The sequence below is a fragment of the Triticum urartu genome, chromosome 2A (assembly GCF_056163025.1).
Source record: "Triticum urartu cultivar PI428250 chromosome 2A, HENAU_Tu73, whole genome shotgun sequence".
NCBI classification, from domain to species: Eukaryota; Viridiplantae; Streptophyta; class Magnoliopsida; order Poales; family Poaceae; genus Triticum; species Triticum urartu.
This window is the reverse complement of record NC_141874.1, coordinates 81,035,748-81,100,363: the sequence shown is the minus strand read 5'-3', so window position 1 is coordinate 81,100,363 and position 64,616 is coordinate 81,035,748. Positions and strand designations below refer to the sequence as shown.

The 64,616-nt window shown below is 47.5% G+C and overlaps 4 protein-coding genes across 5 annotated transcripts; all 4 read left to right on the top strand.

The window, feature by feature from the left end:
- Window positions 1-36,592: 36,592 nt before the first annotated feature.
- Window positions 36,593-37,737, top strand: LOC147983932 (serine/threonine-protein kinase RIPK-like). 2 transcript variants are annotated; one of them, XM_087543219.1, is made up of 3 exons: window positions 36,593-37,078; window positions 37,162-37,303; window positions 37,499-37,737. In XM_087543219.1, the coding sequence occupies exon 1, from the start codon at window positions 36,692-36,694 to the stop codon at window positions 37,019-37,021; it is 330 nt and encodes a 109-aa protein (XP_087399345.1). In that variant the 5' UTR covers window positions 36,593-36,691; the 3' UTR covers window positions 37,022-37,078; window positions 37,162-37,303; window positions 37,499-37,737. The 2 variants fall into 2 exon arrangements, with proteins under 2 accessions (XP_087399345.1, XP_087399344.1); XM_087543218.1 differs by having other exon boundaries at window positions 36,593-37,303.
- Window positions 37,738-49,408: 11,671 nt separating this feature from the next.
- On the top strand, window positions 49,409-52,857 carry LOC125541042 (EPD1-interacting receptor-like cytoplasmic serine/threonine-protein kinase). Its single transcript, XM_087540915.1, has 4 exons — window positions 49,409-49,972; window positions 50,044-50,185; window positions 50,417-50,553; window positions 52,390-52,857. Exons 1-4 carry the CDS (start codon window positions 49,409-49,411, stop codon window positions 52,855-52,857), a joined length of 1,311 nt encoding a protein of 436 aa, XP_087397041.1.
- A 1,819-nt stretch (window positions 52,858-54,676) lies between these two features.
- LOC125541041 (uncharacterized) lies at window positions 54,677-58,299 on the top strand. Its single transcript, XM_048704535.2, has 5 exons — window positions 54,677-54,818; window positions 54,938-56,235; window positions 57,142-57,297; window positions 57,392-57,581; window positions 57,888-58,299. The coding sequence occupies exons 2-5, from the start codon at window positions 54,955-54,957 to the stop codon at window positions 57,959-57,961; spliced, it is 1,701 nt and encodes a 566-aa protein (XP_048560492.2). The 5' UTR covers window positions 54,677-54,818; window positions 54,938-54,954; the 3' UTR covers window positions 57,962-58,299.
- An 879-nt stretch (window positions 58,300-59,178) lies between these two features.
- Window positions 59,179-60,670, top strand: LOC125541040 (MEIOTIC F-BOX protein MOF-like). Its single transcript, XM_048704534.2, has one exon. The coding sequence runs from the start codon at window positions 59,477-59,479 to the stop codon at window positions 60,668-60,670; it is 1,194 nt and encodes a 397-aa protein (XP_048560491.2). The 5' UTR covers window positions 59,179-59,476.
- The last annotated feature ends 3,946 nt before the right edge of the window (window positions 60,671-64,616 follow it).

Sequence of the window (64,616 nt, the reverse complement as noted above, 5' to 3'; positions counted from 1 at the left end):
CCGAGACAAGAACGAGCCGGAGCAGGCGATGACGCGGCGTGCCACGTCGTCGCGTGCGGAGGCGAGTCCGTCACATCCGTGACCCCACTATCTATCTTAGGGTTTTTAGGGTTTAGGGTTATTATGGTTTAGGGTTAGATATGAACTTCATCTGTTTTTGTACTTGAACTTCTTCTTTTTGTTTCTTAGGGTTTATTTATTCTTATGCCATTACTTCTTTTATTAGAGTACTTGAACTTCTGTTCTTTATTTTTTTGAACTTCTTTTTGTTGTTTTTTAGGTGCATATTTATGTATGTATTTTTCTTCCTTTGGTAGTGCATTTGCCATCTATTTTTGGTTTTAAGGATATCAGCAGTGCTATTGTGTGAAGTTATCTCATTATAATAGATGCATTCAAATGGTGCATTCATTTATCTATAGATGTATTTACTTTTTTAGCTGTTGGGGGGGGGGGGTAAAACTGTAAATTCACTAGCGTTGCAATTCCCACGACAGATAGGCATTAAGTGAGCATCTCCCTCGCCACCACCTGTCAGAAAACCCCTCTCCCCCTGTCGCTCGCTCTCTTCCCCCTCTCCATCGCTCCGCTGCCTTCCTCGCCTCCAACTCCCCCCGATTTCTCCGCCCCTGTCCCCTGCCCTCGTGCTGGAGTAACCGGCGCACGCCCCGCTCCTATTTCTCCCCCACGCCCCGCTCTCCCTCGCCCAACCCGCTCTATTCTGCTCTGAAGCGAGGGCGGCAACTGCCTGCGCGGTTGCAAGGTGCGCGTGGCGTGGTGGGGAGTGGAAGAACCGCCACGGATTCGTGTGTGCGGGGGTTGTTTCAAGAGGTACAAATGCTGCCCCCCGCCCCCTAATGCTTGCTTTTAGTTTCGCCAGATCTGTCGAGTCCGCCTCCTGTGTGCTCTCGCATCCGCCTCCTACCCCCTTCTTCTGATGGTTTGATGGGAGATTAGGTAGGGTTCTTGTGCGTGTGGTGGGTGGATTCCATTCCCCCGTGGTCAAATTTGTCTATGAGATGCTTGTGTGTGCTATTTCTCCATTCAGAGTTTATTGGATTTCATTTCCCCTTTGGTGATTTCAGCATTTAGATGCATGTGAGAGAGGGTGTGGTGTGATGGTTCATGCTGAATCTGATGTATCTAATTGTCTTAGTATTGTTGATTTCGAAGTCTACATTGTGTCTGTCACATGCTAGTTAGTTTCTGGATTCCTTTTTTGTTTGTGCTTGCCTATATGTGTTACTGTTCATGTTTTCATACTTGTTGATATTATCTAGTTGTTTCATCCTAGGGTTTCATTTAGTTGTTTTTTGTATTTGTTGTATGATTTTCTACCTGCTAACTATATGCATTCTATCCACTGTTTTTAGTAGGTTGTTCTAGGGTTTGGAGTTTCATTCGTCAAGGGGGTTGTGTTGTCATGGCTTCCAAACCTTCTCCAGGTATCTTAATGTAGTTGGATCTTGTATTTTAAAGCAGTATTCTTATATATGTCTGCCCATATCTTCACTTAGTTTTCTTGTTGGACTGCCATTCTTATTAGTGTGAACTTCTAAGAAAGGTTATGTGTATGCTTTTTAGCCTTAGCTTGAGTTAGTAGTGTTGCTTACTTTTTAGTTGATGATTTGCAGGTGATACTATGTCACCAAGTGTTGTTGGACTTCCCAAATGATTCATATTTATAGTGTATATCTTTGTTTTTTATTTGTTATCATGTTCATGGTATTGATATTTAGTTTGGCTGTGAAATACTATTTGTGGTCATGCTACATATTTTTTATGTGTTATTTGCTTGGGTCACATAGTTGAACTTCTGGTTTTAATTATTGTTTGTTCATAATGAAATTTGGTTGAACTTCTGTTATGCACATTTTGTGTTTACTACTTTGTTATATATCGTTGAACTTCTGGACATTCATGTTATATGTAGTAGCCCCTCTGAGTGTAGATTGTTTTTATAGTTAGTGTGTAGATTTTAGTTTGTTTGTTGTGTTTACTGCTTTGTTAGGTATTGTTGAACTTCTTGTTATTGGACATTGTTGTCAAAGTAGAAGTCCCTTTGGTGTAGGATTGTGCATTAGAACTCAGCTGCCTTTTTACTTGCATTTTTTGTAGTTGGTGATGAGTTGAATAGTTCTGAAAAAAATGCCTGCGATCAAGATGGAGGTTCAGAGGTTAATACTGATGCTCCTATATCTAATGCGGCTAAATCACCCATTATCCCTTTGACTTTGATTGCCGAGGTTGCTTCGAGCCTTGAGAATGTTTCAAGCCTCGAGGATCTTGCTTCTACAGCTCTTGCTTCACCTAGTATGTGAAACTCCTTTTCTTTTCATTTTAAAGTTTTTAGCCATGTTTTTTTAGCTTGTTCATGTCGTTTGTTTTTGTTTTTGTTCATGACTTTTTTTATTTTTTGCTTCGATTTTTTGTGTTCTTTGCAGATGTGTCCACAGAGGAGGAAGCTGTGAACACCATCAACGATGTTTTATCTGAGTTGGGTTTATCAGAAAACCCTACTGCAGCTGAGGAGGGGGCTCCCTCAGTCAAAGGTTGTGATTCCGTTCCGGATCCTTTGTGCTCTCTTCAGATGTCAGAGACGCAGTCGCAGTCTGTTGATGACACTGAACCTGTCACGCAACCCGAGGATGTGCCTTTTCAGCTTCTCCTGGAGGACCAACATAAGAGGAAGAAGCGAGAAGATTTTGACAAGAAGAGGGCGGCCTGCCTTGAGAAAGGTTCTGATGTTCCTGGATCTGTTCATGCGACTGAGCTCATTGTTGAGGAAGACGTGCCGTGTCGCAGTGATGGCACGGTTGTCCCTGTTAAGAAGAAAATTAAGAAGACTGTTGCGAGGAAGCTAGTAGTTGGTGAAGTTACTCCTCGGAGGAGCCCACGTGTTTCAAGGCCTGCAGAAGTTGTTGAAGATGAAGGGCTAGGCGTTGGTGGTACGCCACGCCGTAGTCCTCATGTGCTTGCCACTGCAGCGCCTACACCTTCTCCGCTTGGTGCTGGTGCATCTGGTAAGGGGAAGAAATGCGGCGTGAAGCGTAAGGTTCCACCTGCAAAGGTCAACAAGGGTGTGAAGAAGCATTCTCGTGTTAATCCAGAGGACAAGGATGATGCTGATTTCAATGCTGATGATGAGGACGATGACGATGATGATGCTGCCGCTAATCAGGTATGAATGTCTTATGTTTACTATTTTTTAAGCATTTGTCGCTATTTCTGTAGTTTTATTGTTTTTAGCACTGCCTTGGCGTACATAGGTGACCTTCTGCTCCATCTCAATATAGATGAATAAATTAGCCGATGTACTTTGCTTTTATGGTATTTCTGCCTTTGTGTACATAGTTGGACTTCTGGGTATATACATGAAGAAATAAGCTTAACTTGTTGGTATACATGTTTTGATTACAGCCTTAGTGTACATGTTTGAACTTCCGCTTTTTAAATTTCCAACATTTTTGAAAGCATGTTAACTTGTGGTCATACATGGTTGTACTGCTTATGTAGACATGGTTGGACTTCTGAGATACATTGTTTGATTACTGCCTTAGTGTACATGTTTGAACTTCTGCCTTTTAAATTTCCAACATTTTTGAAAGCATGTTAACTTGTGGTCATACATGGTTGTACTGCCTATGTAGACATGGTTGGACTTCTAAGATGTAGTGCGTATATGTAGGCATTAGTGGAATTTTGGTGAAGGTTGTGTGTCTCATTGTTCTGCCTTTTTTCCTTGTCAATGTATTTTTTTAGTATCAGCTTGTACAGCGGCCTGAGAGGAGGAAGAGAGGAGGCAAAGCGCCCGAAGAAGGTGGCCAAGGAGGAGGTGAGGCGGAACGTTTTAACAAGACGGTTCGCTGCTCACTAGGAGAGGTCAAGACGTGTGCGAAAATGCTACAAGCTAGGCACAAGACGAGGGTTATCAAGGCTGGTTTTGGTTGTGTGTTTGACTTGAAGGTTGATTCCAACATTTTTCTTGTCCTTTGATGGGCAACATCTACACGAGGATTGACCCTTCAACCATGATTTCGCACATGGGTGAGGTGAACAAGGTTATACGTATTACAAGTGATGCTATTCACCATCTCTTTGGGTTCCCTCAAGGTAATCATACCCCCCTAGGCCCTCGAATGATGGTTTTGATGATGCTGTTATGAGGTTGAAGGGCAAGCTTGGGTATGTGTAACACCCCGGATATGATTTACCCAATATGTAATCCAACTCTTGCCGTTTCCGGCCTTAAGTTATTTTATTTTCTCGGGTTCGGGTCTTTGTCTCCGTGTTTTGTTATCGTTGTCATGCATCTCATATCATGTCATCATGTGCATTGCATTTGCATACGTGTTCATCTCATGCATTCGAGCATTTTCCCCGTTGTCCGTTTTGCATTCCGGCGCTTCGTTCTCCTCCGGTGGTCATTTCTACCTTTCTTTCGTGTGTGGGGATTAAACATTTCCGGATTGGACCGAGACTTGCCAAGCGGCCTTGGTTTACTATCGGTAGACCGCCTGTCAAGTTTCGTACCATTTGGACTTCGTTTGATGCTCCAACGGTTAACCGAGGGTCCAAAAAGGCCTCGTGTGTGTTGCAGCCCAACACCCCTCCATGTTGGCCCAAAACCCTCTCCATCATCTAGAGCGTTCGATCACGATCGCGTGGCCGAAAACCGCACCTCATTTGGACTCTCCTAGCTCCCTCTACCTCTATATAAAGACCCCTTCCTCCAAATTCGCGGATCCCCTCTCCCAAACCCTAAAAATCGGATCTCCGCCGCCGCCGGACATGTCCGGACGAGTCGAACGCGTCCGGATCTGCCACCGCCGCCATGTGGCACCTCCCCACTCGCTCGCGAGCACCCCACATCGCCGGCCCGTGAAGCCCGCCGCGGGCCCTCTCTGGGCCGCGCTCGGCTGCCGCCGCCCCGCGGGAGACCGCACCTCCCCGCGCCCATCTTCCCCGACGCCGACGAGCCGCCGCCTCCGCCGCCCAGCTCGCCGGCCGCCGCACCCGCCATTGCCGGCCGCCGTACCGCACCTCGCCGCCCCTGCCGCGGGAGCCCGCCGCTAAGGAGCGCCGCGCCCGCGTCGCCCGACCTTCCTCTCCGCCACCCGAAGCCCGCCGGCGCCGCCCCCGCTCTTCTCCGGCACGGGTCCGCCGCCGCCTGCCTCCTCGATTCCGGCCGACGATCCTCGGGAGTCGCGCCACTGCTACTGTACACGCGGGCTAGATCTGGATCCGGTTTCGTCTCGGTTGACTTTCTTTGCCCGAAACCTTAATAATTTGCTATGTTCATCATGTCGTATCTCCTCATCCGTAGCTCCGTTTTGGGCATATAGCATATCAAAATGTTCGCCTCAGAGAGTACATCATTTCATCTCATTGCATAATTTTCATTTGAGTTCATCTTGATGCCCGAAATGCTGTTGGAAGAGTGCTACTTGAGATAATTGTCAGATCTGCTGTTCCATTTAGATATTTGTCATTTTTGCCATGATTATTGTGTGCATGATATGCCCATGAGCTCTACATATTTTTTGTTAAGGGTTTTGCCATCTTTCCAGAGGTGCAACCCATGTATTTTTGGTATGTGTGTGGTGACTAGCACAAGCTTGCAAAGTGAGGCACTTGGTAATGCTAATTTCAGGGACTTAGCATTTCCACTAAGTCCTTGATCTGTTTATCTCATATGGCCATATGTTCATATTGTTTCCTAGTGATCTGTGCCTCTTTTGAGGATGATCAGTAAGGATGTTTTGTTAATCTTGTAGTGCTCTATCCATCCATGTCTTTGTTTGCAATTATGGAGCACCCTAGCTTGAGTCAATCGAGCTCTACTTTTGCTATTTCGTGAATCTGGGCAGATTGTCTACTTGTTAGCGATTTTGCCGAGGATGTTGTAGTTGATCCGTGCATGCTATGTTATTGTTCTTGCCATGTCTAGCTTGCATTTTGTGTATTCTTGATGGATGTATGCTTAGTTTGTCATGACTTTCTTTGTGGTGAGTGCATCGATCTCGTAAACATGCCTACTTGATATCTGTTTCAGCATGCTCCAGTTTTCACCAAGTCTGAGAACTGATTATGTTTTTGCCATGTTCACATGCTTGCAAATGTATTTTCTGATCCCTTTTGGCTCAAGGTCACTAAGGGCCTTTTGTTAAGATCTTTGAGTAGCTCCATTCCATGCTTTACTTTGCCATGTTTAGGTCCTGTAGCATATAGTTTTGTTGCTTCGAAGAGTGCTATCTGATCTGAAATTCCAGACAAGTGTTAATTTCACTAAGTCTGAGATCTGTTTACCATATGCATTTTTTCCATGCTTGTTTGAACCTGTTAATGGATGAATTGGTAGTAGCTCAGTGCTAGACTTTTGTTAAGCATCATGAATGCATCTCTGCCATGTATTTTGTTGTCATGTTTGGGTGCTGTAGCATGTTCATCTTGTTGCATTTAGATGACTACTTGCTGTAAATCGCAGAACGTGATCATATTTGAATTGCTTGCCATTTCCAAACCGTAACTCCGATTCCGGCGTTCTTTATATCGTTTTCAAGCCATTTCATCTCATCTTTCTAGTGGCACACTTGGATTTCCAAGTTGAGGCCAGGTTCATGCATTCCTTGTCACATCTTGCATATGCATCCCATATTGCATCCCGCATAGCATACCATGTCTGCATCATATTGTTTGAGCCTTGCACATGGTTGATTATGTCCTTGTTGCTTGTTTGTCTTGTTTGGGTAGAGACGGGAGACGAGTTCGCTAACGAGGAGCCCGTTGAGTTTACTTTCGAGGATTTAGTCAACTCTGACAACTTTGCAGGCAAGATGATCATACCCTCGAAATCACTACTATCTTTGCTTTGCTAGATGCTCGCTCTTTTGCTATGCCTATGCTACGATGCCTACCACTTGCTTATCATGCCTCCCAAATTTCCATGTCAAACCTCTAACCCACCATGTCCTAGCAAACCGTTGATTGGCTATGTTACCGCTTTGCTCAGCCCCTCTTATAGCGTTGCTAGTTGCAGGTGAAGATTGGAGTCCGTTCCTTGTTGGAACATTATTTACTTGTTGGGATATCATTATATTGCCACGTTATCTTAATGCATCTATATACTTGGTAAAGGGTGGAAGGCTCGGCCTCTCGCCTAGTGTTTTGTTCCACTCTTGCCGCCTTAGTTTCCATCATATCGGTGTTATGTTCCCGGATTTTTCGTTTCTTACGCGGTTGGGTTATAATGGGAACCCCTTGATAGTTCGCCTTGATTAAAGCTTTTCCAGCAATGTCCAACCTTGGTTTTGCCATTTGCCACCTAGCCTCTTTTTCCCTTGGGTTTCCGGAGCCCGAGGGTCATCTTATTTAAACCCCCCGGGCCAGTGCTCCTCTGAGTGTTGGTCCAAATAGAGCCACTTGCAGCGCCACCTCGGGGCAACTCGAGGGTTGGTTTTAGTTGTACGTAGTGTTCATCTGAGTGTGCCCTTAGAACGAGATATGTGCAGCTCCTATCAGGATTTGTCGGCACATTCGAGCGGTGTTGCTGGATTTGTTTTAACCTGTCGAAGTGCTTGAAGAACCGCGCGAGTCTGATCATAACGTCTCGGGAGGAGGTCTATTCCTTCGTTGACCGTGAGAGCTTGTCATGGACTAAGTTGGGACTCCCCTGCAGGGATTTGAACTTTCGAAAGCCGTGCCCGCGGTTATGGGTAGATGGGAATTTGTTAATGTCCGATTGTAGATAACTTGAACTTTAATTTAATTAAAATGAATCAATAGTGTGAGTTACTGTGATGGTCTCTTCTCGGCGGAGTCCGGGAAGTGAACACGGTGTTGGAGTAATGCTTGCGCAGGTTGTTCTCTAGTTTTTCGTTCGCGCTTTGCCTCCTCTTCTCGCTCTCTTTTGCGAACAGGATAGCCACCATATACGCTAGTCGCTTGCTGCAGCTCCACACATTTTTACCTTGCCTTACCTATAAGCTTAAATAGTCTTGATTGTGAGGGTGCGAGATTGTTGAGTCCCTATGGCTCATAGATTACTATTACACCAGATGTAGGGCCTGATGATTCCGCTCCAGGTGACGCGCTTGAGCTCAAGTGGGAGTTCGACGAGGACTCTCAATGATACTACGTGTCTTTCCCTGATGATCAGTAGTGGTGCCCAGTTGGGGGTGATCGGGACCGTGTCGCATGTTGGGTTATCTTTTATTTTGGCGCCGTAGTCAGGCCATGAGTGTTTGAATGTTGTAATGCTATTTATGTACTTGATTGACGTGGCGAGTGTAAGCCAACTATGTACCTCCCCTTTATTATTTATATTACATGGGATGTTGTGATGATTGCCTAACTTGCGACATTGCTTTCAATGCGGTTATGTCTCTAAGTCGTGCCTCGACACGTGGGAGCTATAGCCGCATCGAGGGCGTTACAGTATGCTAGGAGTGACAACATCAAGACAAAGGATTTGCGGAATATCCTCGCTGAACTTGTGAAGGATGAGACGAAGGATGATCTTGCTCTGCAGGTGTTTTACCTTATTGTTTTCATGAAGGTGGTTATCCCTGGAACGTCTACATGAGTGTCCAGGGAGGCAGCAATGGCCGAGGACCTTGTGTTTGAGGATATGGCAGACATGGACTACTGCCAGTTGGTTGTTGAAGATATTCGGAGTGCTGTTGTTAGGTATCAGCAAGGTACTAGCAGAGGAAAAGCTGTCACAGGCTGTGCCATCGCGACGCTTCTTATGTATCTGGACTGCCTTATCATTGGTAAGACGCCTAATATTGACTTGAGGACCCCTCGCATCAATTTCATGGATCAGGCCAAGCTTCTTGAGCTTGCTGCGGCTGGCTTGGTCACGAAAGGTGATGATGACCCAGCCAACTGGGTGTTTGGGAGACTGCCTGTGAGTGTTTCTATGCATTATTCTTTCCTTGAACTTTTGGTATTGTCTTGTATATTTTTTTGTTCCCATGTTCCTTCATTTGTTTTCTGACGCGTTGACTTTTGTTTTTGTATGCAGTGGAAGACATAGGCTGAGGTTGTGTTCTTTAGGGTTATCGAACGTCCTGTTCTAACTATGCCTCGTTCTGCCGGCCTAGGGAGTGGAAGTTCCCCAAGATTTGAATTCTCCCGGGATGTTAATACTGGTGCCCCTGTAGATCCAGGAGGTTCTTCTGCCCGTGTGAGTGCTGCAGGTGGCGTTTCTTGCGAGGATTTGTTTGAAGCTGCCAATGTTTCTCTGGTTAGGATTGACAGTCTTCTTGAAACTGTTTGTGGGGAGTTGGCTCGTGTTCCCTCGACTGTTGAGCGTCTTAGTCACGTTGATGGGATTCTTCCTCCCGGGCATGGGTTTGATGCTGAGTCTTCGAAGGAGGTCTTATGTATTGAAGCTAAATTTCTTGAAGAGCTTCGTCAGAGCACTTCCCACCTCCGGACTAGCGTTGGGCTGTTCAAGGAAATGCAGGATGCTCGTTGCAAGCCTTTTGAAGATGAGGCAAGTGTTGTTGTGAGACAGATTCAGAGGCAGGATTCTGTTCGTTCGGGTCGTGAAGGAGACCATGTGGAGCATACCAAAGAGGTTTTCACTAATGTTCAATGTTAAATGTTAGCTTTCAGTTATTACTGTTTGTGGTCATAGGCAAGCATTGTTGATTTGATGTGTCCTAAACTGTTTCTTTTTAGCACTAGTGTTCCTAGGTGACCTTATCTGTTTATTGAACCTGAACTTCAACTGCAACAGCACCTGAACTTCCATGACTGGCCCTTTTTTGTTCCCTTTTGTATCTTAGAGTAGTTTGATATCTGACCTGCTATGTTTACTGTATTTGGACTTCCGTTATGTGTCAGTTGTGATAGCTGACCTTCTCTGATTGTGCAATCTGAACTTCTGCTGATTAGGTATTTGTTTTCTAAATGGTTTTTTTATTTTTAGGCTGTTGATGATGATGCTAGGGTTGAGGAGGATGTTTTACCTGCGCATGAAGCTGCTCCTGTGCATGAGGCTGCCCCTATGCATGAACCTGCTCCGGCTAGTGGCGTAATAGTTGATGAGGTTCATGGCAGTGAAAATGAGGTACCATTTTTCTTGTCCATTTGTCTTGTTGCCCCTGAGACGGACTTGCTGCTCCTGTGCATGAGGTTCAGTCGGCCCTTTGTAATGACTTTCTGTTTCTTTTTGCAGCAGCAGAATGATGATGTTAGTGTTCCTCCAGAGAAGGTTGCAGACATGTCCGTCTCAGGCACCGGCTGCTCCGACGGGGTGGTCCTGACTGAACCTCAGTCGTCCATTGCCGCCGAGGTTTCAAATGCTAAGCAGGGCAAGACAACTAGAGACATCATTTTGGAGAAAGATGCTGTTGAGTCTGCTGTTGAAACTGGTGGTAGTGTTGCTGCAAGCCTAGAGAAGTCTCCTGCAGCAGAGCCATCAGTTGATGTTAATGCTGTACAGGCACAACCAAAAGTTTTCTTGTTTCAGATTCTCCAGCTGCTGCTGGTGTCCTTCCTGACGATGCTGCAACGTCTGCTGGAGATGACGATGAAGATACCGAAAGCGATAGCTATGGAGAGGAGGTTGATCATTCCAGTGCTGCCACTGGTCTAGGCAAGGATCCATGAAGAGAGGAGCATGCTTCTATCTTCTTTCCCCATTGCCTTCCCTCTTTGTTGTTTGGTTTAGTCCATGATATCCCCTGTGAACTGCCTATGTGGTCTAAGTTGAACTTCTGGTTTTGTTGTTTGTCGTGTGGGTTGTAAAGAATGTTAAGTGAACCTGTTTTCTATGTGGGTGGAGGTTTGTAATGCATGGGTTGTGATGTCTATGATGCTGTGTTTTATCTTTTCTGATGTAGCAGCTGAGATGTGCTTATGTTTTGAATGTTTGTGCTTGAATGTTGGTCTTAATTGAAACTGTCGTGAATCTATGTACTTTGAGTGTTGCTGTTAATTGCTATTTTTTTGGTGAGCAGATAGCGACCTTGCTGTCGTGCGAAAGAAGGTTGATGACTTTTATTACAGTGTAACTAGGCTTAGGAACGACCGTTCCAAGAGGTGAGTGCAGCTGCTCATCATTTACATCATCCATGTACCCCCTGTGAACTGCCTGTGGTTTCATACCTGAACTTCTCAAATCTATGTACCTGAACTTCTTGTTTTTTTGCTTCTCTGGCGCTGAACTTCTGGCCTCTTTTGTACTGTACTGCCTGTTGTGATATAGCTGAACTTCTGTGCTAACATGTGTTATGAACTTCCTGAGTTCCTGCTGCTTAACTTGTTTTACTTTCTATTCGCTTGTTTTAGATCAATGATTATGTTCCAAAACAAGGAGTGTGAAGCTTCTGTTCAAGAAGTCGCAATATCTTTTGGTCCTCGCAGAATGCTTATGTGACGCCCCCGATTTCACCGTACACTAATCATGCACGCAAACGTGTACGATCAAGATCAGGGACTCATGGGAAGATATCACAACACAACTCTACAAATAAAATAAGTCATACAAGCATCATATTACAAGCCAGGGGCCTCGAAGGCTCGAATACAAGAGCTCGATCATAGACGAGTCAGCGGAAGCAACAATATCTGAGTACAGACATAAGTTAAACAAGTTTGCCTTAAGAAGGCTAGCACAAACTGGGATACAGATCGAAGGAGGCGCAGGCCTCCTACTTGGGATCCTCCTAACTATTCCTGGTCGTCGTCAGCGGGCAGCACGTAGTAGTAGGCACCTCCGGTGTAGTAGGAGTCGTCGTCGACGGTGGCGTCTGGATCCTGGGCTCCAACATCTGGTTGCGACAACCAGGTAGAAGGGATAGGGGGAAAAGAGGGAGAAAGCAACCGTGAGTACTCATCCAAAGTACTCGCAAGCAAGGAGCTACACTACATATGCATGGGTATATGTGTAAAGGCCATAACGGTGGACTGAACTGCAGAATGCTAGAAAAAGAGGGGGATAGCTAATCCTGTCGAAGACTACGCTTCTGGCAGCCTCCATCTTGCAGCATGTAGAAGAGAGTAGACTGAAGTCCTCCAAGTAACATCGCATAGCATAACCCTAACCGATGATCCTCCCCTCGTCGTCCTGTGAGAGAGCGATCATCGGTTGTATCTGGCACTTGGAAGGGTGTGTTTTATTAAGTATCCAGTTCTAGTTGTCATAAGGTCAAGGTACAACTCCAAGTCGTCCTGTTACCGAAGATCACGGCTATTCGAATAGATTAACTTCCCTGCAGGGGTGCACCACATAACCCAACACGCTCGATCCCATTTGGCCGGACACACTTTCCTAGGTCATGCCCGGCCTCGGAAGATCAACACGTCGCAGCCCTACCTAGGCACAACAGAGAGGTCAGCACGCCGGTCTAAATCCTATGGCGCAGGGGTCTGTGCACATCGCCCTTTACACACCTGCACGTTGCGAACGCGGCCGGAAGCAGAACTAGCCCCCTTAATACAAGAGCAGGCTTACGGTCCAATCCGGCGCGCGCCACTCAGTTGCTGACGTCACGAAGGCTTCGGCTGATACCACGACGTCGAGTGCCCATAACTGTCCCCGCGTAGATGGTTAGTGCGTATAGGCCAGTAGCCAGACTCAGATCAAATACCCAGATCTCGTTAAGCGTGTTATGTTGAAGTAACCACGAACGCCGACCAGGGCCAGGCCCACCTCTCTCCTAGGTGGTCTCAACCTGCCCTGTCGCTCCGCCACAAGTAACAGTCGAGGGCCGTCGGGAACCCAGGCCCACCTCTACCGGGATGGAGCCACCTACCCCTTCAGCCCCCATCTCCGAACAGTATCACAGGTAATGTAACTGTGTAAAGTATATTGTAAATGCCCGTGATCACCTCCCGAAGTGATCACGGCCCAGTAGTATAGCGTGGTAGACGGACAAGAGTGTAGGGCCACTGAAGGAACACTAGCATCCTATACTAAGCAGTAGGATAGCAGGTAATGGTAACAACAGTAGTAGCAAGGACAGGCTATGCATCAGAATATGATTAACGAAAAGCAGTAACATGCTACACTACTCTAATTCAAGCAGTATAGAGAAGAGTAGGCGATATCTGGTGATCAAGGGGGGGGCTTGCCTGGTTGCTCTGGCAAGAAGTAAGGGTCGTCAACACCGTAGTCGAACTGGGGGTCACCGGCAGTCTCGGGGTCTACCGAAAAGAAGTAACGGGGGAACATAATAAATAATGGAGCAATCAAAGCAACACAAAGCAAGACGCGGCAATAAGTTGTGCTAGGGGTGACCTAACGTAGGGATAGGCGACACCGGCGAAGAGGGGAAATATCCGGGAAAGTATTCCCGGTGTTTCACGATACCGGACAGATGAACCGGAGGTGAAATGTTGCAGGTTCCCTATGATAGGGATGCGTGGTGGACGAACGGTCCGCGTATCTGGATTCGTCTCGTCGTTCTGAGCAACTTTCATGTACAAAGTTTTTCCATCTGAGCTACGATTTGTTTTATATGATTTTCTGAAGTTTTAAATCATCTTTAGAATTTATTTAATTAATTTAAACTAACATTATCCAGAATAGTGTTTGCTGACGTCAGCATGACGTCAGCAGTCAATAGAGGTGTTGACTAGTCAAACTGACGTGTGGGTCCAGTGGGACCCACCTGTCATACTCTGTTTAGGTTAATTAGGTTTTAGTTAAACTAATTACTATTTAATTAAACTAACTAGTTAATTAGATTAATGAAACATGATTAATTAACTTAATTAATTCATTCATTAAGACCGTAGCAATATTTGGATGGCACTGACCGAGCAATAATAGACACACCGACGTTTAAGGGGGGATTACGGGGTGGTTAAAATTTGATTGGCTGGGATTTGGTTAAGTGAGGCGTGCCCACCATTTAAAATCAGGGCGGGGGGGGGGTCTAAATTTGGTTAAGTAGAATTTTCTGAATGGTGGGGAGTCTAAATTCCAGAAGAATTTTGTGAGGGGTTTAGTTGTGATGTGATGTGATTTAATCAAATTGCTTCATGGTTTCTCTATCAGTGGCGACGATGAAGAATCTAGAAGATTCATTGTTTATACCCTTAATGTTAGGCTTACTATCAAAGATTAGTCAAAATTCAAACATAATTTGCCTTCTTTACCCCTCAATGCCAGCCCCTTCAACAATTTCTGTCAAGGTCCACCACTATTCTCTATTGTCTTCTCTGGAGGAAAAAAAAGAGGAAAACGGCACAACCTCAAGTATGAGTGCCAACCACCAAGAATAATATGTACTCCATTTAATTTTTCACCGCGGTCACATTCACATATATACATATGGTATGTTAGACTTTGTCGATGTGTAGAAATAAATGTCTGACGTGCCCGAGATTGTTTCGAGAATGTCGGCCTCTCTATCTAAGCTCGCTATAGCCACGTCCATGTCCGAGCTTGTATTTTGTTTATCTCTTTGGGCAAGGTTGTTAGGCAAGTATGGATGTGTGTAGGGGTGCAGAGTGGTGCCCAATCCGCCCCGCTTCACAATCAAACTTAATCACGTTAGTTATAACTTTCCAGCTAAGATTTAGTATAGATCGAACTAATTCCCTACTTATGTGGGACTATGCGGGGTGCCGCTTGCATTCCTAGACGTGTGCATCATATGATGGAGAGGTTGGGGTTACCTTTTTTTTTATAAAACAAGGTGTTAGGCAAGTCAGGCTACAAGATCCAATGCACCAACTACTGAACGTCTGAACCCATGTATGTAGGTAGCCCATGCACTCCACTTCCTCTTTTTTTTTGAACCGAAAACCATAGAACAATCGTTCTACGGTAAATAAATTAAAAGAATAAAAATATTTACAAAAGTCCAGAATAAAACAAAGGCTCACCCTACCCAACTCCAGTCCTAGTGAAACCTTGAGGCAACATGATAATTATGCTAAGCACTGATCAATCCAACTAGAAAGACTATCTGCAAACTTATCCTTGATCCTATGCTTGAGCAAAAGCAGATCTGCCCGAAAGGAAGCTCTCCAAGAGAGAACAGAAGCCAGGATAGCCTTCAAAATCACTCCATTACGCTGCATCCAAATGTTCCAGCATCCCATTATGATAACTTCCATAGCAATGGGGGTGGAGAGAGCCTGAATGGATAAGCTGACTTCATCAAACACTGAGATTCCTCTGTATCGTTAACCAAGAATGGAGCTCCAACAGTTGAGGGCAAAATCACAGTCCCAAAAGAGATGCATTGAAGTTTCCATAGTATGGGTATGACAAAGTACACATTCATAGGAAGGAAGGTAGAAAGACTTTCTATGAAGCAAATTTCTAGAGTTCACTCTATCATGAAGCAGCAGCCAGAAGAATATCTTATATCTGAGCATAGCGGCACATTTCCAAATTTGCTTGAATATGGGAGGAGACAGCTCTCAGCAATCAATTCTTTATACATCTTTATGGAGGAGTAATTTGTGCCCCAAGGGTAAATCCATTTATCTTGCAAAGAGGTATTCATAGACTGTTGCACCACTATCTGTAACTCCAGAAATTGCTGATGAGCTTAGACTGATAAGGGTGTATGGAAATTGCTGACCATATCCTGAGCAGACCGAAAGAATTCCTGAGCAGACATATTATCATTGTGCGTGAAAGAATATAGCTCTGGATATTTGTCTTTAAGTGCACCGTGTCCCCAGTTATCTTGCCAAAAGACAATGGTGCCTCCTTGTCCAGGGTTGGATTTAGCCACCAATTTGAATTGAGGCAGCATCTTCAGAATATTTCTCCACCAGAAAGAGCCCACAGGTCAATTATTAAGCACACCTCCAGGGTAGTAGGATTCCCAAATTAACTTTACCCAAGGAAGATCCTCATGATTAAGAAATTTATGAAGATGTTTCATGAGGAGACATTTGTTATGAACATTAATGTTGAGGACACCCAGTCCCCCCAGGTCTTTGGGAACACACACCTTTTTCCAAGAGATTAGGGTTGTGCCTCTGTCCTCCATACCATACTTTCTCCAAAAGCAATGTCGAAGGTATTTATTTATTTGATCTACAATGCCCAGGGGGAGATCCAGAGTGCTCATGAAAAAGGTAGGCAAGCTAGTGAAGACATATTTGAGAAGAATGAGCTTATCTCCAAAAGACAGCAAAGTGGAGCAACCAGAGAGCCTTCGATCGATTCGCTTGATGACAAGGGCAAAATCCTCCAACTTAGGCTTAGAGAGACCCAAGGGCAACCCAAGGTAAACTGCCAGTCACACAACCAAGTCTGTTTGCTAAAGAATGAAACTTTGAGGAACTGGTGTTAATTGGGACCATAACAGATTTCTCATAATTTACCCTTAGACCAGTAAAGATAGAGAAATGGAGGAGCAAGTTCTTCAGTTGTTCAATCTGAGCTTCACTGGCAGGCATGATAATGATAGTATCATCTGCATATTGAATAACTGGAAAATCAAGGCAAGGGTGATGCTCCAGGGGTCTCTTTATCAAATTGTTATGCATGGCTTCATTGAGGATTGATTACAAAATGTCTGCAGCTAGAACAAAGAGCAATGGAGAAACAGGATCCCCTTGTCTAACCCCCCTTTTACACAAGAATTTCTTCCCTGGAACACCATTAAGGAGAACAGAAGAGTACCCAGAGGAAAAAATCATGTTCATCCACATAAGCCATCGGGTGCCAAAACCTTTAGCAGTGAGAATATTCCTGATTGCTTGGTGCTCAATGAGATCAAAAGCTTTCTCAAAATCCAGCTTGATTACAATGACTTCACTCCCAGAATGCTTGCATTGGTTGATGTATTCATATGTCCAAGATAGACAATCCTGAATGGATCTTGTCTTTAAGAAACCATATTGGTTAGCATGAACCAACTTCAAAATAACAGATTGCAATCTGTTTGCAAGCAGCTTGGTAATGATTTTGACAGAGCAGTTCAGGAGAGAAATAGGTCTGAAGTCATTGGGGTTAACAGGAGCATCCTTTTTAGGTATAAGAGTGATGAAAGAAGAGTTGATGCTCTGTAAACTAATTCTGCCATGATAAAAATCCTCAATCAATGCATAGAAGTCAGAAGCAATAATGTCCCAACAGTGCTTCACAAAATTGGTGTTAAAACCATCTGGTCCAGGGGCTTTGTGAGGGGGAAGGTCTTTTACTACACTATCAATCTCTTCCTTAGAGAAAGGAACCTCCAGCAAAGAAAGATCCACATTTGAAAGAAGCAGATTCTCTAAATCCAAAGGATTGAAAGTGGGAACTGAAGTGTTTAATCTCTTCTTGAAAGCATGATGCAGAATATTAGCTTTTGAACTATGAACCCTGAAGGAATTACCCAATTCATCCTGGAGGCAGTTGATATGATTCAATCTGTGCTTTAGAGTGGCCTTGGCTTTAAAATATTTGGAATTAGCTTCTCCAAATTTGACCCACCGAATAGTGGCCCTCTGCTGCCAATAGATTTTTTTCAACTGTAGTAGGTTCATGAGATGTTGCGAGAAAAGTCCTTCCATTAGATTCAACATCAGTTAGGTTTCTAAAATCTTCAAGTGAATCAAGGAACAAAATTACTTCATTCGTTGCCCTGATTGAGATGCTCAACTGTGAAATACTCTTAGCCCAAATCTTCAGACATTTTCTAAGCCTTTTAAACTTAGCAGTAATTCTTTTAGCACTGTCTTGAATAAAAATAGGGCTCTCCCAACTCTGCTTGACTATGTCTTTGAATCCCTGAATTTGCAACCAAAAGTTTTCAAATCTGAAAATCTTTAACTTGGGAATATGAGTGCCAACCTGAATTAAGTAAGGTATATGGTCTGAAACTGGCTTTGCCAGAGGAAGGACAACAGTCATGGGATATTGGGAAGTCCAAGCTTCAGAAGTAAAAACCCAGTCTAATTTTTCTAGAAGAGGAGCATCTTGCATATTAGTCCAAGTGAAACTTCTCCCCTTTAGTGTAATTTCCACCAAGGCGAGGGCATTTATAGCCTCATTAAATGTCATCATGTCAGAAAAGTTTCCACCAGACCTGCTCCTGTTGCTGGGAAACCTGATGTATTTGAAGTCTCCCATTATAATCCACTGAATATCATCAGGCATATAGATGTGCTTGAACCAGTCAAGAAACCTTTCTCTATCCTCTCCTTGACAGGGACCATATATATTGGTGAGGATCCACTCTTCTCCAGATAGCTTGGAAACAAATTTGATGGAAATTGAGAAATCATTAAGGAACACAGTTTCTCCAGAAAACAAGCCACCATTCCAGGCCACTAAAAGACCCCCAGAGGCACCCACCGAAGGGAGATAGTCAAATTTGTTGATCCTATTAGGACAAAAATTCTTAAGGAATCTCTGATCAAAGATTTCTTTCTTGGTTTCCTGTAGGCAAATGATGTCTGCGTTGGCCTCACCAATTTTATTTCTTAAAGAAAGCCACTTACCACTATCATTAAGTTCACGAATATTCCAGTTAAGTATATTCCAGCTTCTATTCATAGATACAACAGTCTCTGGATTTGACAGGAAAACTAGAATGAAAAGCCATTGCTCAAGCCAACGACAACAACCATCACAGCACAGGTATTAAGATACCAACACAGGCACAAACCCTCATAGAACAGGGTTATATAAAAGCAGGAATCACATGACATAGCAGAGCTAACAAGTTTCATCTGGTGATAGGATTCAGGTACAGGCAAATCTGAAAAAAGCTCCCACAGAGCAATAAAGTTTCCAGAAGTAACAGAGAGTCCACAACTAGATATGTCCATCTTATACATGGAAAAGTTCAGAAAGAAACTACTAGTGCTGAAGAAGACTAAGAATTTCTAGGGCTTGAAGACAGGATTCTTCTTGGACACCCCCTTGTTGGCCTGCTTGCTTTCCTTTTTCTTCTTCTGCTGGTGCAACATCTCATCAGAGCAATCCTTAGCATCAGCCTTGCAAAAATGAGACACAGAGATTCTTAACAACTCTGGAGGACAAAGCAAGAGGAGAAGAGGAGCAGGGTAAACAGTGTTTATCCTGACAAGAGTGCCTCTTAAACCCCTTATTAATTTCCTGCAATCTAAAACTTCGTCTCACCTCAGTTTCCACCACTGGGGCTTTGTCCTTCCTCTTCCTATGTGCATGAGCCACAGATGTACTTGCAGCCAGCTGGACTGTGAGTCCTTCGGAGTCTTTAACCTGAGGAGTGGAGACATTTATCTTAGAGGAAATTTCTGGCTCAGCGATAGCATGATTGCAGATAACCCTCTCATCAGAGAAACATTTATCAGGTAGCACAAAGGGAATGGTGTTCTGATTATCTGAACCCTCCAGAATGAAAGCCCATAACTGGGAAACTAGAAGAGCTTTAGCCCACTCAAAATTATCAGGAGTTAACAGAGCCACAATGATAAATTTACACCATTCAGGTGGTACCTGCACAACCTTGTCAGATGAATCAATAGGTGCGAAGTGCTTGTTCCAAAGATCCAGTCCTTCTTTTGAGAGTGAATCCATGTCTTGGCCTGCAGAGGCATCATGTGGGAGCAGCAACTTAAGATGAGGCTCTAAACAACCCAAGGTAAGGGAAGCAGAAGCAGTCGAGAGAGGCTTAAAAACTGGGTGAGGAAAACCAGGTGGAGCACTCAAACTGGAACTCTCAGAGCAGCTGCTACCTTCAGAGACAGCTGGAGCAGAAATCAATGGCAAAACATTGTTGTCCATATTGTTGGAATCACCTACATTCTTATGCGGCATGTGAAGAGCATCCATAGGCAACTCTTGTGACATTTGAGCAACTGGGGGCAACTCATGAGAACCCTGAATCAAGCCTTGACCAACAACAGCATTCAGATCCTCTAGCAACAATCCATCAGCTGCAACAGCAGCATCTACGTCAGCAATAACAGGTGCATCCACAGGTGCAGCAACAACATCTTGAGGCTCCAGAGGTGCAGCAGCAGCCACTGCAACAGTGGCCTGAACTTGTACAACAAGGGCTTCAGGGAGAGCTTTATCTTGCTCCACTGCCTCAGGGAGAAGAGGAACACCAAACAGCTTAGGCTGCTGAGGGAGCTGGGTTTGCTCAATTGGCTGGTTAAGATCCAAGTCAATTGGATGGTGATGCTGAACAAGAAGAACTAAGGGAGCCAGTAATTCATTAATGTCCATAGGAGGCCCTCCATTTGCAGAAGCAGCAGAACTGGCATTAGAGTTGGGCAGACCTAGAGATAAAGTGAGACCACTGTCATTGGGCAGCTGAATATTTTCTTCCAAAGGTGCCAACAGATCATTCAACTCCAAGAATTCTCCTTCTTGGATTTCAACATCAATAAGTGGCTGCTGCTGAGGCATAGCCCAGTGGCCCCAACCAGCATCTTCCTCAGCATCTGCAGGAGGATCAATGACAGGATCCTCTACATTGTGTCCAGCATTCTGAATCAGATGAAAAGCAACAGGTCCAACCATCAGGTTATTTTGATTCGGATGGTGGAATTCCTCGTTAGGCCGAGGGTGTGGATTACCATCCTCAGGGATGGGATCTTCATCTGCAGGAGGTCCAGGAAGCAGAGTATCATCAATGATCACAACAGGGCAGGTCCAAGATTGCCCACTGAAACTCTTAACTCCAGTCACAACCAAACTCGAAGGAACATCTTTTAGTGCCTCAATCTTGAACTTCAGAGCCACAGCCGCATCAGATGACTTGGTACGGTCCCATACTAACAGCAACCCAAAACCAGCAGTAGCATTGGAGAGCTCATGGAAATTTCTAAGATCTGCTGGGAAACCAAAAACCATAATCCACACATCCCTATTAAGGTTAAAGTTTTTCCAATTCAGGCCCTCATTGTGCCTCTGAAACACAATATGAACGTCATCATATAGATGAGGGCCACGATTCACAAGCAAATCCCGATCAGCAGCACTAGCAACTCGGACAAACGCCTGACCGAAAGGGCACTTGGAGATAGAAACAACCCCAATACGCCTAGACTGCAAGAACTCCATAAGAATCTCTCGAACATTTTGTAAAGCAACTTCACCTTGGGGCATTGGGATGATGGTTGCAATGGCGAGGTCTTCATTGGCGGGGGAGAGATTGCCATGGATGATGCGATGGCAAGCCGGGCGACCTTCCACTTCGATGGCTTGATAGCCAGTGGGGAGGAAAGGGACTGGATCGAAGGGAAAAGTGGCCATTGACGCCAGCAAGGAAGAACTCCTCGCAGCGGTAGAGAAATCTTGAGGCGGGCTTGAATGTTGCAAAGAACTAGGAGGCTGCTAGGAATGCGAGCGGGCAGAGGCGGTAATGACTTGATTTGATGGAATGGGACAAGTGGTGGTCTCCCTGCCAGCTGGGACCGAGGATATTTCATGCCTGGAATTCGGTTTGTCAGCCTGAAGATGCCTTTGACGGAGGGGGGGAGATATGTTGCGATGCGGCTCCTCGGAGATAGCGCCACCAAATCTACAGTTGCCTTGGATATGGCCCAAGCGAGAGCAGCCCCTACAACGGATTCTATTTGTGCACTTGGCCCGCAAGTGGCCCACTTCAAGACAGCGCACGCAGAATGGACCCCGAGCAGAATGGGTTACAGAATTTTGAAAAAGCCCTGATCCCGCCCCTCGTAATGGAACATTATTGGGCGACGTAATGATAGGATTCAATGCAGGCACGGATTGAGCCAAACGTTCTGAAACTGAATGTGAAATCTGAGGACTGTTTTGAACAGGATGATAGGAAGGAAAAACACGAGGAGATTGAACCACTGCCGCATAGGATCGATTATTCTGGGAACGATCAACCAAAGTCCATTCCTGATCCAATTCTTGTGTTGGAAATATGCCCTAGAGGCAATAATAAAATGGTTATTATTATATTTCTTTGTTCATGATAATTGTCTATTGTTCATGCTATAATTGTGTTATTCGGAAATCGTAATACATGTGTGAACACATAGACCACAACACGTCACTAGTGAGCCTCTAGTTGACTAGCTCGTTGATCAAAAGATAGTCATGGTTTCCTGACTATGGACATTGGATGTCATTGATAACGGGATCACCTCATTAGGAGAATGATGTGATGGACAAGACCCAATCCTAAGCTTAGCTCAAAGATCGTGTAGTTCGTTTGCTGTAGCTTTTCTGAATGTCAAGTATCATTTCCTTAGACCGTGAGATTGTGCAACTCCCGAATACCGTAGGAGTGCTTTGGGTATGCCAAACGTCACAACGTAACTGGGTGACTATAAAGGTACATTACAGGTATCTCCGAAAGTGTCTGTTGGGTTGGCACGAATCGAGACTGGGATTTGCCACTCCATATGACGGAGAGGTATCTCTGGGCCCACTCAGTAATGCATCATCATAATGAGCTCAATGTGATCAAGTGGTTGATCACGGGATCATGCATTACGGTACGAGTAAAGTGACTTGCCGGTAACGAGACTGAACAAGGTATTGGGATACCGACGATCGAGTCTCGGGCAAGTAACGTACCGATTGACAAAGGGAATTTTATACGGATTGATTGAATCCTCGACATCGTGGTTCATCCGATGAGATCATCGTGGAGCATGTGGGAGCCAACATGGGTATCCAGATCCCGCTGTTGGTTATTGACCGGAGAGGCTTCTCGGTCATGTCTGCATGTCTCCCGAACCTGTAGGGTCTACACACTTAAGGTTCGGTGACGCTAGGGTTGTAGAGATATTAGCACACGGTAACCCAAAAGTTGTTCGGAGTCCCGGATGAGATCCCGGACGTCATGAGGAGTTCCGGAATGGTCCGGAGGTAAAGATTTATATATAGGAAGTCCAGTTTCGGCCATCGGGAAGGTTTCGGGGGTCACCGGTATTGTACCGGGACCACCGGAAGGGTCCCGGGGCACCGGGTGGGGCCACCTATCCCGGAGGGCCCCATCGGCTGAAGTGGGAGGGGAACCAGCCCCTAGTGGGCTGGTGCGCCCCCCTTGGGCCTCCCCTGCGCCTAGGGTTAGAAACCCTAGGGGTGGGGGCGCCACCCTTGCCTTGGGGGGCAAGGCACCCCCTTGGCCGCCGCCCCCTAGGAGATTGGATCTCCTAGGGCCGGCGCCCCCTAGGCACCCTATATATAGTGGGGGGGAGGGAGGGCTGCGCACCCAAGCCCCTGGCCTCTCCCTCTCCCTCCCGTCACACTCCTCCATCTCCGTTGCGCTTGGCGAAGCCCTGCCGAGATCACCGTTGCTTCCACCACCACACCGTCGTGCTGCTGGATCTTCATCAACCTCTCCTTTCCCCTTGCTGGATCAAGTTGGAGGAGAAGTCTTCCCAACCGTACATGTGTTGAACGCGGAGGTGCTGTCCGTTCGGCACTTGGTCATCGGTGATTTGAATCACGTCGAGTACGACTCCATCAACCCCGTTCTCTTGAACGCTTACGCTCGTGATCTACAAGGGTATGTAGATGCACTCCTCTTTCCCTCGTTGATAGATGACTCCATAGATTGATCTTGGTGATGCGTAGAAAATTTTAAAATTCCGCTACGTTCCCCAACAGTGGCATCATGAGCTAGGTCTATGCGTAGTTACTATGCACACGAGTAGAACACAAAGTAGTTGTGGGCGTCGATATTGTCAATTATCTTGCCGTTACTAGTCTTATCTTGATTCGGCGGCATCGTGGGATGAAGCGGCCCGGACCAACCTTACACGTACGCTTACGTGAGACCGGTTCCACCGACTGACTTGCACTAGTTGCATAAGGTGGCTGGCGGGTGTCTGTCTCTCCCACTTTAGTCGGATCGGATTCGATGAACAGGGTCCTTATGAAGGGTAAATAGAAATTGGCAATTCACATTGTGGTTTTGGCGTAGGTAAGAAACGTTCTTGCTATAAACCTGTAGCAGCCACGTAAAAACTTGCAACAACAATTAGAGGACGTCTAACTTGTTTTTGCAGGAAGTGTTTTGTGATGTGATATGGCCAAAGGATGTGATGAATGATATATGTGATGTATGAGATGATCATGTTCTTGTAATAGGAATCACGACTTGCATGTCGATGAGTATGACAATCGGCAGGCGCCATAGGAGTTGTCTTTATTTATTTATGACCTGCGTGTCAACATAAACGTCATGTAATTACTTTACTTTATTGCTAAAGCGTTATCCATAGTAGTAGAAGTAATAGTTGACGTGACAACTTCAAGAAGACACGATGATGGAGATCATGATGATGGAGATCATGGTGTCATGCCGGTCACAACGATGATCATGGAGCCCCGAAGATGGAGATCAAAGGAGCAAATGATATTGGCCATATCATGTCACTATTTGATTGCATGTGATGTTTATCATGGTTTACATCTTATTTGCTTAGAACGACGGTAGCTTAAATAAGATGATCCCTCGTAAAATTTCAAGAAAGTGTTCCCCCTAACTGTGCACCGTTGCGAAGGTTCGTTGTTTCGAAGCACCACGTGATGATCGAGTGTGATAGATTTTAACGTTCGAATACAACGGGTGTAAGCCAGATTTACACACGCAATACACTTAGGTTGACTTGACGAGCCTAGCATGTACAGACATGGCCTCGGAACACAGAAGACCGAAAGGTCGAGCATGAGTCGTATAGAAGATACGATCAACATGAAGATGTTCACCGATGTTCACTAGTTCGTCTCACGTGATGATTGGACGCGGCCTAGTTAACTCGGATCATGTTATACTTAGATGACTGGAGGGATGTCTATCTGAGTGGGAGTTCATTGAATAATTTGATTAGATGAACTTAATTACCATGAACTTAGTCTAAAATCTTTACAATATGTCTTGTAGATCAAATGGCCAACGTTGTCCTCAACTTCAACGCGTTCCTAGAGAAAACCAAGCTGAAAGACGATGGCAGCAACTATAAGGACTGGGTCCGGAACCTGAGGATCATCCTCATAGCTGCCAAGAAAGATTATGTCCTAGAAGCACCGCTAGGTGACGCACCAGTCCCACAGAACCAAGACGTTATGAACGCTTGGCAGACACGTGCTGTTGATTACTCCCTCCTTCAGTGCAACATGCTTTACAGCTTAGAACCGGGGCTCCAAAAGCGTTTTGAGCGACACGGAGCATATGAGATGGTCGAAGAGCTGAAAATGGTTTTCCAAGCTCATGCCCGGGTCGAGAGATATGAAGTCTCCGACAAGTTCTTCAGCTGTAAGATGGAGGAAAATAGTTCTGTTAGTGAGCACATACTCAGAATGTCTGGGTTGCATAACCGCTTGACTCAGCTAGGAGTTAATCTCCCGGATGACGCGGTCATTGACAGAATCCTTCAGTCGCTTCCACCGAGCTACAAGAGCTTTGTGATGAACTTCAATATGCAGGGGATGGAAAAGACCATTCCTGAGGTATATTCAATGCTGAAATCAGCAGAGGTAGAAGTCAAAAAGGAACATCAAGTGTTGATGGTGAATAAAACCACTAAGTTCAAGAAAGGCAAGGGTAAGAAGAACTTCAAGAAGGATGGCAAGGGAGTTGCCGTGCTCGGTAAGCAAGCTGCTGGGAAGAAGCCAAAGAATGGACCCAAGCCCGAGACTGAGTGCTTTTATTGCAAGGGAAGTGGTCACTGGAAGCGGAACTGCCCCAAATACTTAGCGGACAAGAAGGCCGGCATCACGAAAGGTATATGCGATATACATGTAATTGATGTGTACCTTACCAGTACTCGTAGTAGCTCCTGGGTATTTGATACCGGTGCGGTTGCTCACATTTGTAACTCAAAGCAGGAGCTGCGGAATAAGCAGAGACTGGCGAAGGACGAGGTGACGATGCACATCGGGAATGGTTCCAAGGTCGATGTGATCGCCGTCGACACGCTACCTCTACATTTACCTACAGGATTAGTTTTAAACCTCAATAATTGTTATTTAATGCCAGCTTTGAGCATGAACATTGTATCAGGATCTTGTTTAATACGAGATGGCTACTCATTTAAATCCGAGAATAATGGTTGTTCTATTTATATGAGAGATATGTTTTATGGTCATGCTCCGATGGTGAATGGTTTATTCTTAATGAATCTCGAGCATAATGCTACACATATTCATAGTGTGAGTACCAAAAGATGTAAGGTTGATAATGATAGTCCCACATACTTGTGGCACTGCCGCCTTGGTCACATAGGTGTCAAACACATGAAGAAGCTCCATGCAGATGGACTTTTAGAGTCTCTTGATTACGAATCATTTGACACGTGCGAACCATGCCTCATGGGTAAAATGACCAAGACTCCGTTCTCAGGAACAATGGAGCGAGCAACCAACTTATTGGAAATCATACATACTGATGTGTGCAGTCCAATGAGTGTTGAGCTCACGGTGGCTATCGTTATGTTCTCACCCTCATTGATGACTTGAGTAGATATGGGTATGTCTACTTAATGAAACACAAGTCTGAGACCTTTGAAAAGTTCAAGGAATTTCAGAGTGAGGTTGAGAATCAACGTGACAGGAAAATCAAGTTCTTGCAATCAGATCGTGGGGGAGAATACTTGAGTCACGAATTTGGCACACACTTAAGAAAATGTGGAATAGTTTCACAACTCACGCCGCCTGGAACACCTCAGCGTAATGGTGTGTCCGAACGTCGTAATCGCACTCTATTAGACATGGTGCGATCTATGATGTCTCTTACCAATTTACCGCTATCATTTTGGGGCTATGCTTTAGAGACTGCCGCATTCACTTTAAATAGGGCTCCGTCGAAATCCGTTGAGACGACACCGTATGAATTATGGTTTGAGAAGAAACCTAAGCTGTCATTTCTAAAAGTTTGGGGATGCGATGCTTATGTCAAGAAACTTCAACCTGAAAAGCTCGAACCCAAATCGGAAAATGCGTCTTCATAGGATACCCTAAAGAAACTGTTGGGTATACCTTCTACCTCAGATCCGAAGGCAAGATCTTTGTTGCCAAGAATGGGTCCTTTCTAGAGAAAGAGTTTCTCTCGAAAGAAATAAGTGGGAGGAAAGTAGAACTTGATGAAGTATTACCTCTTGAACCGGTAAATGGCGCAGCTCAAGAAAATGTTCCTGAGGTGCCTGCACCGACTAGAGAGGAACTTGATGATGATGATCATGAAACTTCAGATCAAGTTGCTACTGAACATCGTAGGTCCACAAGGACACGTTCCGCACCAGAGTGGTACGGCAACCCTGTCTTGGAAATCATGTTGTTAGACAACGGTGAACCTTCGAACTATGAAGAAGCGATGGCGGGCCTGGATTCCGACAAATGGCTGGAAGCCATGAAATCCGAGATAGGATCCATGTATGAAAACGAAGTATGGACTTTGACTGACTTGCCCGTTGATCGGCGAGCCATAGAAAATAAATGGATCTTTAACAATAAGACAGACGCGGATGGTAATGTGACCATCTATAAAGCTCGGCTTGTCGCTAAGGGTTATCGACAAGTTCAAGGGGTTGACTACGATGAGACTTTCTCACCCGTAGCGAAGCTGAAGTCTGTCCGAATCATGTTAGCAATTGCCACATTCTATGATTATGAGACATGGCAAATGGACGTCAAAATGGCATTCCTTAATGGTTTCCTTAAGGAAGAATTGTATATGATGCAGCCGGAAGGTTTTGTCGATCCTAAGAATGCTGACAAGGTGTGCAAGCTCCAACGCTCAATTTATGGGCTAGTGCAAGCATCTCGGAGTTGGAACATTCGTTTTGATGAGATGATCAAAGCGTTTGGGTTTATGCAGACTTATGGAGAAGCCTGCATTTACAAGAAAGTGAGTGGGAGCTCTGTAGCATTTCTCATATTGTATGTGGATGACATACTGTTGATGGGAAATGATATAGAATTCTTGGAAAGCATAAAGGCCTACTTGAACAAGTGTTTTTCAATGAAGGACCTTGGAGAAGCTGCTTATATATTAGGCATCAAGATCTATAGAGATAGATCGAGACGCCTCATTGGTCTTTCACAAAGCACGTACCTTGACAAGATATTGAAGAAGTTCAAAATGGATCAGTCAAAGAAGGGGTTCTTGCCTGTATTGCAAGGTACGAGATTGAGCACGGCTCAATGCCCGACCACGGCAGAAGATAGAGAAAAGATGAGTGTCGTCCCCTATGCCTCGGCCATAGGGTCTATCATGTATGCTATGCTGTGTACCAGACCTGATGTAAACCTTGCCGTAAGTTTGGTAGGAAGGCACCAAAGTAATCCTGGCATGGAACACTGGACAGCGGTCAAGAATATCCTGAAGTACCTGAATAGGACCAAGGAAATGTTTCTCGTTTATGGAGGTGACGAAGAGCTCGTCGTAAAGGGTTACGTCGATGCTAGCTTCAACACAGATCTGGATGACTCTAAGTCACAAACCGGATACGTGTATATTTCGAATGGTGGGGCAGTAAGCTGGTGCAGTTGTAAGCAAAAGCGTTGTGGCGGGATCTACATGTGAAGCGGAGTACATGGCAGCCTCGGAGGCAGCACAAGAAGCAGTCTGGGTGAAGGAGTTCATTACCGACCTAGGAGTCATACCCAATGCGTCGGGCCCGATGACTCTCTTCTGTGACAACACTGGAGCTATTGCCCTTGCCAAGGAGCCCAGGTTTCACAGGAAGACCAGGCATATCAAGCGTCGCTTCAACTCCATTCGTGAAAGTTTTCAAAATGGAGACATAGAGATTTGTAAAGTACATACAGACCTGAATGTAGCAGATCCGTTGACTAAACCTCTCCCTAGAGCAAAACATGATCAACACCAGAACTGCATGGGTGTTCGATTCATCACAATGTAACTAGAATATTGACTCTAGTGCAAGTGGGAGACTGTTGGAAATATGCCCTAGAGGCAATAATAAAATGGTTATTATTATATTTGTTTGTTCATGATAATTGTCTATTGTTCATGCTATAATTGTGTTATTCGGAAATCGTAATACATGTGTGAACACATAGACCACAACACGTCCCTAGTGAGCCTCTAGTTGACTAGCTCGTTGATCAAAAGATAGTCATGGTTTCCTGACTATGGACATTGGATGTCATTGATAACGGGATCACATCATTAGGAGAATGATGTGATGGACAAGACCCAATCCTAAGCTTCGCTCAAAGATCGTGTAGTTCATTTGCTGTAGCTTTTCTGAATGTCAAGTATCATTTCCTTAGACCATGAGATTGTGCAACTCCCGAATACCGTAGGAGTGCTTTGGGTATGCCAAACGTCACAACGTAACTGGGTGACTATAAAGGTACATTACAGGTATCTCCGAAAGTGTCTGTTGGGTTGGCACGAATCGAGACTGGGATTTGCCACTCCATATGACGGAGAGGTATCTCTGGGCCCACTCAGTAATGCATCATCATAATGAGCTCAATGTGATCAAGTGGTTGATCACGGGATCATGCATTACGGTACGAGTAAAGTGACTTGCCGGTAACGAGACTGAACAAGGTATTGGGATACCGACGATCGAGTCTCGGGCAAGTAACGTACCGATTGACAAAGGGAATTTTATACGGATTGATTGAATCCTCGACATCGTGGTTCATCCGATGAGATCATCGTGGAGCATGTGGGAGCCAACATGGGTATCCAGATCCCGCTGTTGGTTATTGACCGGAGAGGCTTCTCGGTCATGTCTGCATGTCTCCCGAACCCGTAGGGTCTACACACTTAAGGTTCGGTGACGCTAGGGTTGTAGAGATATTAGCACACGGTAACCCGAAAGTTGTTCGGAGTCCCGGATGTGATCCTGGACGTCACGAGGAGTTCCGGAATGGTCCGGAGGTAAAGATTTATATATAGGAAGTCCAGTTTCGGCCATCGGGAAGGTTTCGGGGGTCACCGGTATTGTACCGGGACCACCGGAAGGGTCCCGGGGGTCCACCGGGTAGGGCCACCTATCCCGGAGGGCCCCATGGGCTGAAGTGGGAGGGGAACCAGCCCCTAGTGGGCTGGTGTGCCCCCCTTGGGCCTCCCCTGCGCCTAGGGTTAGAAACCCTAGGGGTGGGGGCGCCAACCCTTGCCTTGGGGGGCAAGGCACCCCCCTTGGCCGCCGCCCCCCTAGGAGATTGGATCTCCTAGGGCCGGCGCCCCCCCTCTAGGCACCCTATATATAGTGGGGGGAGGGAGGGCTGCGCACCCAAGCCCCTGGCCTCTCCCTCTCCCTCTCGTGACACTCCTCCATCTCCCTTGCGCTTGGTGAAGCCCTGCCGAGATCACCGTTGCTTCCACCACCACACCGTCGTGCTGCTGGATCTTCATCAACCACTCCTTCCCCCTTGCTGGATCAAGTTGGAGGAGACGTCTTCCCAACCGTACGTGTGTTGAACGCGGAGGTGCTGTCCGTTTGGCACTTGGTCATCGGTGATTTGAATCACGTCGAGTACGACTCCATCAACCCCGTTCTCTTGAACGCTTCCGCTCGTGATCTACAAGGGTATGTAGATGCACTCCTCTTTCCCTCGTTGATAGATGACTCCATAGATTGATCTTGATGATGCGTAGAAAATTTTAAAATTCTGCTACGTTCCCTAACATCTTGTTGATAGAGACGAAATTCCTTCTGAAAATCAGGCCCCCCCTTTGCCCCAGAGGAAGAAACCTATGTTGAACAAATCATTCGAGCAGTTAACTACCGGAATCGCCGTAGACGCGCGAAGGGCAATCCGTGTAGAGGGAATTTTTTGGATACTTCTCCATCACCAAAAATTATGAAAAAATACCATCGTTCCTATAGCACATGTGCCCGCGTCGTGCAAAAAAAACTCATGATTTTATCGCGCTCCGAGTATTTAGTAATATTGACGCCCCATCGTTACCGCAGAACGTCTACTACCGTGTCATCGCCGTCCGTGAGGGGAGGCCACGCCCCAGAGACGCGTCCCGCCTCTTCGGACATGCCACCACACCACCCCGCATGTATGAGGGCCCGGTGCGACGCTCCGGTGGCATTGCTACCCCCCAGTGCCCCTGTCCCGCCTAACCCTGTAGCGTTTGACCACGGGATCTAGCCCTTTGACTTTGCACGGACGGGCTTTGACCAGTGGACCTCCCCACCCGGTTGTGTTAGGTCAGCCCATAGGAACACTTTGGAGCAACATCCGGGCCAGACCCACAGCAAGATCCCCTCCGTGTAGACCCCACGCGTCCGTTTCCCCCCTCCAAGTGCCGGCGGCGGCGCCGTCCGTGAGGGGGGGCACACCCCGGACACGCGTGCCAGGCGTTTGCAACCGCCACAACACTTCCAGACTTGTGAGAGGCCGCCTACGCAAGATTTGGCGGCATGCTAGCCCCCGGAGGCCGCCGGCCACAGCCGTAGACGCGCGAAGGGCAATCCGCGTAGAGGAAATTTTTCGGATACTTCTCCATCACCAAAAATTATGAAAAAATACCATCGTTCCTATAGCACATGTGCCCGCGTCGTGCAAAAAAACTCATGATTTTATCGCGCTTCGAGTATTTAGTAATATTGACGCCGCATCGTTACCGCAGAACGTCTACTACCGTGTCATCGCCGTCCGTGAGGGGGGGCCACGCCCCGGAGACGCGTCCCGCCTCTTCGGACATGCCACCACACCACCCCGCATGTATGAGGGCCCGGTGCGACGCTCCGGTGGCATTGCTACCCCCCAGTGCCCCTGTCCCGCCTAACCCTGTAGCGTTTGACCACGGGATCTAGCCCTTTGACTTTGCACGGACGGGCTTTGACCAGTGGACCTCCCCACCCGGTTGTGTTAGGTCAGCCCATAGGAACACTTTGGAGCAACATCCGGGCCAGACCCACAGTAAGATCCCCTCCGTGTAGACCCCACGCGTCCGTTTCCCTCCTCCAGGTGCCGGCGGCGGCGCCGTCCATGAGGGGGGGCACACCCCGGACACGCGTGCCGGGCGTTTGCAACCGCCACAACACTTCCAGACTTGTGAGAGGCCGCCTACGCAAGATTTGGCGGCATGCTAGCCCCCGGAGGCCGCCGGCCACAGCCGTAGACGCGCGAAGGGCAATCCGCGTAGAGGGAATTTTTCGGATACTTCTCCATCACCAAAAAATATGAAAAAATACCATCGTTCCTATAGCACATGTGCCCGCGTCGTGCAAAAAAACTCATGATTTTATCGCGCTCCGAGTATTTAGTAATATTGACGCCGCATCGTTACCGCAGAACGTCTACTACCGTGTCATCGCCGTCCGTGAGGGGGGGCCACGCCCCGGAGACGCGTCCCGCCTCTTCGGACATGCCACCACACCACCCCGCATGTATGAGGGCCCGGTGCGACGCTCCGGTGGCATTGCTACCCCCCCAGTGCCCCTGTCCCGCCTAACCCTGTAGCGTTTGACCACGGGATCTAGCCCTTTGACTTTGCACGGACGGGCTTTGACCAGTGGACCTCCCCTCCCAGTTGTGTTAGGTCAGCCCATAGGAACACTTTGGAGCAACATCCGGGCCAGACCCACAGCAAGATCCCCTCCGTGTAGACCCCACGCGTCCGTTTCCCCCCTCCAGGTGCCGGCGGCGGCGCCGTCCGTGAGGGGGGGGCACACCCCGGACACGCGTGCCAGGCGTTTGCAACCGCCACAACACTTCCAGACTTGTGAGAGGCCGCCTACGCAAGATTTGGCGGCATGCTAGCCCCCGGAGGCCGCCGGCCACAGCCGTAGACGCGCGAAGGGCAATCCGCGTAGAGGGAATTTTTCGGATACTTCTCAATCATCAAAAATTATGAAAAAATACCATCGTTCCTATAGCACATGTGCCCGCGTCGTGCAAAAAAAACTCATGATTTTATCGCGCTCCGAGTATTTAGTAATATTGACGCCGCATCGTTACTGTAGAACGTCTACTACCGTGTCATCGCCGTCCGTGAGGGGGGGGGCCACGCCCCGGAGACGCGTCCCGCCTCTTCGGACATGCCACCACACCACCCCGCATGTATGAGGGCCCGGTGCGACGCTCCGGTGGCATTGCTACCCCCCAGTGCCCCCGTCCCGCCTAACCCTGTAGCGTTTGACCACGGGATCTAGCCCTTTGACTTTGCACGGACGGACTTTGACCAGTGGACCTCCCCACCCGGTTGTGTTAGGTCAGCCCATAGGAACACTTTGGAGCAACATCCGGGCCAGACCCACAGCAAGATCCCCTCCGTGTAGACCCCACGCGTCCGTTTCCCCCCTCCAGGTGCCGGCGGCGGCGCCGCCCGTGAGGGGGGGCACACCCCGAAGCCCCAAGACGGGCGTCTACGCATGCATGAACACTTTCACATATGCATCGGGACCCGTGCGATGTTTCGGTGACATAGCTACACCCCGAACCCCCCCACCAACCAGAATTCCTTCCGTGTCGACCGTTTCCCCCCTCCGTGACACGGCGATAGCGACGTTCGTAACGGGGGGCAATCGATATACCATCGGGTTTGTTTTTTTAGATAAGGCATAATTATCTTATGCAAAAGCAAAAACTAAAATAAAGTAAAAATAACAAAACAAAGTAAAAATAAAAAAAATAAAGTAATGCCCACGTATGCCGATGGCAAGGCCGTCGGCATATATGTGCACACAGGGAGGTTGTCCCATGGATCGGTGACGTGGCGTGGCACAACGATCGATGACGTGGCGAAGGGGCCTATGCCAACGGCTGTGCCGTAGGCATACCTCTGCCATAGATAAATTTAAAAATTAAGTAAAGTAAACATATGCCGACGGCAAGACCTGTGCACACACGGATCGATGACGTGGCGTGGCACACGGATCGTTGACGTGGCAGAGGGGCCTATGCCGACGGCTATGCCGTAGGCATACCTCTGCCACAGATATGCCGACGGCCGCCGTTACCACCCGTCGGCGTAGGTTCAACGCCGTCAAATGGTTAGCGCTGACCGGGCAGGTGTGCCCGTGCTATGCCGACGGCCTGACCTATGCCGACGGGCCCCGTAGGCATATCTCGGGCGGTCCCGACGGCCTCGTCTATGCCGACGGCCCCGTCGGCATAGATGGATGTATGCCGACGGCTTTTCTACGCCTACGGCCTATCCTTGGCCGTCGGCATATGTCCGGCGATGCCGACGGGGGCCGTCGGCATAGATTTGGCCGTTGGCAACCCCAGTTTTTCTGGTAGTGGTTCCCTCCCTTAATGATTGCAACACCTACATCTCTGGAGGAAACGCTGAACTTGAAAGACCAATTCTGAAGACAAGAGACGAGATGCATGCCCTCCAAAGCATGATTGAAGAATAAAACTAACCGAATCATTGTTGATGCGCAATTTGGACCTGGAGACCTCTACCACAAGGAAGAATTCCTGAAGATTACCTCCATCGAAGTGATTCACTGGGACATGAAACTGCTTCCAGATGAAAGCCTCAAAAGCAAGGCCAGGCTCAAACTTGAGGTCGGAGAGCGCCATGGTGGTTGTGGCTGCCGACGATCAAAGTGATGACCGGCGGGAGATGGTGGTCGCCGGTGGTCAGTGTAACGACCGGCGAGAGGCTGTGGCCGCCGTGGCCGGAGCGGCCAGCGGCGCTAGGCGAGGAGCGGCGCTAGGAGAGGAGCGACGCTAGTCACGTCCTCGGTCACTCCACTTCCTCTTATATCTTTGATGTTTTTTTAGTCCTACCTTTGTCGAGTGCTGCTAGCCACCCCATCTGCCAGCTGCTTCTGATTAATCGTAGCGCGAGTCTTTTATGAACACAGAAGCGGCACATTTGAAACGACGTTTGCAAAATTTGGAATGTACACTGAAACTTGTGAACATTTTTTAAATGCCGAATATATACTAGATTCTGTGATTTTTTTTTAAAACAAAAACTTTTTAAAAAAATTCTAAACGCAAATACTTTTTTAAATCCATGAACCTTTGTTTTCTGACCGACCATAATTTGGATCTGTGTGGGTTGAAGTATTTCCTAGGAAATTTAGAGGTTCTATGTATGATAAGGTCATCATAATTCGTATGAATTACATTTCTCAGAAGACACCCCTATTCCATATAATTTGTAGTAAGAGGTTAGACTTACGGTTTCTTTGTATCATACATGCAACCTCTCTCTCTCTCTCTCTCTCTCTCTCTCTCTCTCTCTCTAAATTGCTATAGAATCCATGTGAGGAATTAAATAGTGAAAGTGTGGTTCTAATCCCGAGCTCATGTGAGCTTGGGTGAATAGTAAAATCACAAAAAATATTTAAAAAAATCCGATTTTTTGTGAAACAAACAAATATTTTCATAGCTTGCAAAATTTCATCATGAAATGACTTTTGTCGAAAATGTGACAAAAAAACAAAATTGATGTTCCAAAATGCATTTGAAAATAAAGTTTTGGAGCATCGATTTGGTTTTTTGCAAGCTAACAAACATTTTGTCAATGTTTCACTGAAAAAATCAGAACTTTTTGATTATTATTTTTCTTGTTTTTTTATTTTACTGTTCACCAAGCTCACATGATCTCGGAATTAGAACAACTGCTTCCTTAAAATAGTTGTGTCTGCAAATTTGCGAGTTTTGGTTTCTTCTATGGTGTAAGAAGTGCTGGCCTTTTAATTATATATGTTTTTTTGTTCTTGCATTTTTCTGATGACCCCCAAAACACTAATCATTTACTTGTACCCAAGCAAATTCATCAAAATATGTGGTCCCTAGCTCAGCATCAACATGAGAAATTCTTGCTCCCTCGAATGCTAAAATCGTGTATGTTTGGTTCTTTTTTTTCATTAAAAGTGGTTTCTGGTATTGCAGTAGTTTTGCATGTGCGACAGCTCAGCGAACACATTTTTTTGACAAATACTTGAAATAATAAATTAGTGGGAAACGAAAACACAAAAATTGAAGGTTTTGCCCTACAAATTTAATTAGTATAAAAAACAGGGGATATAGTTTAAAATGTTAGTAAAATAGAAAGAAAAAGGTAGGCATAAATTTATAATAAACATGGAGATATAAAGTACCAAAAAATCCAAATGGAAGTTTGAGGGGAGAACTAGAACGTAACAAGAATTTTGAGAAAAAAATCCTAGAATATGCCAGGAAAAATATTGAAGAATCTAGGACTTCTGAAAGTAAATAGAAATAAAAACAAAAAAACCTTTTGAATTTTACTAAATGCCATGGTTTCCCAATTTTGTGGTCATTTTTCCTCTTTTTATTAAGGCAGGTTTGTGTCATTGCCCCTGCAGACCTATATTTCTTTTCATGAACTTTACCTTGTTGTATGGACATGGTAATTGACTTATATATCTGTAAAACGAGGTGAAAACCTATTTCGAGAGTTGGTTTCCCAACAAATTCTAAATGTGATGATGTATTTTTGGAAGCCCGATGTCTACGGTGACTTTACCGGATATTTACGTTTCCCCCTAGTTTTATTATTACCCATTTTTATTTCCCTACTCGTTTAGAAAAACTAATACTAGAGTGATGTCTGAGCTGCCCCGTCAGCATGATACCGTCGATTGGGAGAGAAATATACAAAATGATGGCTCTCTGACACTCAAGAGACCAAAAGAAAAGATTTGAATTTAAAAATAAACTTTGACTTTGACACAATACATGTAGACCAATTCGTTTTCTTCGAATATAAAAACCTAATTTGACCTGGGGAGGTAATAACCTCCCGGACCAGAACTAGTTGTTTGAGAGGGTGAATCCATCAAGCTTGATCAACCATTAATATGCTATAAGGCATCGCTTGCAACTTGCAAGCTAGCTGCGTGGGTGCCGCGCGGGCTAACTATGGGGTCCGGTTCCAAGGCTGCTTCAAGGAAGTCGACGGCGTCTTCGTCGTCGTGGAGGTCACTCCTCGACGGTTGCCTCGGCGGAACCATGGCGGCTGGGGAGAACGTCACGGCAAGCGACGGGTTGGCGGAGCAGCCACCGCCGATCGTCACGAACAACGACCTGCCGCGGGCGGCGTCCAACTCCAACCTGCACGCCTTCACGTTCGCGGAGCTGAGCGCGGCGACCGAGGGGTTCGCCTGCTGCAACCAAATCGGCAGCGGCGAGTTCGGGACGGCGTACAGGGGATTCATCGAGAACGGCGTCCGGCCGGGGCTCCCGGCGTAGCCCGTCGCCGTCAAGCGGACGCGGTGGCGGGTCGACGACTACGTCGAGGGAATGGTGGTACGTACCTACTCCTCGATGTCAGCCCCCAATTTCACTTTGACCAGATGTACTCCATCTCGGCTTCCGTGTGATGTGATTAGAAGGAGGCCATCTTCCTTGGAGAGCTGCAGCTGCGGCATCCCTGCCTGGTGAGGATGATCGGCTACTGCTGCGAGGAGGAGCACAGGCTCCTGGTCTACGAGCTCATGGCCCATGGCAGCTTGGACGACTACTTCTTCAAGCGTACGTACGCAAGGAACCTCCTAGCGTTGACTCTATCCCCACTTGTGCAAATGACAACGAAATGAATTCATTTCATGTGATGCGAATTTTAGCTTTTTGTGGTCCCGTGTTGCCATTTTTTTCCATACGATCCTTGAAAAATCGGGTTCCACTGTCAACCTAGATAACAGGACAACAAACATCATCCCTATGCAGGTCCTGTGCTGCCATGGTCGACCAGACTAAGCATTGTCTTAGCTACGGCGAAAGGCCTAGTGTCCCTCCACGGCGCGGAGAAGCCATTGATCTGCGGCGAATTCAACTCCTCCGACATCCTACTTGCCTCGGTCAGAGACTATTCCGCATCTCTTGCTTTTGTTACTAGTAAAGTTGTAAGTGCTTTGCACGCGAGACATTAATGCACCACAATATTAACAAGCCACAGTATTTACATATGCATAATGTGAAATATAGTGTTGTTACCGATGATAGTTGAATTAATTTAAAAACAAATTTTGGCCACATAGTGCAGTGTACATGATGTATTATATGTATGGACCTTAAACAAATGATTTCATGAGCATGAATAGTTAGTTCAGGATGCCCCCATAAAATAGCTAGTGTTGCAACATTTGGTAGAAACTATGTGGAAAGCTACTTCAACAAGTAGTTGACAATAAGTCACGTTGAACAAGATTTCACAAGGTAATCTCATAAATGACAACACTTTTATGCAATAGGTAGAAAAACTATTAGCACAAGAGGATGCATGAAGAGTCTAGAATAGTGGTCAAGTGTCGGAGATTGTAAAAGGCCGGGGCAACTACATCACACACAAGAATATAATGGGTTTGCATCAGATTTTCTATTCATCCATTAGAAACTTCTAGATAGTACACATTGTGCAATCTGTTGTAGTGAATAGAAAGTTTTTTTTCTCAAATACGCATAGCATGCGTATCTTTCATTAATGGAGGAGAAAAAAGGGTACAAGAAACCCTCCGCTGAGGGTGTTACACACCCAAACCACCGTTCTACATGCGGCTATGTTTCGCTAGACTCCCACCTATGTATCCGCCCGAAGAAGCTATCCAAATCGGACTTTAGGATGCCCGCCGTCCTCCAAGCCTTGCCCTCGTGGGAGACCTGTGGTAGTAGCCTCCCTAAAGATGGTGTTTCGCCGTCGAACATGATCCCGTTGCGGTGTTTCCACAATTCCCACAAGGCAAGAATAAGTATTGCCCTTACATCCTTCTCCTTGGCTCCATGTATCCGCTTGTCTAGGATCCACTACGGTAGGGTGTCATGCGTGGTCGGCGTCCATTGCGGCACTTCCAGGGCTTGGCAAATCTCCAGCCAGAAGGTTCATGCACTGGTAGAAAAAGGGCCTATAGTCCCGGTTCGTAAGGGCCTTTAGTCCCGGTTCCTGAACCGGGACTAAAGTGTCGGTACTAATGCCCTGACCCTTTAGTCCCGGTTCAATCCAGAACCGGGACTAAAGGGCGCGGCCACGTGGAGCTCCACCTTTAGTCCCGGTTGGTAACACCAACCGGGACTAAAGGAAATTTTATGATTTTTTTTGACATTTTTTTTATTTTTTTTATTTTCAAACTTCTGAATTATTTTAACCTCTAGTCTGTAATCACCACCCCTCGTCACTTCTCAATTTATCCTCTAATCACCCCTCATCATTCCAAATCATCTAACTTCCCGAACGGTCACCCATCCTCCCACTCCCCCAGCCTGAGCACGCTTAACTTCCGGGTTCTATTCTCCCTCGCTCCAAGTCTGCACTTGTTGTTTTCCTGACAATAGTAAGATGTCAATCCTATTAACCTTCAGGAATTTTGCTTGAGCATGAAGTGACACATTTCACTGTTTGAGTTTGAAACTATTGTTTTAAAAAACAATAATTATTTAGTAACACTAATATTTCTTGAATAATTAGTTTGACCACAGTTTGACCACAGTTTGACCAGATTTGACAAAAATTGAAATAACTAAAATAATTATTTAGTAACACTAATATTCTAGAATAATTAGTTTGACCATTGTTTGACCACAGTTTGCCCACTGTTTGAATATTTTTCAATTTTTTCCACTCTAGATCTTAAAAGCCCAGTAACTTTTTTTCTATTAGGTTTTTGAGGATTTTTCATATAAAAAACTTTTTCATCCGAGTTAGTATGCAAAAGTTATGCCCATTTTTACAAATTTCAGAGAGATTTTGCAAATAAAGTCAAAATTCACATTTGCAAATTTTCCCAACAACTAGATCACATATCACATGAGAAACTTATTTTCTTTTATTTTTTTGACATTTCCATTATTTTCTTTTATTTTTTTTAAAACTGAAAAGGCGATCCACGGGGGGGGGGGGGGGGGGGTAGAGTTTGAAAATGGGACCTTTAGTACCGGTTCGTGGCACGAACCGGGACTAAAGGTCTCAACCCCATTAGTCCCGGTTCGTGCCTCAAACCGGGACTAAAGGTCTAATCTTTAGTCCCGGTTTGAGGCACGAACCGGGACTAAAGGTCATCGCACCCTTTAGTCCCGGTTCATGTCTTAAACCGGGACTAAAGGGCCCGAGTGAACCGGGACTAATGCCTTAGCCGCACAAACCGGGACCAATGCTCACATTAGTCCCGGTTCTAGACTGAACCGGGACTAATGGGCTGAGCCGGCCTGGACTATAGCCCTGTTTTCTACTAGTGATGTGAAAACACACTGAAGCATGATATGGTTTATTGTCTCGCCGTCTTGGCTGCAAAGTGGGCATGATTGTTGATGTGGTAGCACCCTCCTCGCTAGGCGGTCTGAGGTCCAGCACCTGTTACGTATCGCGAGCCAGATGAAAAAACGGCATTGCAAGAGGGCCCGACACTTCCACATTGCGTCCGCGGTTGGCGCTAGCTCTCTTCCCATGAACTTGGCAGCGCACGCCGATCGGGCGGAGTAGAGGCCGTTGCGCTCCCAAGCCCATCGGATGGTGTCTTGTACCCCTTCTTGAAGTTGCACGTGCTGAACCCGAGTCCACAAGTTTATGAAGTCCGTGAGTGTCAGGGCGTCGATGTTCGGTTCAATGGGAGCTGCCCACGTCCCATTTTGTACTGCTTCCCTAACCAGGAGCTGCCTTCGGATTCGGCGCGGTATCCTTGCATATATCGTGGGTGCGATTTCCTCCAGCCAGAACCCGTCCAACCATCGGTCCTCCCAAAAAAGAGCTCTTGTGCCATCACCCAGCTCTGTTCGTGTTGCCGCGTTGCATAGCTGGATGGATGCCTTTGGTACTGCTATCGTAAACTCGCTCCAGGGTCGCGTGTCATCCACCCGCGCCAACCATGGCCAGCGGGCCTGCATTGCTACATTCATCCAGGCGACGTCCAGGATCCCGAGGCCTCCAGCCCACTTGGGTGCGCAAACTGCGTTCCAGGCCACTGCGCAGTTTCCCCCGTTTGCCTCCGCCTTGCCACACCAGAGGAATCCTCGTAAGATCTTGTTGATCGCCTTGGTTGTCTTCATCGGTAATTCCATGGCCAACATTGCATGCACTGGCATCGCTGAGAGGACCGATTGGATGAGGATCAACCTACTGCTCTTTGGTAGGGTCGCGGCACGCCAAGTGGGCAGGCAAGCAGTGATATGATCCACCGGGCCTTGCAACTGTGCAGCCGATTTCTTCTGGATGGTCAGTGGCAGTCCGAGATATCTCATCGGGAAGCCACCTAGTGAGCAGCCCAGTACATTCGTCACGTCCGTCATTTGCTCTTGTGTGCACCGGATTGGGAGGGCAGCACTTTTCCTTAGGTTTGCATGGAGGCCTGGGGCTGCGGCAAACATGTCAAGTATCACTGTGCACGTGGTAAGGTCCGTCGGGTGGGGTTTTAGGAAGATGATGCTGTCGTCCGCAAATATTGACATGCGATTCTTGAGGCCAACCGTCGCCAAGGGTGCTAGGAGGCCGGACTCGGATGTTGTGTGGAATAACCGTTGCAGTGGCTCCATGATTAAGATGAACAACATTGGCGAGAGCGGGTTCCCTTGCCTTAGGCCACATTGGTTGTAGATTGGTTTGGCGGGCACCCCATTGAGCATGATCCTGGTTGAAGAGGTTGCAAGTAGTCCACAAATCCATCCAATCCACCGTGTGCCGAACCCCATGCTTTGCAATACCTCAATTAGGAATGGCCATTGGATGGAGTCAAAGGCTTTGGATATGTCAAGTTTCAGAAGCACCGTGGGGTCCTTTAGAGCATGTAAGCGTCGTGTCGTGCCTTGCACAAGCATGAAGTTGTCATGCAGATATCTCCCTTTCACAAAGGCTCTTTGGTGTTTCCCCACAAGGTACGGTAGATCCCTGGCAAGTCTTGTGGCCAGTACCTTGTCAAATAGCTTGATCACACCTTCACTAAGCTGACTGGTCGGTAGTCTCGTAGTTCTTCTGCGCCCTCCATCTTAGGAAGTAGGGACACAAGTGCTTTGTTGACTGCTTGCATGCCACGCATATCTCCATGATAGAACGTATCCAGCACCCGCATTATGTCCGCCTTGATGATGTGCCAGCAGCTGGCAAAGAATCTATTCGTGAACCCGTCCGGCCTCGGCGCCTTGTCCGGTGGTAGGGCCTTGACCACCTTCTCCACTTCTTCCTCCGTGAATGGCAGCTCCAGGTGTGATAGATCGCGCCTTGGTAATCCGAGTGCCTCCAGCCATAATGCGGTTTCTCTAGTGGAGGCCGAACCCAGCAACCTATCGTAGAACCCATCCACCTCAACAGCGATTTGATCGTGTCCCGTTATCGCCAGCCCGTTCTTCTTGATGGAGGTAATCATGTTTCGGCGTTGCTGGTGTCTTGCATGTCGGTGGAAAAACTCGGTGTTTGTGTCTCCCTCCTTTAGCTGTAGCATCCGGGATCGTTGTCGTGCTATGGTTTGCTCCAAGGAGCATAACCCTAGGAGCTTCCGTTTGAGGGTTTTCCAGAGTTGAAGTTCTGCCGCTGTTAGTGCTCTGTTATCTGATGCTTGGTCAAGTCTGTATATAAGCTCCATAGCCATGAGGATCTGCATATTTATGTTTCCTATCCACCTGGCGCTCCAGCCCTGGAGTCGTTTGGCCGTTGCACGAAGCTTCTTTTCTAAGATGACGAAAGGATTCCTAGTAGAAGGGATCGAGTGCCACGCCGTATGGACTGTCTCCATGAACCCCTCTGTGTGCGGCCAGGACGCCTCAAACCTGAAGCGATGTCCCATTGGCATGTCCGCGTTTAGGTCGATGAGCATGGGGCAGTGGTCTGAGATAGACGTGCCCATCGCGGAGAGGAAGCGGGATGGGTGGATGTCCTCCCAGCAGTTGGTGGTGAACACGTGATCTAGCTTCTCCAGGGTGGCGTGCTGTCGCTCATTCGACCAAGTGTATTTTCGGTCGCTGAGATAGAGCTCCCTTAGTTCCAACCTATTCAAAGTATTCCGGAAGCGGCCTTTCATTCGCCTGTTTATCGCAGTGTTGTTCTTGTCACACTCACCTACCAGGAGGTTGAAGTCTCCCGCAAGCATCCACGGCCCAGCGTGCAAGTCCCTTATCTCCACGATCTCCTCTAGGAATTCCACCTTCTCATGGTCCAGCTGTGGGCCATAGACACAGGTAAGCCACCACTCTTGTGCTTCACTGGGCTTCACCAGCGTCGTTAATGTATTTTGCGTGGTATGCGGGTTTGAGAGGGAGACAAGTAGTGCATCCCACGCGATGGCTATGCCGGCACGGGTGCCATCCATTGGCATGTAATAGAAGTTTTCAAATCTATTGCCAAGGCATTGACCCATGATATCTACCGTTACAATCTCAAGTTTAGTCTCTTGTAGACATACTACCGCCGGGTTCGCCATTTGTACCACCTGCCGTATTGCATTCCTTCGTGCCGTTGAGTTCAACCGACGCACGTTCCACACCAATACTTTCAACGGTTGTGCAGCCATGGGGAGGGCCTACAATTGTCGAAGCACCCCTAGAGGCTAGGGGGCCACCACCACTGAGCCTGGCACCTCCTGCAATGGCAGGGCCGATGGCTCCCACCCAAAGAGAGCGAGGATTGCTGCGATGTGCGTGTCAGATAGTGGGTTGGAGAAGAGATCAATATATGCTTGGAGCATCATGTCACCTATTGTTTCTCCCTCGTGAGCGAGGCACAACTTGCGCATGATTGCCTGCTGCTGCTTGGATGCCACCGAGCCACGTCCAGCCCTCTTGGCAATGCGGACGCTACGTCTGGGTGTGGTCGTTACTAGCTGCTGCCGCTTGGCGGGTCGACGCTTGTGTGCGGTCTCTGGCGGCTTTGAAATCAGTGGAATAATCGCCCTGGCCACTTGCATGCAGAATTCCCCCAGCTTGGCTTCGGGGGTCATCTTTGATTGCGGTTCCGGGGATCCCACACTCCCCCCAGTGGCAGCGCTCTGCGCCACCGATCGCGCAGGTAACAGTGGCTCAACTCCATCACCCTTTGAGAGCGAGACCCAGAACATGTCATGCCCAGGCCCCACCATCTGTGACCGTGCCTTGGAAAACTCCTGCATGTGTGAATCCCACTCCTCAAGCTCGCTAAACTGCTCCATGGCACTTACGTCGGAGATCTGCATGTGTTCCGGTTCCGGCCAGTCAAAAGAGGCAACGTGGCCCCCTACCATTTGTTGCATGGGATCTGTCCCATCCTCCTCGGGTTGTGGGACATTGGATTCGTCCGCATGCGTGAACCCACAGGAGTTGCTGGCCAATGGGCAGTCCTGGGGATCCCCTGTCTCTTCCCATTGTCCCATCCTTCCTGGTCTTGTCCCCATCTGTAGCTCAAGCGAGCCAATCAGGATCCCGCATCCTGTCGGGGTGGGCTCCTCCATCTGCTCCGCCCGGGCCCGCCACCAGCCAAGCGTGACGATGGTGGCGACTCCACGTGGCCGCCCTGGCGGTGCAGGCCCGATCCGCGGCACGACGCGCCAGAAGACGCCGGTTGGGAAGCTCCCGAATGGTCCACCAGGACGTCCGCCTCATTCATGATCTCCCGCCTGTCTTGCCTTTCCACGTGTTGGCCTTGGGTTGGGTTTGTTGGTCTCGTGGCATCCACGGTCAAGGCCAGCCCGACCGCTCTGGTGGCAGTGGGTCCATGCTGCCGACAAATCCGATCGTCACATCCACTTTGATGACGCAAGTCCCCTTTAGTTTGAAACAGCCCAGCATCCGCATTCGTTGCCGAGGCCGCCGACGAGGCCCCGGTCGCCGGCGGTGAGGCGGCATCCGCATCCGAGCTCCCCACAACATCATTGGCATCATGGTGGCCATCCTAATCTCCTCGAGAACCGTCACCAGCCGACCCGGAGGGGGCACCGATGGCTCCGGATCGTCTTCTTCATCCACCACCGGCTTTGCCAGCTTGACTATCCTGACGTTGTACCACAGTGCCGACGAGCGCGCCGCCTTGCGTTTGGCTCCACGATGTACAGCGGCCTTTGCGTTGGGAGGCGCTTCGGCCGGTCAGTGCGCAGCCACACTTTGAAGCTAGACATGTCATTGCGGCGCGCTGTGCTGTCCACTACGCCCACTACCAAGCCGAGCCCTCGTAGCACCGAATTCGCCGTCCGCCGTGTCCACGCGTGTGCCGGCACGCCCACGAGCGCCAGTGGCACCAGGAATGGGAGATAAACCCCGGTGGCTTGCCCCTGACGCAGCCATGGCCTCAAGGATAGGGAGAAGCCAGCCAGGGAAGACGGGGACAAGCCACCCTGGCTGACCATCCTATCGCAAACATTCCAGGCACTGCACAGGACGAGGAAATCCTCTGAGTAGAATGGGCGGATCGACATGTCCTGCGGGCCAATGCGGAAATCCTCGTGCAGCGCCGCAGCAACCGCGGCGAGGTGAACATCCGGCCTGGTGCCGGTGATGGTGACCACGACCGCCAAGGACAGCTGTTCCTCCATCTGCCAAAGATCTGCATCTTCTTCCATGTAACAACACTCCACTGATTCCACCGCCAAATGGCACAGGGACAGGCGATGTCACCGGCTCGAAGGGGACCGAGAAGCCAGGGCCTCCGACGCTCTCCACCGGCCCAGAACGCACCACCTCACTCCACGGCCGGCTAACCCTAATGGCACCTGATGGCGGCGGTCCTGGCGGGGGGGGGGGGGAGGGAGAACCATAGGTGCAGGTGTGCCATTGGACGGCAGCGGCGATAGGGTAGGGGGTCGGCAGGGGGAGGAGGAGGCGCCAGCCCCCCCTCCTGGCCCTCCACCGGTGAAGAGCTCCGCCTTGCCTTGCAGTCCCTAGCAATGTGCCCCCAACCATTGCAGCGAAGGCACAAGGTCTCGTTGGGGCAGTCCAGCGAGACATGGCGGTCATCCCTGAAGTTGTAGCAACATCCATGGAGGGCGACCGGGATGCGTGTCCGCAGCGGCCGGCAGGTGGGAAGGGTCGGCGAGAGTCTCCTCCGTGTAGCAGGAGGGGGTGGGGGGAGGCCGGGCTGCAGGGCCGTCGGCCGGCCCTGGTCTGCCATGCCCCAGCCTGAGCGTGTGGAGGCGCAGGAGGGGAAGGGTTCCTGCTTGTCCCGCCCTGGATGATGGGGCCCATCACCGTGCCAACGACCTCGGGGACAACGATGGCGGAGCAGAGAGGCGGCCTCGGACGCGCCGATGACGGCCCGGACGAGGAGGAGGAGGCCGAGAGAGAGACCCGCGAAGCCATGGCGGGGGTGGGGGGAAGGAGGGGTGGACACCGGCGCCGGAGTGGCGGCCGGTGGGAGGGGGTGGGCGCCGGCACCGGAGTGGTGGCCGGCGCGGATGGTGGCCGCCGGGACCGGGGAGGCCGCCGGCGCTCAGAGGAGGGAGGCGCTCAGAGGATGACACAATTGTGGTCTCAATGAATAGAAAGTTGAACGGTTATCAACGTTCGGGTTTGCCACCTCTTTGCCATCGGATCGAGTTCATCCAACAATACATATTCAAAGTTATTCGTATACTATATATGGGTATAGAAATGCTAACTACACAACTGGGAGGACATGTCTGAAGAGATAGTGCCACTCCTGTCATGAGTCCTGTCTTGACCCAACCGGCTAATGGTTTATGCTCCTTCTACAGTATAACAATGTCAAGATCTCGCTCTCGGGCCTGAGGCTTGACACGAGAGCGAGCGACGGCTCGGTCACCACCACACGCTCGCGCCTAGGAACACTGCGCGGTAGCGCACCGGAGTACGTCATGTCTGGCAGTCTCACCCCGAAATGCGACGTGTACAGCTTTGGGGTGGTGTTGTTGGAGATTCTGATCACAGGGATGAAGTGGGTAGACATGAAAAGACCTGTCAAGGAGGAGCGGGACCTGCTAGAGTACGCGCGGCCGAATCTTGAAGACCCACTCCTCAAGCTCGCTAAACTGCTCCATGGCGCTTACGTCGGAGATCTGCATGCGTTCCGGTTCCGGCCAGTCAAAAGAGGCAACGTGGCCCCCTACCATTTGCTACATGGGATCCGTCCCATCCTCCTCGGGTTGTGGGACATTGGATTCGTCCGCATGCGTGAACCCACATGAGTTGCTGGCCAATCGGCAATCCTGGGGATCCCCTGTCTCTTCCCGCTGTCCCATCCTTCCTGGTCTTGTCCCCATATGTAGCTCAAGCGAGCCAATCAGGATCCCGCATCCTGTCGGGGTGGGCTCCTCCCTCTGCTCCACCCGGGCCCGCCACCGGCCAAGCGTGACGATGGTGGCGACTCCACGTGGCCGCCCTGGCGGTGCAGGACCGATCCGCGGCACGACGCGCCAGAAGACGCCGGTTGGGCAGCTCCCGAATGGTCCACCAGGATGTCCGCCTCATTCATGATCTCCCGCCTGTCTTGCCTTTCCACGTGTTGGCCTTGGGTTGGGTTCGTTGGTCTCGTGGCGTCCGCGGTCAAGGCCAGCCCGACCGCTCTGGTGGCAGTGGGTCCATGCTGCCGACAAATCCGATCGTCACATCCACTTTGATGACGCAAGTCCCCTTTAGTTTGAAACTGCCCAGCATTCGCGTTCGTTGCCGAGGCCGTCGACGAGGCCCCGGTCGCCGGCGGTGAGGCGGCATCCGCATCCGAGCTCCCCCCAGCATCATTGGCATCAGGCGGCCATGCTGATGTCCTCGAGAACCGTCACCAGCCGATCCGGAGGGGGGCACCGATGGCCCGGTCGGGCTCGCCGGCGGCGAGAGCTCCGGATCGTCTTCTTCATCCACCACCGGCTCCGCCAGCTTGACTATCCTGACGTTGTACCACAGCGCCGACGAGCGCGCCGCCCGTGGCTGATGCCGGCGCCGCCTTGCGTTCGGCTCCTCGATGTACAACCGCCTTTGCATTGGGAGGCGCTTCGGCCGGTCAGTGCGCAGCCACATTTTGAAGCTAGACATGTCATCGCGGCGCGCTATGCTGTCCACTACGCCCACTACCAAGCCGAGCCCTAGTAGCACCAAATTCGCCGTCCGTCGTGTCAACGCGTGTGCCGGCACGCCCACGAGCGCCAGTGGCACCAGGAATGGGAGAGAAACCCCGGTGGTTGCGCCTGACGCAGCCATGGCCGCAAGGATAGGGAGAAGCCGGCCGGGGAAGACGAGGACAAGCCACCCTGGCTGACCATCCTATCGCGAACATTCCGGGCACTGCACAAGACGAGGAAATCCTCCGGGTAGAATGGGCGGATTGACATGTCCTGCGGGCCAATGCAGAACTCCTCGTGCAGCACCGCAGCAACCGCGGCGAGGTGAACATCCGTCCTGGTGCCGGTGATGGTGACCATGACCGCCAAGGACAGCCGTTCCTCCATCTGCCAAAGATCCGCATCTTCTTCCATGTAACAACACTCCACTGATTCCACCGCCTCACGGCGCAGCTTCGGCGTGAGCACGGGCGCAGGGACAGGCGATGTCGCCGGCTCGAAGGGGACCGAGAAGCCAGGGTCTCCGACGCTCTCCACCAGCCCAGAACGCACCACCTCGCTCAACGGCCGGATAACCCTGATGGCACCCGACGGCGGCGGTCCTGGCGGGGGGGGGGGGGGATCCACAGGTGCAGGCGTGCCATTGGACGGCAGCGGCGATAGGGTAGGGGGTCGGCAGGGGGAGGAGGAGGCGCCAGCACCCCCCCTCCCGGCCCTCCACCGGCGAAGAGCTCCGCCTTGCCTTGCAGTCCCTGGCAATGTGCCCCCAACCATTGCAGCGAACGCACAAGGTCTCGTTGGGGCAGTCCCGCGAGATGTGGCGGTCATCCCTGCAGTTGTAGGAACATCCATGGAGGGCGACCGGGATGCGTGTCCGCGGCGGCCGGCAGGTGGGAAGGGTCGGCGAGAGTCTCCGCCGCGTAGCAGGCGGGGGTGGGGGGAGGCCGGGCTGCGGGGCCGTCGGCCGGCCCTAGTCTGCCATGCCCCAGCCTGAGCGTGCGGAGGCGCAGGAGGGGAAGGGTTCCTGCTTGTCCCGCCCTGGATGATGGGGCCCATCGCCGTGCCAACGACCTCGGGGACGACGATGGTGGAGCGGAGAGGCGGCCTCGGACGCGTCGATGACGGCCCCGACGAGGAGGAGGAGGCCGAGAGAGAGACCCGCGAAGCCATGGCGGGGGATGAGGGGGAAGGACGGGTGGACACCGGCGCCGGAGTGGCGGCCGGTGGGAGGGGGTGGGCACCGGCACCGGAGTGGTGGTCGGTGCGGATGGTGGCCGCCGGGACCGTGGAGGCCGCCGGCGCTTAGAGGAGGGAGGCGCTCAGAGGATGACACAATTGTGGTCTCAATGAATAGAAAGTTGAACGGTTATCAACGTTCGGGTTTGCCACCTCTTTGCCATCGGATCGAGTTCATCCAACAATACATATTCAAAGTTATTCGTATACTATATAGGGGTATAGAAATGCTAACTACACAACTGGGAGGACATGTCTGAAGAGATAATGCCACTCCTGTCATGAGTTCTGTCCTGACCCAACCGGCTAATGGTTTATGCTCCTTCTACAGTATAACAATGTCAAGATCTCGCTCTCGGGCCTGAGGTTTGACACGAGAGCGAGCGACGGCTTGGTCACCACCACACGCTCGCGCCTAGGAACACCGCACGGTAGCGCATCGGAGTACGTCATGTCTGGCAATCTCACCCCGAAATGCGACGTGTACAGCTTTGGGGTGGTGTTGTTGGAGATTCTGATCATAGGGATGAAGTGGGTAGACATGAAAAGACCCGTCGAGGAGGAGCGGGAGCTGCTGGAGTACGCGCGGCCGAATCTTGAAGACCCGGTTAAACTGGCAGGGTTCATGGATAAAGCATTGAAGGGCATCTACCCAGTGGCAGCGGCACACAAGGCTGCCTTGGTCACATACAGGTGCCTCCATGTCAAACCCGAGAACAGGCCGGACATGTCGGACGTCGTGGAGGCGCTCGATCAGCTTACCGACGCTGCCATCAAGGAGGATCAGTTGCCTGTGCCGGCGCCTGTGTCACCCAACTCCAACCTACATAGGTTCACCTTCGCTGAGTTGAGCGCCGCGACCGGAGGGTTCGCCTCCAGAAACAAAATCGGCAGTGGCAGTTTCGGGACGGTGTACAGGGGATCCCTCGAGGACGGCATCCCGCCGGGGCTCCGTGCGCAGCCCGTCGCAGTCAAGAGAGCGCGGGCAGACAACTACCACTCCGAGGAACATCTGGTATGTAGGTATAGATAGTGTACGTGTTCGATTAGTGGATGTCTCTAATTGACTTCCTTCAATGTGGCTAGAAAGATTCGATATTCCTGGGGGAGCTGCAGCCGCGGCAGCCGAGCCTGGTGAAGATGATCGGCTACTGCTACGAGGGGTTGCACAGGCTTCTCGTCTACGAGCTAATGGACCATGGCAGCTTGGCAAACTACCTCTCTAATGGTAAGTCAGTATGCTGGAAACCTCCCAATGAACGTGTTGAGTCTAACCCACATTTACAAAAGTAATACTTCTTTGAAAGTGATTTGTGGTGCGTGCCGAGCATGATTATGATTAATGATTTCTGCTACTAAAACTAAAATGGAATAAGTTAATTTCCCGGTGATAAGTACCTGCAAAATAATTTCATGTGATATCTATCGGTAAAATAATATTATGTTTAATATGTTTTAGATATTCGTGTTGTGTTGTCATTGTCAACACGATTAAGCATTGCTCTAGCTACCGTGAAAGGGTTGTTGTCCCTCCACGGTGAAAAGAAGCCATTGATCTCCAGCAAATTTAACGCCTCCAACATCTTACTAGACTCGGTGATCATTCTTCCTCTTTTCTATGTGATTATTTATTTATGTCATATGCACGGAATTTCGAGAGGATGCCTATTTTTTTATAAAAGAAGCTTTGCATCCTAATTTCGTTGGAATAAAATTGATAGTACAACACTCCCAACATTTTTGTTTGTTTGACCGTGTTCACTAGCCAACAATTGGAAAGAAAGAAACAACCACCTAGCCCGGGAGGAGAGTACAACAATTAACAAGACTATATATACTTAGAACCATTCGGCATTTGGCAACTGTGAAAACATCCACCATGTGGGACACTTCCACTTGAAAAATTAAGACTTACCACTACATCAAGAAACTAAAATGGTATAAAGCATGACAAAACCATTATCAAACCCATTGTCATCCATAGTAGCTCCCTAATCATTACAGAGACAAAGCGCCTTGCAATTTCCTTCATCAGCTTCATTACACAACCTTGCTTGCCGTTGAAAAAAATTGTGGCCACTATAAGGAGCTTTGCTCCGTTGCATCGCAACTTTAGAAGTACTTACATTTGTAAGTTACACAAAAAGAATCGTTGGGGTAAATTCCTCAAAAGCAGGTATCATTTCTAGCTATCCACAAAACCCTGATAACAACAACACATCTAAAACAATAAGCCTAGCTTTAGCCGTGAAGTTGTTTGCTACGCTGCATTGCAACTTTAGAAATATTTACTTATGTAAGTTAGACCAAAAAGATATGTAATCAGCTATAGTAAATACTATACCGATAGAATCATTAGGATAAATTCCTCTAAAGCAGGCATCATTTCTAGCTTTAGCCGTGAAGTTGTTAACCCATGTAGGTAGCATACTAAAATTGACATGAGCAACTCTTAGGTTAAAAGTGCACAAAGCTACTCCCGAGGTATATCTGGCCATTGGACAAGTAAAGAAAAAGTGTCAATTCTTTCTTCCCTAATACCAAACAGACATTTGTCATTCTAGTCTATCCCCTATTTAGTGAAGCATCTCTAGTTAGAGTGCTCTTAAGAAAAGCAATCCGTAGAAACACCTCGATTTTCAATGGCATTTTCTAAACCAAATATCCTCAAACGTAAAAGCTACTTGCATAGGTGCATAATATACATTGAACACTAAATTATCCAGGAGAACAAAGACTCTAAATAGATTCTTCATCGTCGCCACTGATAGAGAAGCCATCAAACAATTTGATTAAATCACACCACATCACAGCTAAACCCCCACAAAATTCTTCTGGAATTTAGACTCCCCGCCATTCATAGAGAAGTCTAGTAGGAGTGATGTTCTTACTATGTGACAAATTATATGGCCTAGCATATTTGGAATACATGGATTTATCACCAATCCACCAATCCTCTCATAACCTAGTCCTTGAGGATAACTTGTTTGAACTAGCACAATAGTTGTTGTATGTTCTCATTCTAAAGTTAGTGCACCATTCAGGTAAGTAAATATTAGTAGGCACACAGGTAGCATGTTGCAAGAAAGGAAAAAGCAACAGCTAGGGCTTCGCATCTCGTTCTGTTAGCCAACGTCAAATCTTCATGCCCATGACTTACAGTTGTGTTTTGCATAAAAATTGACATGAGATTAGAGGATGTGCTTGCATGGGCTTGTCCGTTTGCACACGAATGTGTGTCTTCTTAATTTACTTCTGCAATCATGATTTTTTCCATTTGACAAGAATTTGCATTTTTGTTTATGCACTGAAAGAGTCATGGACATCGTCATTAAGCATTTTTTTCAACATGGCCACTGGAAAGGCCATTGATATTAACTGGCTAGACCCAACATACACTCGCTAATGATTTTCACTTCTTGTACACTTCAGTATAACAATGTCAAGCTTTCGGACCTGTGGTTCGCCAGGAAATATGGGAAAGGTGACGACTCTAACGAGTACACACTCATGACAAGTGGGTACGGCTGTGCGCCGGAGTACGTCATGTCTGGGGACTTCACTATGAAGTGCGACGTGTACTGCTTCGGGGTGGTGTTACTAGAGATCCTAACCAGGCAAAGGTTGGATTGGGTGACGCGAGCTTCAGAACAGAACCTGCAGAATCTACGACCGCGTCTGAGAGACCCGCTCGAGCTGGGGAGGGTCATGGACCCGGTGTTGAAAGACATTTACCCAGTCGCAGCGGCACATGAAGCTTGCATGGTCGCGTATAGGTGCCTTCACGCAAGCCCCGAGAAACGTCTAAGCATGCTAGCTGTTGTGGAGGCGCTTGATTTGCTTGTTCGTGCCACCACCACAGACGAGGTCAATGTTGGACAGACAAACACAAGGACGTGATCATGAGCTGAGCTTTGTCATAATTTCCATGTAAATATGTTAGTCCGATCTCTATGTTCTTGTAAATTATGTACACACGATCATTGTCGTTATGTTTATATTTATGTACTATGGCGTGTTTGCATGTTTAATTCACTATGTTGTTTCTCTCTTATGGATACATTAAAAAAAAGGACATCCAAAAAGGCATATTATATCTGATATTTAGCAAGGAAAATACTAGACAATACAATTGAAACACAACTGGATAGTACAAAATAAAATTACATTGCCAAACATACTACTCCGTCCATTACATATCTAGTTGTGTCTCACTACTTAGTTTGGCCATTAGAAGTTACAACTGCTCAAAAATGCCATTACATATCTAGAAAATGTCATTGTTCCCCTAGATGTTTGCTCAAAATGCCATTAGACATCGTTATTGTAAGGTCAACTCCATTGACCATGTTATATGACAAAAATACCCCTAAGCCCACATTCACTCTCTCTATCTCACAATGATATGTGTGGCCCCCACTTATTAGGAGTAAGCAAGCGAATAATTTTATAGGAAAATAGGAACGTTGTTGGGATCAAGTAGGACGCAAACATTATTGTAGTGAGATAGTGAGATAAAGGGAGAGTTGACATGTTCGTCCATAGGTATTTATGCCACTACAACATGGCAAACGAGATTTGAGTTGACAATAATGATGTTTATTGGTATTTTTGAGCATGCGCCTTACGAAGCGATGTCATTTTTGAGCAGTTGAAATTCCTAGTGGCAAAATTAAGCAGTGCGACACAACTAGTGGCATAAATGATAAAAACGCTACAAAATAAGTGCCGCTGATTTAATACAAAGTTAGTACAACATTATACCAAATTAGCGACACTTTTTTTGGGATAAAGGGGGTATTATTCTTTTTCCTTCGATTGTACGACACTCGAGGAGAGATTGAAAATGCACTAAACCAGTAGTAAAAGAAGGGGATATCTGCAAACGCCTTCGTCGTACCATGCTTTAAAGACCGCAATAACCACTCGTCCCTTGCGAGGAGATCTAGAAGTCGTTGACGAAACATCAGTTGGAGCATCATCCCATGCAAAACAAACTTGCAATCCGTCACCATCGTTTTAGAGGGTTGGATAAACTAGACCAAGCAATAGAACAACACAAAATAAGATGTCAAAGTCGTCGCACCAATGGCTAGCCAATTGCTCTGCTTGAATGACACACCAAAAGCCAAGATCTGAAGAGAGACAAGATATCCGAGGATACAAACTCTCATAGACCCCTTCACACCGGAACGGATATCATTGAGGTAGGGAGAGACCAAAGAGATCTTATTCCTACACGTCATTACCGCCGCCTCCTTGATGCCGCCGAAAAGTATGAGGCATGCAATGGCGTTTTGACCTTGGAATATATTTTTTCTAGACCCCCCCCCCCCACCCCCCTATACAAAAAAAAAACTCACATATAAGTCCTCTTTAAACCTTTTGTTAAAACCAATGTGTATCACTTGAACGGGTTTATGGCTCCTGATGCGCAATTTTTGAGTTAATTAATGGACAAAAGTGTGCATCTGTCCAAGTTTATGGTCCAATTGGACAATTTATTAGTCCAGAATGTTCTAGGTAAAAGCACATTGGGTCATCGCTTGGAAGCAGTAGAATGCATTAGCTTTATTTTTGGAGAAATTTTCATAGTACTTTTTTCAGAGAAATAGATTTTTTTAGGGGATTCAGAGAAATAGATTTTTTTTGAGGAAATTCAGAGAAATAGATGGATTAGCTAACTGGGCCACCCTTTTGGTAACACACGCGACAGAATGCCCAAAGGCCCATCGACCCAAGCAGCAGCCGCCGCCCCCATTTGCTGCGGGGGAGAAGGCGAGTCGCGATCGAACTCCATCCCCAAAATTTCGAATTTGAAAAGCGGCGAAGAACTCCACGCCATTTCGACGAATCTCTCCGTAAGTTGGATCCCTTCGTCCCTCAACCCCTCTAGATCCGATCCAATCTCCATACGCATATTCCTCCATGGATTTTCTTGCGTAATCTTTACGCCGGGTGCCCGTGAACCTGTACGCAGGCCATCTGCACGACGAAATGCGCCGGACAACCTCCCGGCGCTGGGGGCCTTACCGCCGCGCTGGCCAGACGTCAGCCTCCGGCGCCGGCGCCAGCGCCGTCACTGTCGACCGCCTCAGCGCCCTACCGGACGCGCTCCTGCACCACATCATGTCGTTCCTGAAGGCGTGGGAGGTGGTGCCCACCTGCGTGCTCGCGCGGCGCTGGCGCCACCTCTGGGCGTCCGCGCCCTGCATCGACCTCCGCGTGCGCCACTCCTCCTTCCGCGATGCCAACCCGCCGGAGGAGTTCCGTGACTTCGTGGACAGCCTCTTCCTCCACCGTGATGTGTCCGCGTCGGTGGACACGCTCCGCCTGCGGTCCAGCGATGACTATGTGGGCTTCGACGAGAAAGATGCCAACTCGTGGATCAGGACTGCTATCGGCCGCAAAGCGCGGGTTATTCATCTTGTTGGACATCGTAAGGGAGTCGTGTCACTGGACCGCGTGCCCTTCGTCTCTTGCCATCTCAAGATCTTGAAGTTGTCGTATGCCATGCTCGACGATAGGATCCTTGGACAGCTTTCTTCTAGTTGCAAATCCTTGGAAGAGCTGGATCTGAAGGATTGCTTGGTCACTGGCCCTGGGATTGTGTCTACCTCTTTGAAGACTTTAATCATGCTCAAATGCACGTTCAACTGGGAATTCTTGATCACTGCTCCGAACCTTGTGCTTCTGCGCCTCATCACGCCTTCCGTCCGAGTTCCGTCATTTATGAACTTTGGGTCACTGGTCACAAGCACCATCATACTTGACGATTCTCTCTTGTGTGATGATTTTGGATACATCAGTGATGAAGATAATTTTGATGAAACTACTGATGATGATAACCACAACGATGATAAGAGTGAGAACTATAAGATTCATGATGACTGTTCCTTGAGTGATGATGATTTTGGATACATCAGTGATGATAATTTTGGATACATCAGTGATGATAACTTTGGATGCATCAGTGATGATGGCGATTTCGATAAGTTTGGATTTAGTTATGGTTTTCCTAAAGGAAGATATGGACACAGCCGTTACAAGGATAATTACGATTATGGTAGCGATATTGATAGTGATGACAATACCTATGAATACAGTGAGATTGCAAATGATGCAAAGTATGGCTACAAAGGGGCCAAGCTTTCCAGTGAAGATGGTAAGTATGGTGGAAACAGTGGTGGAAATTATAGTAAGATTCTAGGTGGCCATAATATGCTTGAGAGCCTTTCTACTGCTACAAGCTTGGAGTTGTTAACTGATGCTGGAGAGGTATATCTATCACCATCATTTACTGATCTGTCTCTTTCCTCTCTTATTTTCTATTTATATTTTCCACAGACCGTAGTTATCATGGGATATGTTTTCCGGACGTTTCAGAAAGAAACGTCGTGTTCCCTTGAACAGAATACATGTGTCGAACAAACACATTTCTGACCTTCTGCTCTAGTGTCAATACCTGGTTACAGAGTTTAAATTAATAAAGTAGTACTAGTTTGCTTAATCATCAAATGTAGTAGTAGGGAATCAGTTAGATGAAAGACTGTAGATTCGAGGGAGCATTGTTCACCATTTACGTTCTCATAGGATTGTTTGTCGTGTTTCTCTTTGTTGCAACAGTGTATCTTTTCAACAGATTAACTATATATAATGTAAAAAAACTGATTAATTATATCCAGTCATTATTAGAGAGTCTAAGGCCGATGTTCCTTCAGTTACTAGAAAACTGATTAAGGAATTTTGTAGGAATTCTATAGGTTAAGATTTCTAAAGGAAAATTTCATATAGAACCGTTTGGTTTGTAGGAATGGATTCTTATTTCTATGTAGGATCTGATCCTATCCTTCACATTTCAAAGGGGAAAAACATTAGCTCATACCTAATGGAAAATTTTCTATCCTATGAACCTAGTGACATCTCTTTTTCCTATAGGAACTGAGATGCATGTCATCTCACTTCCTATGACTTTTCTATTCTTATGATTTTCCTATCCTATGAACCAAAGGAGGCCTAATTATATGTTATATGTTGTTTTACCTTCTTTTTTGAGATGGGTTTCTTTGTTTTATTATTTCTGTTTAATAAACCACTCGTATGCAGTTTGTATTGTGAGAACTGAGAAGTTGATTCGACTTACTACTGTTCTTTGCTAAATACTCTTTTGGCTGCAATATGAAGGTGGCTCTGAGTAGGGAATTGAAAAGGTGTCCAACTTTTAGCAACCTGAAGACCCTGTCCCTTGGTGAATGGTGTATGGCTGCTGATTTTGATGCATTAATTTTCTTGCTACAGCATTCACCTAATATAAAGAGGCTTCTTCTCCAACTTAAATTGGTATGTGTGATTACATATTTGGTGTATGCTACTTGATCCTTGACTTTATTTTTCTGATCGCATGCTTAATAACAATTTGGTTAATGTGCTAAAGAACTTCGGCATGAGGAAGGCATTGGAAACAGGTATCAAGCTTGAGAGGAGATCATTTACTTGCAAAGACCTTAGAATGGTTAAGATCAAATGTTCAAAGGATGATGGGAGAGTCCATACCTTGGCACATATGTTCAGCGCAAATGGTATACTCCTTCAGTATATTTATGTGCGTCGGAGCGGGAATGCTCGTGAGTCATACCTTCTCTTCATATACCATTTTGTATTTACTTCCAATATCAGTACATCCTTACTGGTTTGTTGGTTTATATGTTCATGTGCTATTTACTGAGATGTAATGACACACATTGCCATGTTCTTGAAAAGCTAAATATGTTTTTAGGTGGCATATGATCTGCTTAGTGTTTCATCAATATTCTATTACATGAGATGTGTATTCTATTAATTACATGAGATGTGTATTCTATTAAATTAGAAGATGTTCTTTCATACATGGTCCTAATCTATAGTCATCTACTTTCTGATATTTCTACCAGATCTCCGCGGCCAAAAGTTTATGAGGGAACTCGCCAAGCAAGAACTGGATGAATGTGGGGACGACTGGATGTAACATGACATCCAGAAGTTTATGAGGGGTCTTCTAGATAATAAATCCTGCCGCGATCGAACCATGCATTATGTAGTTAGCAAGGACCTAGTAAGAACCCTTGATCTCCATGAGGTACTGATGATGCTTTCAAAGCTTCACTGGATCCTTTGACGTCTTTTTTTAGTAGCATGGATGATGGAACTATTTATCAGTACAAATCGTTGGGATGTTCTTCCTAGAATCCCGTGGGATGAGTTCATATGTGTGTTCTGTAGTAACTTTGCTTTCTTACCGGAATAGAAACAAAATTATGGATGCTCCTTGCCTGAATTGTGGTACAGCGGAGATACGCTTTGTTATTTCACTCCGACAGTATGACTGTAGGGTTCATTTGTCAGGTTTTTTTTTATCTTCATAAGTTTAGTAGTATATTGAAATATGTTTTAACTGTAGTAAAAAGGAAATAAACTTCATATGCAACAGGTAGAATATTGAGGTAAGCTTCATCCTCTGCAATCATGTGTGCCTACCACTATGAGCAGCGAGGTATTTTCGCTCTGAATAACAAATACCAACACACCTGAAAAAATGCACAGTGTTTTTTAATTGAAAATGACACAGTTAATAAGAGAGTGAATTCCAATGTTTACCCACTGTTTTTGTATTTGTGATAGTATTTACTCCATTTAAATTTTCCGCCACATTGTACCTCAAAATATGATGCAGTCAAGTGAGCTGGGGTGGTTTTATGGCCTTTGCTGGCAGAAGGAGATTTAAGAGCAAACATAGTAGAGTCGCCACACTATGCATCTGAAGGCCGGCGTGAGCGCGACGTCCATTTTCTGCTAGGCTGCTATCGACATCGAGTCAAAATACTCAAGGGCGGCGGGCCCGTCCAACGACTGATTCAGCTTTACGGTGCGCGTCGTCCTTGATCCACTCAAAGTAGTCCCATACCCTCTCCCAGAACTCTCTCGGTGCGTGCCGGGGAGGACGTGGCCGCACCGACATGCTCGATGAGGTTGAGTGTGGCGGCGGGGACTAAGGAGGGTTGAGAGGGAGCGGGCTGTCGGCCAGTGAAGGGAGCGGATAAGGTGAGTGTGTCGGTGATGGGATCGAGGAGACGGGGACACAGGTTGAATGTGGTGCTGATCCGTAACTCTAATTCCGTACGAAGCTGTCCGTAGGTCTAGCGTCTCTCAGTATACACTGCCCACAATTTAGTTTAATTTTTTGAATGTTGACAATGCCACAAATTTACAAAACGGGGATACAAGTGGAGTTCACTCTCAATAAAAAAAGACTTGGGAGTTTACGCCATCCCACTCGACAATTCACTCCCAAGCAGCCGCACACCGAAACCGAGAAAGCGGCAACAGACTCCGCCCATTTCGCTGAGTTTCTCTTCGTAAGTTCCATTCCTCCCCCGATCTCGTCTCCGTCCGTATGCATATCCCCCCGGGATTTCAAAATCCCGACTGACGAGGCTGCGGCGGGGTGACCCTAAACCCCGGTGCAGGTCTTCTGCTTGACGAAATGCGCCGGAGCACCACCCAGCGCCCGGGGCCGCGCCGCGGCGCCGGCCTCAAGCCCGACCGCCTCAGCGACCTCCCGGACGCGCTCCTGCACCACATCATGTCGTCCCTCAAGGCGTGGGAGGCGGTCCGCACCTGCGTGCTCGCGCGCCGGTGGCGCCACCTCTGGGCTTCCTCGCCCTGCGTCGACCTCCGCGTGCGCCACTCCTCCGGCCGCGACGCCGACTCGCCGGAGGAGTTCCGCCACTTCGTGCACCGCCTCTTCCTCCTGCGCGACGCGGCGGCGCCCGTGGGCACGCTCCGCCTGCGGTCCGGCGACGAGGACGCCGGCTACGACGAGGACGACGCCAACGCGTGGATCACGGCCGCCATCAACCGCAACGCGCGGGTCATCCATCTCGCCGGGCATCGCTCGGAGATCGCATCGTTGGACCGCGTGCAGTTCGTCTCCTGCCACCTCAAGGTGCTGAAGCTGTCGTATGCTAGGCTCGACGACAGGGTCCTCAAGCAGCTCTCTTCCAGCTGCAGGTCTTTGGAGGAGCTGGATCTCAAGGATTGCCTAGTGACGGGCGCCGGGATTGTGTCTGCCTCTTTGAAGACTTTGATCATGCTCAAGTGCAAGACCAACTGTGCCTTCTCCGTCGCTGCTCCGAGCCTCCTAATTCTGCGCGTCACCACGCCTTACGTCCGAGTCCCATCGTTCAAGAACTTGGGGTCACTGGTCACAGGCATTATCATACTGGATGACTCTTTCTTGGGTGATGACTTTGAACACATCAGTGATGAAGATGACTGTGATGGAACTACTGATGATGACGGGGGTGATGGCGATGATAATGATTGGACAGAGAGCTCTAAGATTCATGATGACTCTTCCTTGGGTGATGATTTTGGATATGATCATTTTATAAGGTTTGGATATGGACATACTTTTGCTGAAGAAAGTTACACGCAGGGTCGTTACAAGGATAATTTTGGTTATGGTAGTGATATCCACAGCGATGACAATACCTATGAATACAGTGAGATTGCAAATGATGCAAAGTATGGCTGCAAAGGTAAAGGCCAGCTTTCCAGTAACTATGGTGGAAACAGAGAATGCAATGGCAGGAAGATTTTAGGTGGACTTCATATTCTTGAGTCTCTTTCAAGTGCTAGAACTTTGGAGCTGTTGACTGATGCTGGAGAGGTATAGCTGTCATCACCTTTTACTGATCTTTCTATCTTTTATTTAGTACGAAAATTTCCTTGATATAGCCATAATTGCTTTTTAACAGCCTTTTCTGATGTTTGCAAAAGAATTTTATGTTGCTCCCAACATAACACATATATGTCCAATGTGCACATTTCGTACATAGGTAGCAACCTCTGGTTAGCACAGTTGACTTGGAGAAGAGTTCAGAATTCAGATCAAGAAATTAGTACGAGCTCATTTCACCATCAAAGTAGTACGAGCACAGTTGACTCGGAGATAGCCTCCATTGTGGTCGAACTTAGCAATCTACACCTCCTTATCAATCATCCGTGCTATTGGGAGGCTCCATGCTTCATCTCTCAGGTTGTAGGGTAAATTCAAAACCCTAGCCCAAACTTATAGTCGATCAAACATGACCTCATCAGGGCGCATGCACTCTTCGAACTCGGCCAGGATGACCGCGTTCTTGTTGATGTGCCAGGGCGATCCCGCCCACACTCTATCACGATCACGCTGGGCCTCAAATTCAGCAACAAAAGTGTTCGCCCCAGTTGATCGGAATTGCAGTCCTCTAGGGTTTCCCCAAGCTGGTCGCAAAGCGTTGCCAATGGTATGAATATGATACAGGTTTCGGTAGAGAACCTTCCCTGCTAGCAACCACTTCGCCGGAGCACCGTCCTGCTGGTCATCTATCACGAGAGGAGTCGCCTCCTCTTCGGATATATCCAGCTTCCCCAGAGCTTCCTCTAGTCTCTCCCTCGCCGATCTAGGGTTGGTCGAACTAGAGTCCCCTTGCGCCGCCTCCGCCGCCGGTGGTGTAGCCATCACCCCGGCCAAGCCCTTGGGCGGCCCGCCGATGATCTCCGCGGCCGCCGATCGGTTTCCACTCCAAACCCTAGCGCCGCCAGAGAGCCCTAGGTTTCGGGGGAAAAAAGCCCCACACAAAGTACTCAGATTCAGAATGTCCTATGAACCAGAATGCCACTTGCAGTCAATACTAAGTACGCAGATTTAATATCCATTTGTCAGGGGATAAAGCAAAAATAATCAAATTTTATGATCAAGCAGATGTTTGTGCGTGTCATCCTATGCCATGTAAAAATGTTGGACAAGATTGTGACCGAAGCAAGCAAGAAAAATAATCACAAGCTGGGAAAGCATGACTAGAGTACCAAATTGCTAATAAATACATAGTATGGGGCCACACTACACTGCTACTACAAGCTACTTCCTGATGAGTAAATCATTTGTCAAACAGATTGCTACACAAGTTCACTTAAATGACAACATATCCTAATCGGAGGAATAGGGAAAAGAAAGTAAAGAAATAACATCTTTAAGTAGCTAGGCACTTGGCAAGCTGGTACTAGTACTATCAGATTCCTTAGGGCCTATTCGGTTTGGAGGATTCCTATAGGATTTTTTCCCATTGGATTTTTTCCTATGTTGGGCATTCGTTTCATAGGAAACAGAGATGCTACATTCCTAAGGATTGTGCCCATATTAGCCTAATTCCTAAGGATTCTTAGCATTAGGTGAGACCTCATGAAAAATTCCTAAGAATTGGAGTGGACATGACATCACAATCCTTTACTTTTCCTATTCCTACAATCTAAGAATCCTATAAAACGAATGAAGCAGCCTTATAATGAGGGGAGCTCCTTTCCACACTTATGCCTTTTGTATTCCAAGGCAAATTAAAATAAGGCATATGTCTACGGGAGCTCTTGGCTAGTTCATTCTGACTTATTATCATAACTATTTTGCTACTCTATCTATTATGTTGTCATCAATGCCAAAAGGGAGAGGTTAAACGGGCATTTATGCCCTTAATTTTGTTTTTGTGCTAATGACAACATAACTTGCTGTTCTAACCGCATGCTTGAGTCTATAAATAGTGCTGCCACATCATGGAAGAATGCATCGATGGTTAGATGCTCCTCAATTCGAAAAAGGTCAAAGAAGAATTTTGCCAGTGTCTTTACTTCTTAATATTTTAGTCCATAATAGGGCAACCACACTATCAAGAGGGGGTTCACCATGAAGGTATTGTGGGAATCGAGCACACGTACACCAAATATATGTACCCAATTCATACAAAAATGTGCGAGGAAAGGTCCTCTAAATCTCCTAAGGTACACATGTTTTGGAAACCCTAGAACCTCTAGGGTAGCCAGGAACTTCTGAGGTTCAGGCAGCTTTCGGGGCGTTGAGAGAGATTGCACAAACTATGCAGTGTCTGTAGAAACCTCAGAACCTGCCCGAAACTTCTAGTGGTCGGAACTTCCAGGACTGCCTGGAACTTCCGGGGCTAAAAGAATCTGTGAACATCGGCTGGATTTGTGGTGACCTTATAAATAGTACTTTTCTTCTCCAAGAAGAAGGTGATGATTCCATTTCTCCCACTTCCATTTTTAGAACTTGATTTCTTGGAGATCACCCCCTAGCCACCCAAAGCTCTTGATCTTTTGAGGAGTGAAGGAGTAGTGCCCCATCTACACATTCACCAAAGCAAAGGCGATTCCTCCTTGTGTTTCGTGGTGAATCTTGTTACCCTGGGAGGTTGAAGACTCCTAGGTGATAGGAATGCTTCGGTGAGAAACCAAATTGTGATTTACCCCGAAAAGTTTGTGAAGGTTTGGAGCCGCCTCAAGGTATACGGTCTACCACTAGTGGTTGGGAATCACATTTGTTGTGATATCTCAAGGAGAATAGGGGTGAGCCTTCGTGGTAACACCCAATCCTCCAACGGTGACTAGTTTCCCTCCAAGAAAGTGAACATCAAGATACATCCTCATCTCCAGAGTTCGGTTATTCCTAACTCTAGATCCTTACTTGTGGTTACTTTTTCCTTGTCCTTGCAGTCGATATATCATAATATGTTGTTTAGTTTGTACTATTATTGCTATCATCTTTGCTAGAAACTTGACTCACCTTTGCAATTGTTAGGCATACATTGTATCCCCCATTTGCCTAAGCTTGCTAATTAACAAGTAAATTTTGATTTTTTTTCTATTCACCCCCTCTCCAGGTCCATGTCGATCCTTTCAGATGACATTCCTCATATCTGCTCAGACTTGATTTTCAAGGTGAAAATACATGATCTAGCCTTTGATAGTTGGATCTGGCGATGATGGCGCTTGAGCGTCGTTCCCTTCCTGAAGGCATTGCTATTGGACAATATTTCTTGTTTACTTGTGATGTCAAGGGATGGTTGTTGTGGATATGGTCGTTGTTGGAGCTTGTTAATCATTGTTTTCATCGTTGTGGAGTTTTTTTACTCCACCAATGCATAGTTTCGGTGTTGTATGCCTTTGCTATTTGCTGGTGTGATTCTTTGTGTGTTCATTGCTATTTTTTGGGGGGAAAACTTCCAGTCTATTCGTCGTCTGTCATGACAGTACAAAGAACACCATAAATAATAAAAATTACATATGGATCCGTAGACCATCTAGAAATGACTACAAGCACCGGAGTAAGCCAAAGGCAGACCACAGTCAACACCTCTCCCTCACCGGATCAGTGGATTTTTTGTTGTGGTAGATAGTCAAGAAGTCGTCGTGCTAAGACGACACAAGACCAGCGCATCAGAATAACAACCGTCGCCGATGACTAGAAGCATAGGTCGAAAGGATCCAAACCATAGTCACAGAAACGAAGATTGTGAAGGAAATATGCCCTAGAGGCAATAATAATGTTATTATTTTGTTTCCTTATATCATGATAAATGTTTATTATTCATGCTAGAATTGTATTATCCAGAAACATAATACTTGTGTGAATGCATAGACAAACTAAACGTCACTAGTATGCCTCTACTTGACTAGCTCGTTAATCAAAGATGGTTATGTTTCCTAACCATAGACATGTGTTGTCATTTGATTAACAGGATCACATTATTAGGAGAATGATGTGATTGACATGACCCATTTCATTAGCTTAGCAC

What these genes read in the sequence shown, in the direction of transcription:
- LOC125541042 (XM_087540915.1), top strand. Translation starts at nt 49,409, where the DNA reads ATGTCTGGCAATCTCACCCCGAAATGCGACGTGTACAGCTTTGGGGTG. An exon ending in ACCACTCCGAGGAACATCTG is followed by an intron (nt 49,973 to 50,043) that starts GTATGTAGGTAT and finishes CAATGTGGCTAG; the next exon opens with AAAGATTCGATATTCCTGGG. An exon ending in CCAACATCTTACTAGACTCG is followed by an intron (nt 50,554 to 52,389) that starts GTGATCATTCTT and finishes TGTACACTTCAG; the next exon opens with TATAACAATGTCAAGCTTTC.
- LOC125541040 (XM_048704534.2), top strand. Translation starts at nt 59,477, where the DNA reads ATGCGCCGGAGCACCACCCAGCGCCCGGGGCCGCGCCGCGGCGCCGGC.
- LOC147983932 (XM_087543219.1), top strand. Translation starts at nt 36,692, where the DNA reads ATGGGGTCCGGTTCCAAGGCTGCTTCAAGGAAGTCGACGGCGTCTTCG.
- LOC125541041 (XM_048704535.2), top strand. Translation starts at nt 54,955, where the DNA reads ATGCGCCGGACAACCTCCCGGCGCTGGGGGCCTTACCGCCGCGCTGGC. An exon ending in TGTTAACTGATGCTGGAGAG is followed by an intron (nt 56,236 to 57,141) that starts GTATATCTATCA and finishes TGCAATATGAAG; the next exon opens with GTGGCTCTGAGTAGGGAATT. An exon ending in TTCTTCTCCAACTTAAATTG is followed by an intron (nt 57,298 to 57,391) that starts GTATGTGTGATT and finishes AATGTGCTAAAG; the next exon opens with AACTTCGGCATGAGGAAGGC.